The 72089-nt window shown below is 39.2% G+C and overlaps 2 protein-coding genes and 2 pseudogenes across 4 annotated transcripts; 2 read left to right on the top strand and 2 right to left on the bottom strand.

Annotated features, from left to right (window-relative positions):
• The first annotated feature begins 16621 nt into the window (after positions 1-16621).
• Gprasp2 (G protein-coupled receptor associated sorting protein 2) lies at positions 16622-21183 on the top strand. The gene is made up of 3 exons (XM_047535747.1): positions 16622-16686; positions 17026-17103; positions 17389-21183. Exon 3 carries the CDS (start codon positions 17717-17719, stop codon positions 20243-20245), a length of 2529 nt encoding a protein of 842 aa, XP_047391703.1. The 5' UTR covers positions 16622-16686; positions 17026-17103; positions 17389-17716; the 3' UTR covers positions 20246-21183.
• Gprasp3 (G protein-coupled receptor associated sorting protein family member 3) lies at positions 16629-49260 on the top strand. Of its 3 annotated transcripts, XM_047535750.1 has the most exons (7): positions 16629-16686; positions 17026-17103; positions 21639-21737; positions 43566-43664; positions 44029-44107; positions 44444-44522; positions 45057-49260. In XM_047535750.1, exon 7 carries the CDS (start codon positions 45348-45350, stop codon positions 46986-46988), a length of 1641 nt encoding a protein of 546 aa, XP_047391706.1. In that variant the 5' UTR covers positions 16629-16686; positions 17026-17103; positions 21639-21737; positions 43566-43664; positions 44029-44107; positions 44444-44522; positions 45057-45347; the 3' UTR covers positions 46989-49260. The 3 variants fall into 3 exon arrangements, with proteins under 3 accessions (XP_047391706.1, XP_047391708.1, XP_047391707.1); XM_047535752.1 differs by lacking the exons at positions 16629-16686; positions 17026-17103; positions 21639-21737 and adding an exon at positions 42454-42679; XM_047535751.1 differs by lacking the exons at positions 16629-16686; positions 17026-17103; positions 21639-21737 and adding an exon at positions 42803-42821.
• LOC124971574 (glyceraldehyde-3-phosphate dehydrogenase-like) lies at positions 38800-40078 on the bottom strand (annotated as a pseudogene).
• A 21734-nt stretch (positions 49261-70994) lies between the features above and the next one.
• The window catches only part of LOC124971573 (YTH domain-containing family protein 1-like), a 2119-nt pseudogene continuing 1024 nt past the window's right edge, over positions 70995-72089 (bottom strand).

Here is a 72089-nt window from a genome sequence, read left to right as displayed (position 1 = left end):
CCGCTTCCTTGTTCTTCCAACTTTCATTCCATTCAAGCAACCATCCTATTGGGTAGTGCTGCCCATGCTTAGGGAGGGTCTCCACTTCAGTTCACAATCCCACTTTCCAAACATTCCTAGACAGGCCCTCATTGACACGCCCGGAAGCCTCTTAATCACTGGCATCTCTTAATCCAATCAAGTTGACAATTGAAATTAGCCATTACAGCAACTTAGTGAGACACTGTCTCAAAATAAAGACAGTTTCTTTTAAAAAGTGCTGGTATGTAGCTCAGTGACAGTGCTTGCCTAGCATGAGCAAAGCCCTAGGTTTGATGTGCAAGGAATAAACAGCAAAAATGTTTTCTCTCATATGAAAGTGTATGTCTCCCATTACACATTTTTGGTAAAATTTATTCCTCAGTTTCTACAAAAAAAATCCCTTGGAATTGATCAATCAAGACCTAAAGGTAGGAGCTAATCTATAAAACTTGTACAAGAAAACACAGGTATAAATCTTCTTGATCTTGGACTAGGCAATAGTTCCTTACATTTGATACCAAAGCACAGCAACAAAGGTAAAAATAGGCAAACTCAACATGCTCAAAATTAAAAACTGTGCTTCAAAGGATTTAAGTAAGTGAAAAGTCAGCTTAGAGAATGCAATAATTTTTTGCAAATCATATATTTGGAATTAAAATGTATAAAACTGTTTCAACTTAAAAGGATAACTCAGTAATAAAAGGACAACCCATATAGTAAATTGGTTTAAAGATATGAATAGATACTTCTCCAATGAACATGTAAAAAATTTTGAATAAGGACACCTAAAAATGCTCAACATAATCAACTAACAAGGAAATGCAAATCAAACCCACAATTAGATACCTCTTCATACCCACTAGGATATCTATAATACAAAGACACATAATAAAAAATGTTGGCAAGGATATGGAAATATTGAAATCCTTATACTGCTGGTGGGAATGTAAAATCGTGCTGTTGTTTTGGAAACTAGTCTGGCAGTTCTTCAAAGGGTGACCATATGTCCCAGCAATTACACTCCTAGGCATTTCAAGAGAAATGGAGACATATGATGTCTACACAAAATGTTGTACACACATGTTCACAGTAGGCATTATTCATAACAGACAATAAGGAAAAGCAATCCAAGTGTCCATCAACTGATAAATGAATGAATGAAATGTATAATATTCATACAATGGACAACTTTTCAGGAATCCAAAGCAATAAAGTACTGATAAATGTTATATCATGGATCAACATTTTGTTAAGTGAAAGAGGAAAGTCACAAATGATGTAGTAATTTTCTGTAATTTTATCTTGACCTAGCATCCATTTTAGATATAGGGTCAACTTCCGCATATCAGAAGCAAGGCCTTAGTCACCAAGTATTCTGTTTTTGTCCATTTCTTCAATATAGTTGACCAGATATCATTCTTATACAACTGCATTCTGGTAGTCACCAGCCTGTAAGACAGATATGACCTTCTTGACTTGCCACACTGACCTTCACACCCACAAAAACTTTGAAGATATGCCACAGTGATTACCCTTTAATCAAGGCATGACTTCCTTAAATTTATGCTTACTTTAAATTTAAACTCACCAGTTTGAACTCCCCAGGGCAAACCTATTTGGGTTATTGCCCTTGATCCCAATATGAGAGCCCACAAGTCCATCTGTTTCTCACTTCCCACTTTGATTGAGCATCCTGTTGTCACTGGACTTCCCAATGACCCTCTTAGGCACCTCACTTTTGTGGATCTAATTAAAAAATGCTTCTTTTGTTTCATGTTTTTTGTTGTGCTACCTTCTTTGTATCTCACCTTACCAATGTACCCAAATGTAACTCTCCCAAGATTGACCTTAAAAGTGGCTATGTTGGTAAGAATAAACTATATACAGGTCAGACAGAAGTCATAGGGCATCTGCTAGTGTAAACAAGTTTCTTGTAAGAGGGACATCTGGTCACATTATGCTTTATGCTAGGATAAAGAATTATTACATCAAAGGCACACTATAAACATTCATAACTACCATACCTACCTGAGCCTTGTCAGGGCAGAGATAGAATTTATAGCCAGCCTCCAGAAAGAGACCTTAAGACCAAATTAGGAAAAAAAAATAAAAATCACAACTACTAAGTGTATGATTCCACATATATGAAATGTCAACAAAAGGCCAATTCATACAGACATAGGAAAATATATTAAAAATCACAACTACTAAGTGTATGATTCCACATATATGAAATGTCAACAAAAGGCCAATTCATACAGACATAGGAAAATATATTAGCTTTTGACTCTGGTTTGGAAGTGGGGGCAGTGTAGTCTGACAGCTAAGGAATATGGAGAATTTTAGGCTAATGAAAAAGTTCCAAAATTGATTTTAGTGTTAAATGCACAACTCTGTGAATATATGACAAGCCACCAAAGCGTACACTTCAGATTGTGAATCATGTTTTATTAAAGCTGTTTTAAAACATAATAAGTAAAAATGGCAAATACTGGACACACTCATAACAAGGCAATCTATGGGCTATTTTTCTGAATTTACAAATAGTTTAAATCAAAGGTGTAAATAACCCAGGAGAAAGCTGAGTTAGTAAACAGTTCACAGGTAATGAAACAGGTTTGCAGGACTCAGTGAAAAGATCTGTGACTTTTCTTAGTTATTTGTGTTGTTTACCAAGATTTTCTGCTGTCCAATTTCTAGATATGTAGGTTTGCACTTCCACACACCTTTTGAACACAGCCACATCCATGTAATTTTTTCAGTCAATGAAATGAAGCAGAAAGATTTTGTCTGTTCTTGGAGAAAATATTTAACAGACACTAAGATTTCTCATGATCTGTTTTTCTTATACATGGTAACCAGCAATGTTCCAGATAGTAACTGTTCCATCATTTTAGTTCTAGTGAGCAAAGCTCTCAATGGATATGTGTTAGACATGTAGTATAGACACGAAATATATTTTTGTTATTTTAAGTTACTGATATTTTGGGGATCTTTTTTTTTTTACTGCAACCCAATGTAGCATATACAGACTTGTAAGCACACTCAAAATGGTGCAACATATTAAAATAACAGTATTGCATTTATTTTGTGGTGCTGGGGATCGAACCCAGGGCCTTGTGCACGCAAGGTAAGCACTCTACCAACTGAGCTCTCCCCAGCCCTAGTATTGCATTTTTTATACATCACATTGACAATAATCTTAGTTGGATAATTCCCACTTCTGAAAAGATGTTTCTGAAATGGACACTTCAAATTTTTACATTACATTCCTTTTTTAATTTATAAATAACAATTGTATATATTTACAGTGTACATTATGTTTTGATATATGAATACATTGTGGAATATCTAAATTCAGCTAATTAACATATTTATTCCATCTCATGAGTTTGTCATAAGTTAACATAGCCCCTATACCCATATATTTAGGTCATATATATTTTTTCCTATCATAAACTACTCTGCAATGAACATCCCTGTAGGAAATTTCTGGTACTAATCGGTACATTTCACATGTGTATTTTTATTTGTTACAGCCCAAGTAGAGTTTTTTCCTCTTTCACTTGTGTTACATTCCAGGATATTGAGAGTAGACCTTGAAAATCTGTGGGTTGTGTGGGTATTTGTGTATGCTGCCTCTGGGTCATGTCTCTACTTCTCTATTTCCATTTACACTCTGATTATATGCATAATCTTTGTGTTGTTTTCTTCTCTAAGCTCAGCCCCTAAGTAAAAGAATAGCAGAATGTTACTATCCTTGTAGTTAAATTGATTTTCACATCCTTAGCTATTTCCTTAGAGAAAACTAAAAGTAGAATTCCTAGTTCAAATAATCCCTTTTACATAACTCTCAGGTGTAAAAATAAAAATTACCCCTTCTGTCACTTTCTTTATTATGGCAACTAACGCTTATCCAGTGATCAATTCAAGTACTTGAACTTTGAAATAGAATACTTAATGGGGTCTTCAAAGACTTGAGAAAAATTGTTATCAAGACATATTCAAGTAGTATAGATTTAAAGTCAGAAGCTTTAGTTTCATCTGCAATATATAAAGAGCATGGAAGTGAACACTCTCAAACTAACAATAAATAAAAGCTAAAGAAACCAAAAATAAATAACTTCTTGGACACATTAGAGAACTGAGGTCATAGAACAAACCATTACCATAAAATCTGGATAAATGGTTAAATTCAGAGTCAAAGTTCAAAACTGCTTACCTGGAACAGCGTCTACTGTAGCCCTAAATTTTGATAAATCACTTGAGACTGAGGAGGGAACAGCAGGAGAGAAATTGTGAAAGTCATAATCTTACAAGGACTTTTGACCTTTAGGAAACCCACTCAGTTCTCATGGTGAAGTGCCAAGAAATATTCTCTTGTGGATCTGACAGAGCGAGAAGAACTGTAAACATTTTAAGTACACCCAGAGCATCCTTCATAACATCTTGCTGCTTGTAAGAGACAGACTACCAAAACCTTATTCCACCTGGTGCATGACATTTCTTCAATTCCAATCTTATCCAGCATTCCTGACTCACTCTGGGAGGAAAAAGGGTAAGAAATACTTGTGAGGTCATAGACCAGAGTTAAATAACCAGTTATAGCCACCTCTAAACTTCCTGTCTCACCTAAAAAACAACTGAGAAGTATTTGTGAAGGTCACAAACCAGGGGAAAAAGCTTACTAAAACACCAAACCCTAATAATAGAAACACAGAATGTCTCCCCTTTTCCCTACACCTTTCTACCCATCAATAATTTCCCTGTATCATACCAGGATACTATATCTGAAAAAACTACAAACCTACAAACATCGGACTTTATTTAAGAAGTCTGGGGAAACCCACAGAAGCACAGACAAAGACGTTGGAAGAAAATTTTGCTACAGCATAAAATAAACACAGCCTAACTACTATTAAGACTAAAGGACTATTTACCTCAGTTTCTTTTATTGTTCATCATGCTGGTCTTTCAACAGCAATAACAACAACAAAAAAGGTAAACCAAGAGAAATTAAAACAGTATCAAGAAATAGAGCAAGAGTCTGAAGTAGATTCATATGTGATAAAGACTTTGGAATTATCTGACTGGAAATTTAAAACAACTATGATTAACATAGTTGGAACGGAACAGTGAACAATATGCAAGAGCAGAGGAGTAATGTAAACAGATTTGGGGAACTCAATGAAAGAATCAAAAGGAACTGCTAAGAAGTTTTATTTTTTTAACTACTGCAACAGAACTAAAGAATGCCTTTGGTGGGCTCCTCAATAGATTGGATATGCTGCATAAAGAATGAGAAAGTTTTACCAGAAAATCAATAGACAGTTCCAAAACAGATTGCAAAGTAGTAAAACAAGGAGGAAGCTGCAACTACAGGGAAATTCCAAAAGGTGTAACATACACATAACAAGAATAACAAAAAGAACATAACATAGGAAATACTATAATAATAATAATAATTGACCGAGTATTTTCCAAAATTAATAGCACAGCTACACTACAGATCTAAGAAATGCAGAGATTAAAAATGCAGAAATAAAATGCAGGATAAAAATCAGAAAATTTACACCTAGGTATTTTATATTCAGATTGCAAAAAATCAAAGGCAGAAAAATTGAAAGAAATCACAGAAAACAACCACATTACCTACATAGGAGGAGGGATAAGAATTACTTTGAAATTCATCTTCAGAACTATGAAGCAAGAAGAAAGTGGAGTGTAACATTTAAGGCAATGAAGAAAACAGCACCAACACAGAATTCTTTATACAATGAAATTATTCTCCCAAAGCAAAGAACAAATATATATATTCTCAGATAAATAAAATTGGAGAGAATTTGTCCCCAGTAGTCCTACCCTTTGGGAGATGTTAATAACATTCTTCAGAGAGCAAAAATATTATATATTGGAAACTTAGATCTACATAATGAATGGAAGAATGTTAGTGAAGGAATAAATGAAGGTAGCATAGAATCTTGTATTTTTTACTTTTTTTTTTTTTTTTGTGGTACTGGGGATCGAACCCAGGGCCCTGTGCTTGTAAGGCAAGCACTTTACCAACTGAGATGTCTCCCCAGCCCTGTATTTTTATTCTTAATTGATTTAACACATAACAATTTATCCAAAATAATATTAGAAAAATATATGTGATGATTATAAGTGAAATCAATGTTAGCAATGTTATAAGGGATGGGAAGGAGGAATTGGAAATACTCATAAAGTACTTTTCTCAAGATAAATTTTTAAATATTCTGAAAAAATATTAAAATACAATTTATTAAATTTGTCAGATGCAGCAAACAGTGCTTAAAAAGAAATTTATGGTATTTAATGAATATATTAGAACGATTATCTAAAATCAGTAATCTAACATTCTACTTCAGAAACTAGGCAAAGAAGAGCAATTTAAATCAAAAGTAAAAAAGAAAAGAAATAACAAAAATTAGGGCAGAATTTAATGATATAAAAAATAGGAGATCAATAGAGAAATTCAGTGAAAGCAAAAGCTTGATTATTTATTAAGATTAATGCAAATTCTAAGCTTCTAATAAGTCTAAGAAAAAAGAGAAAAGACAGAAATTTCTCATATCAGAAATGAAAGAAGGGCCATTACTACTTTCCTATGAACAATTAAAAACAATTGAAGAATATTATTAATAATTTTGTCAACTATGATAAAATAAGTGAAATGGAAATATTTCTTAAAAGACCCAACCTACCAAAACTCACACAAGTAGAAACAAAATCTATATAATTCTTTCACCAAAACTATTAATGATATTGAAATGATGCTTAATAAAAGAAACTGAATCCATGCTTACTAGCCTCCAAAAGGGAAAGCACCAGGCACATATGTGTTCACTGGTGAATTTTTCAGATATTCAACGAAGAAATTATACAAATTCCATACAATCTCTCACAGAAACTAGAAACCAAGTCAATACTTCCCAAGAAATCCTATGATACCAGCATTACCCTAATACTAAAACCAGACAAAAACATATCAAGTAGGAAAACCACAGACCAATATCCCCTACACAAATAGATGTAAAATTTAACAACATGTTTTTGGCCAATCAAATCAATGTATAAAAATTACCATACAGCACAACCTAGTAGAATTCATTCCAAATATGCAAGACTGGTTTAACATTCAACAATCAAGCAATATCATCTATCATATCAAAACATGAAAGAAGAAAAATGATGTAATCCAATCAAAAGAGCAGAAAAAACATTTGGCAAATTTCAACACCTATTCATAATTTTAAAATAAATATATAAATAGAACCTCTCAGAAAACTAGAAATAGAGTGTTATTGTCTGAATGTGTGTATCCTACCAAAAATTCACATGTTGAAGCCCTAAGTCCCAATGTAATGATATTTGGAAGTGAAGCCTTTCACAAGAAAATAGTTTCAAATTAGATCATGTGGATGGAACACTCCATGATGAAATCAATGCCCTTATAAGAAGAAATACTAGTGAGATCGAGCTTTCTCCCTCTTCCTACATGCACATGCTGAGGAAAGAGCACAGTGAGGAGGGGCTTGTATATAAACCATGAAGCAGGACCTCACCTGCAACCAAATCTTCTAGCACCTTGATCTTGGACTTTTCAGGCTCCATAACTGTGATAAATAAATAAATGTTGTTTAAGCTACTGTTTTAATCAGCTTCGCATCACCATGACCAAAAGGCCTGACAAAAACAACATAAGAGGAGGAAAACTTTATTCTGACTTATAGTTTAAGGAGGTTCAGTCTGTGGTTGTTCAACTCCATATCTCTGGGCCCAAGACTATGACAGAGGAAGGCAACTCAGGACATGGCAATGAGGAAGCAGAGATAGCTGCACTTACTAGGGGCAAAATATAAACCCAAAATATATGCCCCCTTGATTTACTTTCTCTAGTCACAACCTACCTGCCTACAGTTATCACCCAGTGAATTCATATCAGGGGATTAATCCAATAATTAGGTTACACCTCTCTCACAATCTAATCATTTTCCCTCTGAACACTTTTGCATTGCCTAACACAGGAGCTTTTGGAGGACACTTCACACTTAAGCTGTAACACACTTAGTCTATAGTATTTTGTTATAGCAGCCCAAGCTGAGACAGAAGCAACTCATTAAATTTTTTAAAACTCCAAAAATCATATAGCCAGCATCATAAGGGTGAGAAAATAGATGCTTCCCTTCTTAGATTAGGAATAATGCAAGGATGTTCCCTCTCATCACTTATATTCATTATCAAACTGAATATCCTAGCTAATTCAGTGAGAAAGGTAAATTAAGGAAAAGGTACACAGATTGAGAAGAAATAAAGAAAACCATCTGTTCCCAATTTACATTATCATCTATATAAAAAATCTCCCCTAATTTCCTTCATTTGCTTCCAGTGAACTTCTATGTCCTACAAGAAAAATATCAAAGACCCCCAAAGATTGTTGAACCTCTTGCTGTGAAACTGAAGCCCACTGGTTATAAATTGAGAAGATAGCAGGTCTTTCTCAACAGTCTAATCTCCAAGCAGCTGAGCACAACTCCTTTGAGGAGAGACAAATTCTAAGGCATTGTTCTTGAATCACCTTCCCTAGATCCAGAAGTATAATTTGCTAAAGCCTTTTATGTGTGCCTAAAACTCAGGAACACTCTGTATTGTTAAACTACACTTGCTAAATAATCTTTGTGTTTAGAAAACTGGAGTGTGCATTTTTTGATGACAATATTTTGGCTAAAAGTCTTGAAGAAAGACTTTTCCCAATGGAAAAGAAGACTGAGTGACAACCAGAAATTACTAGAACAAAATACTGAAAGTGAGTTGTGGAGAGAAGTGGTGTAGCATTCTAGAAAGGAGTAACATGAAAGAGCACAGTAAAACCATAAGTATTCAAAACACTTCAAGGATGGGAATGTAGCTCAGTGATAGTGTGAGTAACAAAGCCCTAAATTCACAAGATAAAATAAGAGATAAGGGAACATATTAAGAAAATGAGATTAAGACGCATACTAAAGGCTGGGGATATACCTCAGTTGGTAGAGTACTGGTCTCACAAGCACAAGGCCCTGGGTTCAATCCCCAGCACCACAAAAAAGAAAAAAATAGAAGCATACTAAAGCAAGACAAGAATTCATGTGTTCTATAGCTATAGATGACTCATGAATGGTTTTACATGTGTGGTAATGTGGGTCAACTTTGTGTTTTAAAAATGGATCACTGTAGGGATATGCGGTTCATCAGAGCTTTCTATGATGATAAACATATTGTGTATTTGTGTTAATGACACCCATGACCACTATAGCCATCAAATAGCTATTAAACATGTGAATCTAAAATATATAATAAAGATAAATAAAAAGATCATGATCATTGGGCTTTATCCCTGAATTACAAAGTTTGCTTAATACTTGAAAGGTAATTCATTATATTAGCAGAATGAAAAAAATTTATATGATCATTTTAATAGTTGCAAATTTTTGACATATTTTGACAACCATCCATGATGGGGGCAAAAGCTATGGAAAGGTTTGTGGTATAGCTCAGTGGTAGCATTCTTGCCTAGTATGCTCAAGGACTTTGGTTTGTTCCCCAGCACAAGAAACACAGAAGGAGTGGGGAGGAGGAAGGAAAGAAGGAAGTAAGGAAAGGAAACTAGGAAAAGAAGAGAGATTCCTGAGTCAATGTTGAAAAAGAAGAATACTGTCAAAGGACATATTTACCTGAATCCAATAGTTACCAAGAAGCTACAGTAATTAAGAATGTTTGATATGGGCATGAGGGTCAACAAATAGATCAATAAATCAGCCCACACTTAGAAAATCATTAGATTTTTCTCCAAAGGAACCAAATCAATCCAATGGGCAAAGTCTTTTCAAAACATGATGCTTACAATTTGGATTACAAGATATACATATGGAAGAAAATAAACTTTGACTCCTTCTTACACCATAAACAAAAAAATTGTGAGAGATCTGATAACCATTAAGTCATAAAGCCTTTGGAAAAAAACAAAGATTTTTTTTCTTGGTTGGGAGTATAGGATACAGGAAATATTAGAATGGGGGGTGAGTAAATCAGCCAAGAAAGGCTGAAAAATTGTTACAAATTAAACTAAAGAGAAAGAAACACCAAATCCAAATATGTATACCTGGCTTTGAAACTCAACCATGGAAAAAAATGACCATAATGGATTGGGGGGGACAGTTGACATTAATGTAAACAATTTATAAGTTAGATAACAATGCCATATCAATAACACATTGTATCATTTGGATAAAGAAAAAATTTCCTGGTTTTGATTATGTAAAAGGAAAAAAATCTCAGAGAATCTATAGTGAAAGTTTTGTAATGAATGCATATTTCTAGAAATATCACAGGATAAGTTAAGATGCAAAAGTTGGTCTTTTTCTTATATATCAGAAATGAGAAAATTGGAATTTGAAATTTAAAATACAATACTTACTTATATTAGCACCAAAAGGTGAAATACTTAGGTAAAATCTAATAAAATGTCTACAAGATCTATTTGAGGAAAACTAAAAAATGATGTAATGAATCAAAAATCTAAATAAAGGAATAGATATTTCATGTTCCTGGATAGTAACACTATATTGTAAAGGAATCAGTTCTTTCAAACGTTTGGGTGGGGGTGGGAGGTGGGTGGTACTGGGGATTGAGCCCAGGGCACTTAAGCTACATCCCCAGTCCACTTTTGTCATTTTAAAATTTTGAAACAGTCTCTCACTAAATTACTGAGGCTGGCATCAAACATGCAATCCTCCTGCTTCAGTCTCCCAAGGCTCTGGGATTACAGGCATGCACCACCATGCCCAGCTTCCAATAAAACTTCCTGCAAGTTATTTTGTGGATACTAGCAAATAAATTATAAAATTTACATGGAGAGGCAAAAGACCCATCCATAATGGCCAACATGTATTAAAGAAAAACAATCAGAGGACTAACAGTACACAACTTCAAAAAATACCATAAAGCTATAGGGATTAAGAGAGTTTGGTATTGGTCAAGTACAGACATTCAGTACAACAGAGACAGCCCAGAAATAGACCCAGAAAAATATAGCTAACTGATCTTTGACCAAAAAAAAAAAAAAAAAAACAACACAATTTGATGGAGAAAGGATATTGTATTTAACGAATGGTGCTGAACAATTGGATATCCAATGAAAAAACAGAAATGAATTTAGACACAGACCTTTACCCTTTCACATATATTAACTCAAAATGTATAATAGACCTAAGTGTTAGGAGGCAAAACTATGAAACTCAAGAATAAAACACAGAATAATATCTAGTTAACGAGGTTCGGTGAAGACTTTTTGATACAACACCAAAAGTAAGATAGATGAAGGAAAAATTGGTAAGTTGGGTTTCATTAAAGATGAATCTGCTTTGCAAAATACTCTGTTAAAAGAGTGAAACAACAGAGACAGATAAAATAGTTAGAAAACAGACATCTGATGAAAGACTGACATCTCAAACATACAAAAAAAACCCCTCTTAGAATACAACAATAAGAAAACAAACCAATTTAAAAATGGGCAGATGGTGGAATCATGAATTTTAATAAATGTCCATGCTTGTATGAGTTTGCCAGGTTGAACCCAACTACTATGTATAACTATAAAGCTCTAATTTAAAAAAAATAAATTAAAATGGAAAAATGATCTGAACAGATACCTGGCCAAAAAAGATTTACAAATGACAAATGAGCATATTTAATAGATGCTCAACATCATATGTCATTAATGAAAAGCAAATTAAAGCAACACTGGAAATTCAAGTTAAGCTAAATAGGTGAAAGAAGTTCCACATTCATGATAATTGAATTGGACAAGATCATGGAAGCTGCATGGGCAAGGGATATGCTAGTGTTCAAGTTCACAAACAGACATGTGTGAGCCAGAGTGGTGTTGGGGCCAGAGTGTTAGGTATGATGACTCAGCATATCTGCCTCTGCCAGAGCTTAAAGCTTAAGGGCTATATTTCTGAAAAATTAGTTTTCAGGGGCAAGTCAGGGTTACGTGGGTGCTAGTACAGGCACTGGGGAGTGAAAGGATGGCTGGTGCAATCTGTTAGACTGGAATCTATTTCAGGAGGATGTAAATAGTGCTTAGCAATCAGACAGATGTAAATCAGCATCCTACTTCACTCTTTTATTTGTTCTCTGACTTTAAAGTTGACATTTAATTATCTAAGCTGTCTTATGTGTTACAGAGAGGTAGTAATAATCCATTCTGATACTAATCCATACTTTCTAGATTCTCCATTAACCACTACACATAAAGAACTTACAATAGGGCCTTTATCAGTTCATTAAATATTTATCAGACATAGTCCCTGTTTTCTAAATGAATTGACAACAAATTGTCCAACAGATATTTCAATCTGAGAGTAAAAGCTGTCAGCTTTTGGTAGAATCAATCCTATGTAATTAAATATCATGATATCAAGATACTAGCACTACCACAATTATCAGAGAAGCTTGTGCTGGTATAGTTTTCAAATGTGTATAAACTCATAGGATAGGGAATTAAATAAGAAAGATACCACAAGGGAATTTAAGCTCTATGATAACGAGGTTTTTTTATTGTTTGGTTTCTACTATATCCCACTATCTAGGGCAAAGTAGATGCACAATATGCTATTCATGAATAAATGAAAGGCCCCAGTGACTCTAAAAGGAGGAATAGTTAAGGGAAGGCAAAAGATTCACAGATACTATCAGAGCTCAAACTCCCATCATCCAAGTCTGGTATTCATGTAAAAGACTATAATGTGGAAGGAAGGGAAAAAAAATCATTCAATTAAGAACATGTAAACAGCACAGTTAAAGATGTCTTCCTCTGGTAGGCATATCCATTCATCTCCAGATATGGTATTCTCAGTTATTTTCTCAGTCATTCTCAGTTATTTTCTTCATATTATCTATTGAAGAGTTAAACATCTGATAACAAAAGTTGATATGGAAGTATATAGATTCATGTTGAAAATGGGGTTCCCTTTTCATCTATGGAAATACGAGTAGTTTTCAACAAAAAATGGGCATTCCACAAGGTAAACCTCAAGGACCATTACAAAATTATTTCAAGAAAAGGACAGAAGGGTATTGGTGGAATGGATGGTGATAGTGATGAAACATGATTCCCAAATACATCGACCCAGAGATGGAAACATTAAAAAAAAAAAAAAGAGGTGACATATCCAATCCTGATGATGAAAGTATTTGGTTCCAACTACTGCTATAACAAATGACAGTTGTCCTTTGGCGTCCTTGGGAGATTGGTTCTAGTACCACTACAGATAGAAAATTCTGCAGATGCTAAAATTTCTTATTTTTAAAAACACAATATTTGCCTATAATTTATGCACAACATCCTGTATAATTTAAAATTTGTCTAGATTTTTGAGAATACCTAAAGCAATGTAAGTACTATAAAATATGTTATGCTGTCGTCTTTGGGGTATGGTGACAAGAAAAAATGTTAGTATGGGTTCAGTACAGATGCATTTTTTTCAAACACTTTCCATTCAGGTTTGGTTAAATCCACAGACGCGGAAACCATACATATGGAGAGGCAACTGTATTACGACTGTGGTAACTTCGGATAACAAATTTATTATCCTACGGTCTTGGTGTTTGAAAATCCAAATAAAGTCTCATTACACCAAAACCAAGCGGTAGGCAAAGCTGATTTCCTTCTGCAGTTTCGAGGGGAGAATCTGCTTTTCTTTCCTAGCTTCTGGAGAGAGCCTGCATTCCTAGGCTCCTGGCTGCCTTCCAGATTGCAAGCCAACAGTGTCTTGTCTAGTCTTTATCATGCTGCTTCCCTTGGATATTTGACTCTTCTGCTTCACCCTGCCCCATGTAAAAAAGCCATTGGACTACTTTTGCCAGGAAAATCCAGCATAATTTTATAAATTTTAATTCCATCTGCAACCTTAAATCTCCTTCTCCAGGTAACGATATGTTTATATATTCTGGAGAATAAAGTGTAGGCATCCTTCCAGGGCCATCATTCTGTCAAACACAAAGAGGCATTTCAAACTGTTTTAACTTTGACAGCGGTAACAACACCATGTATGTGCTTAACCCCATTGCTGTGTTTGTCCCATGCAGCAAGCAGGGAAAAGACAGGATCCAGAGTAAAGGAAGGATGTAGGGGTAAAAGGAGAGGATTCAGAAACAGCCCAGTTTGTGTCTTGAGGAAGTGGGAGCACAGTGGGTCCTTCCCCTGAGAAAGATATGGTTATGGGCAAGATTCAAGCTGATTAGAATCCCCACATTTCTACAGTGCCAAATATCATAAGGGCTTGGACATGACTGGCAAGAGAAAAAATCAAACAGAACGTACAGGGATCCAGGACAGGTCCTAGCTGGTGCCTTACACTTTGCAGGGGGCAACAGGGGGAGGAGTGTATAACCCCTCTTGCTGGTCCTGGGAGAGCAAAGCCCTGCCTTGGACAGCTGTGGGGACGACCCAATGGCCAAGTGAACTGCCCCTGGGAACGAGATATCGCCAGTGTGGCAGAAAGGGTAACTGTTGGCGCAGAGCAGCAGTGGGTCTCCTAGGGCTAAGGGTCTAGGTCAGTCTTCCTTTGGAAGGGGCACAGTGGTGAGGCCTTTCAAAGGATTCCCCCACTTCAGTTCTCCAAGCAACAGGAGTGCCTTCCTCCCCTTCATGGCTCCAGGAAGCAGTGAAGGAAAAACATGGAAGAGCCAGTCCAGAGCCCCCTTGGCGGTCTGCAGTGAGGTCACCTGTCCACCCCCCCAACCCCGCAGCCTGCAGTCGTGACACCCCCTCCCATTAGCGTCTGGAAGGAGGGGGAGTGGAAGGAGGGGGGCAGGCACTGCGCAGTCTGGGGTGCAGGCACACCGAGGGGCGGCTTGGTATCCATCCGCTGCTCCCTCCAGCGCGGCTCTTCCCGACCTCCCGATCGCGCTCCCCGCAGCCCCCAGCCGCCCGCCCGCCCGCCGGTCCCACCGGGGTAGCAGCGCGGGACACGGGCGGTGGTCTGCACGCTGAGGTGCGCGGGGAGCGACTGAGGCAGCTGGTGTTAAGCCGCCCCTCAGACCCCGGCTGGCGCTGGCCCCGCCCACCTCTGGGTCGGAACTACGGTGGGCCTGGGAGGGGGCGTCGAGCCCATTCGCGCCGTATCCCTCCGCCCCCTTCCCGACACCCTCGCGGCGAGCGGTTCTTGCCGCATCCTGCGCAGCCCCTGCCCGGTTTGGTGCAGAGGCGTGGGGGCGGGACGCCTCTTTGCAATTCCGAGCGCACGGAGAGCGGTGGGAGTCTGAGTGAGGAGCTGCCAGAGGAGAGCAGAGGACCGGATAGGAGGGGTATCCCGACGTCCTGGGCCCTGAGCCTGTGAAGGCAAGTGGGGACGTGCAGGGGGCGTGGGGTGGTCTTTCACTGTGGCCGGCTGACAGCCCTCCCCGCAGACGCTGGCAGCCAGGCAAGGAGGCGGCGAGGTGGCGGAGCCCGGCCCTGAGAGGGGTTCGCGGAGCCTGGGGACCCCTGGCGAGGAAACTGCAGTGACCCGCGCTGGTCGGGGCAGGGGGCGGGGTGGCCTGAGAGGCTCGGCCAGAGCCTCCGGAGGCCAACTGCGCCAACCACTTCCCAGCCCGCTTTCCCAGCGCCCGCGCGCCGCCCTCGACGGTGTCTGTGCCCGGTGAGAGCCCTGGGGGGAGGCTGTGAGGGAGAAATGGCGGCTCAGGAGCTGAAGCAGGGGGCACCCGGGAGGCCGCAGTGCGCGGGAACAGGAACAGGGGCTGGTATACAAATTCTGTATAGCAGGAGGTGGGTCACCTTTGCCACTCTGCCCGATCTGGAAAGGGGCCTGTTGGACCCCGCGTCCCAGGTGCTGTCCCTTCCCACAGACTCCTGCTTGATGTCAAAGTCTCCCGTGTGTGCAGTAGGTCTGGTACGTGTTCTGAAAGGCCACAGTGCGCATCAGTAGAGGCGAGGCTTGAGGAAAAAGAGAAGGAAAATGGCCTGGATTTCCGGAGGTGTGTGCGGATGGTGGGTGGGCACTGGGCACTCAGTGGAGACCCGAATGGGGGTGGGGTGGTTTTGACCAGACCTGGCCAGGCATCCAGTAGCATGCCCCCATCTCCTAAAAGCTGTCCAGGCACTCCCCCTACCTTCTCCCTCACTCTCCCAAATTGGGGTCCTGAAAAGATGGGTTTTGCCTTGGGTGGGAGGACTGGGGTGGTGGTGAGGGAGTCACAAGTACCACTTACTCCACCACCTGCTTTCTAGAATGTGCGGTGCCCTTCTCCCATTTTATGCTGCGCAGGGCAATGGGATATGGCGCACCTAGTGGTGAATCCTCAGAATTGGAGAAGGGAGTAATGGGAAGAGTATGACGTCAAGAGAAGGTGGTGTTACCTCTGGAGCCCTGCAACAGGGCCTAAATAAAACAAGAGTATTCCACCAGCAGGACCCTAAATGTGGAAAGACTGATAATATGGAGACTTCTATCCTTGGTGTTGGTCTGTCCACCAAGCACAGTTGCTGCTGTTTTTTTCCCGTGACTCTTATCATTTCATCTGTTTGTCCATAGACCTGCTTTAAAGCTGTTCAGTTCTGCAAGAAAGGAAAGAGGAGGAAGAGACTGACTCAAATCTCTGGAGGTTGGTGAGAGGGTCGTGGGGGGGGGGGGTGCAGCTACTGAGGAAGAGCATGGCAGGTGGCATTGGGCTTTGTTCCAAGTGGGTGCAGGACTGTCTACTTCTCTCTGCTAGACTTGCACACTGCCACAGCAGCCTTTGTTTCTTCTGGCCAGAGATATTAGGAATGTGGAGGTAGGTGTAGGTTGGGCCCTTGTAGACCCAAGAGCTGGGACCAGGAGACAGGGAACTTTTGGGCAGATTGAACCCTTAAACTGAAAGAGAGAGATTTGTTTTGGGCCAGGGCGTGTGCCTATCTATCAAGCACTCAGACTCCATTCTCTCCTGTATGTTTGTCTGTAGGACCCCCTGCAGTCGGCTGTGGGGCATAACACCACTTGAACAAAGAAAGGAGGGGGAAATTGCACCACATCAGTGAAGGTTGGTATGGGAGTGGGTTCACTTTTGGGTGGGGTAGTGGAGACCAGCCACTACTGGCGGGGTCCAGGAATGATTAGGATCTGGTTGGAGGCTCTTCTGCCTCTCTGTGGACAACACACTTTCCCACCTTACCTGTACCTATTTTGCAGCAGGCAAGAGGAACAGAGATTTTCTTATACCTGAGCTGTCCCATTTAGCATCAGCACTAGTCTCTCTGTGTAAGTCTCTGCATGAGGTGGCACAGTTGGATGAGACTCAATCCCCCATTTCGTTCTCTCTCCCTAGATCCACCTCCAGTGGCAGCTCTGGTGGTGCTGGAGTTGCTGCTGACTACCACCCTCAACAGGTCTGCACCCACCCAGGAACCATTCATCCTCCCCCAGCTTGGTTGTTCCTCTTCTCCACTATATCTATATAATTGACTGAGACTGTGGTTGGTTAGGAGCCTGATTGACTACTGGATTGGCAATTGACTCTCTAACTCTTATTTCCAACTTTATCTCCTGGATCATCAAAAGATCAGTGTGTGAAGATAAAAATCTGTGACAGATCTGTTGTCAAATCTGGGACAGTGTTAAAGGTCCTTAATCGAGCCTTCTCTGTAACTGTTACCATGACTGGGGCAGAGATTGAGCCTGGTGCCCAGGCCAAGTCTGAAAAGAAGGCTGGGGAAGAAGTCGTTAGTGGGACAGAGCGAGAGAATGAAGTCCCTCTGGTGGTCAGACCCAAGGTTAGAGCCCAGGCCCAGGTAACAACTGGGGCAAGGCCTAAAACTGAAACTAAGTCTGAGCCTGGGGCAAGGCCTAAAACTGAGGCCCAGACAATGGCTGGGGCAAGACCCAAGACTGAGGCACAGTCAATGGCTGGGGCTAGGCCCAAAATTGAGACTCAGGCAATGACTGGGGCAAGGCCCAAAACTGATGCCAGGGCAGTAGGTGGTGCACGTCCTAAAACTGAGGCCAAGACAGCCCCTGGGGCAAGGCCTAAAGATGATGCCCAGGCATGGGCCCAGACTGAGTTTGGTACTGAGACAATGTCACAGGCAGAGGGAGCATGCCAGACTAATGCTGTCACCTGGCCGTTGGTCAATACTGAATCTGGATCAGTTACTAAATCTAAGGGCCTGCCTATAGATAGAGAACTGGTCAGTGTGGATACTGAAACCTTTTCTGGCAACCAGGGCCAGGCAGGAATCCAGCCCTGGTTTGGACCAGGGGAAGAGACTAATATGGGGTCTTGGTGCTACCCCAGGCCCAGAGCTAGAGAAGAAGCCTCTAATGAGTCTGGATTTTGGTCAGCAGATGAGACCTCTACTGTGTCTTCTTTTTGGGCTGGAGAAGAGGCCAGTATCAGATCATGGCCCAGGGAAGAGGCCAATACCAGGTCCAGGCACAGAGCTAAACATCAGACTAACCCCAGGTCCAGGCCCAGATCTAAGCAAGAACCCTATATTGATTCCTGGTCTGGATCTGAGGATGAGGCTGGCAACCCATTCTGCTTTTGGGCTGGAGAAAATACCAATAGCTTGTTCCGGCCTAGAGTTAGGGAAGAGGCAAATGTCAGGTCCAAGCTCAGGACAAAGAGAGAGGATTGTTTTGAATCCGAGTCTGAAGATGAATTCTATAAAGAGTCTTGGTTTTTGCCTGGAGAAGAGGCCAATAATAGATTCAGGCGCAGAGACAAGGAAGAACCTAATAACATCTTGAAATCCAGGGCCCAGAAAGATGCTAAAAACAACGATAGGGCCAAACAAGAGCCCAGGTTTGAGGAAGACGTCATTATTGGGTCCTGGTTCTGGGCAGAAAAAGAGGCCAGTTTTGAGGCTGGAGCTTCAGCAATCTGTGAATCTGAGCCAGGGGCTGAGGAGGGGGCCATTGGTGGATCATTGTTCTGGGCTGAGGAAAAGTCCAGTTTGGGGGCTGTGGCCAGAGAAGAAACCAGGCCTGAGTCTGAAGAAGAGGCCATATTTGGGTCATGGTTCTGGGATAGAGATGAGGCCTGCTTTGACTTAAATCCCAGTCCTGTGTACAAGGCCAATTCCAGGTTCAGAGATTCTGCTGAGGAGGAACTTAATGCATCATCCAGGCCTCAAACTTGGGAAGAGGTCACTGTTGAATTCAAACCTGGTCCTTGTCATGGGATTGGCTTCCCATCCACAAGCCCCTTTAGAATTCCTGAAGGGTCTTCTGAAATGATTGAGGCAAAGCCCAAGAATGTGGAACTTAGCCCAGAAGGGGAAGAGCAGGAATCTTTGCTTCAGTCTGATCAGGCTGAACCTGAGTTCCCATTTCAGTATGATCCCTCCTACCGATCTGTGCGGGAAATTCGAGAGCATCTTAGGGCCAGGGACAGTGCAGAGCCTGAGAATTGGTCCTGTAGCTGCATACAGTGTGAGCTTAAAATTGGTTCTGGAGAGTTTGAAGAACTCCTTTTATTAATGGATAAAATTCGAGATCCTTTCATTCATGAAATCTCTAAAATTGCAATGGGTATGAGAAGTGCTTCTCAATTTACCCGTGATTTCATTCGGGATTCAGGTGTTGTCTCACTTATTGAAACCTTGCTGAATTATCCTTCCTCTCGCGTTAGGACAAGTTTCCTGGAAAACATGATTCACATGGCTCCACCTTATCCAAATCTAAACATGATCGAGACATTCATATGTCAAGTGTGTGAGGAAACACTTGCTCATGGTGTGGATTCCCTTGAACAGATGACTGGGATAAGGATGCTTAGACATCTCACTATGACTACTGACTATCACACGCTGATTGCCAATTATATGTCCGGGTTTCTCTCCTTATTAACCACGGGCAATGCAAGAACAAAGTTTCATGTTCTGAAAATGCTACTAAATTTGTCTGAAAATCCTATGGTGGCAAAAAAGCTATTCAGTGCCAAAGCTCTGTCAATATTTGTAGGTCTCTTTAATATAGAAGAGACAAATGATAACATTCAGATTGTTATTAAAATGTTTCAGAATATCAGTAATATTATAAAAAGTGGAGCAATGTCCTTGATTGATGATGATTTCAGTCTTGAACCGCTTATATCCGCATTCCATGAATTTGAGGAGTTAGCTAAGGAGCTACAAGTCCAAATAGACAATCAAAATGATCCTGAGGTGGGACAACAAAGTTAATATGGTTAACCACCTGCCGCTGATCAGCCTTATGTTCCCAAAGAGCCCTGAATAGTGCTTTGGTGTTCACAGTCTGGCTTTATGTTGTAACTTATATTTTTAATGCTGATGTTAACTTGTCAAACTCTTGTTTTGAGCTGGATTAATTTTTGGATGCCAAATGAATATTAGAACTGAAAACACATTTGTTGATATTTGTCTTGCTGTCCAGATTGTGATATATTTTCGTGTTGAGCTTCTGATGAACTGAGTCATCCAAGTATAAGCTACCCTGCTATTCGTTGTTTAAACATGTGGTTCTCTACTTGAGTCTGTGTTTTCAATAAAGTTCTATGTTAAAATTGGCATAAATGACCCTTTTTCACTTTGAAAACCAAGTTCAGCTACATTGTGCACACTAATATGCATAGGTAATTAATAGTGTAATAAATATGCTCATTAGAAAATCCCATTCTTGGATCTTAAGAAACGAGAGTTTGTCATAGGCTGTGTTACTGGAAGAATGCTTCAGAGAAGAGAAACCCAGTAAAATTAGTCACTGAAGGATAGGATGAGACAAATCATTCTTAGAAAGTGGGCCCATGATGTTGTGAAGGAAAGTGTGATTGGAAAGCATATTCAAATAGCATGAATGTACCCAATATGCCTGAATTAAGTAAAGGAGTTCAGTGATTGATACAGTTGAAAAGATGGGAGAAAGTCATTTTGGGGGACCTGAGTAAAACAAATCTGCATTTTATAATTCAAAGGACAGGTATTAGTTCAATGTCACATAAAGAGTGAAAGAAAGAATAAAAGTAAATGGACTCAGGGATAGGATTATCATTTATGATCCTAGTCTAAGGAAAGTGTTGAGGAAATACCATGCAGCCATTAAAATAATTATATATGGATTGATTTATTGATATTAAATGACATTGGTAATTTTATATTCAGTTAACTAGATAAGAATGTGGCGTTCTCTATGGGAAATTAGATCCAATTTTTAAATGTGCATAAATACAATTTCTATGCAACTTCAGTATGACTTATTAAGCAATTTCATATATTCCATAGTCTGGAATAAAATATATCCTGTTAAAAATTCTCAGAAACATGGATTGAGGAAATTTTTAAAAATCAATATGCTTACATCTAGTGCCTCAAATTACAAGTAGACATACTAGAAAGGATTCAGTCATATAAATGAATAAACTAAGTTAAAAAGCATTTTTAGGGATAAAATCACTTAGAAAATTTGGAAATGGATACAGTTTCAGAAAAACTATCTTTTCAAATGAAATGTTTTAAAGAAAAATCAAGGATGCTAAGTTTATATTAGTCTCTTGATGGTACGGAGATGGCAACTTTTGCACACAATTATATTCAAACAATCATGACATTTCCTTTTTAGGTGACAACAAATTTCTGGAACTAGACAGTGATGATGATTGAACAAGATTGAGAATATACTTAATTTCAATGAATTGTACACTTTAAAATGGTTAAAATGGTAAGTTTTATGTTATGTGTATTATGCTGCAATAAAAAAGTCTATACATTCAGACAATAATTTCAAAAGTCAGATAGAATTGGTTTGGAGAGGAAATTCAAACTTGGGGAAAATATTGAATTTTTAATTATTTTTAGATATGGTGAAAATATTATTTGATGCTGTAAATTTTCAAAAAGAAAATTATGACTCATGTAAGTTAACAATGGACAGATGAAAGAATTTTTTCAACACAATAAACAACTGCCAAGATCAAGAATGGTTAAAGGAGATATGTGTGTATAAAGTTTACACAATATAAAGCTATAAACAAAATATATTTCTTACATAGGAAATTAATGTTAAGATTATAAGATTGCTGAATTAAATATAAATCTGGTTAATATTTTACAGGGCAATAAATTGTAACATTTAATGATATTTGTACCACTGGACAAATAATTTACATATCTAGTAAACAAAATGTCTACAATGTAACATTAACCCCTGTGAAGTTGAAAAATAGTTCTATCAATAGAAAGTGAAACCCAGCACTGCACTGAAACAGTATCCTGTAATCTATGTTGACTTTAACCAATATATAATTTTCCTGATAGTCCAACAAAATTTTCTATACCTGACTCTATCATATAAAGGTGAATAGAAATAGGGCAAAGTAGCAATTTAGTCTCCATTTGCAAACCACAAATGTTAACATGATCATCCTAGTGGTGAAAATTAGAATTTGAATGTTTGTTTTGCTTCTGAATTTTTCAACAGATCCTCTGTCTGTTCATGTGTGTCTTTGTGTTTTAATACATCAAATTATATAAAATACTGAAAATCAGTTTATCTCCCAGATCCTCATGGAACATTCCTCCCTGGCTGAGTGCTGCTATAGAGCAAGGTCCAGGCTTAAGACTCAAAACTTTGCCTTCCAATCCAGTCTTTTTCTTCTAGCTCTCTGTCTTCCCCAAGATCAGGAGCTTCAGGTTCTTCTAGCAAATAGCTCAACCCCAGAAGCATAATGATTCTGCCATCAAAACTGCAGAGCTACTGCAGTCAAACTGACTACTTGGTCTTGTAAGGTACATAGTGGGTTGTGTGACCAGAATGTTGCTTGTGCAGGCAGAATTGAGTTTACTTGCATGGAGAAAGGATAGGAAGGACACACACCTGGCAATTGAGACAGGTTGGATGAATGTCAGGATGTTTAGGTGGGTAGGTGGGTGAGAAGGTGTGTCTGCATGCTTCGATAGCTTTAATTTCTCAGGTGACTAGAATTATATCATTTGTTGGTAGAGAAAACAATCCCTCAACCAACTGCAAGCATCTTAGTCGGGTCTGTCCTTTGTCCAGGAGCTTAAGAAATGGGGAATCATCCTGCAGGAAGCATTTGTACAGAGAAGCAGCAGTTGCTATTGGAGGAGGTGGGTGCGGGGCCAGAAAATGGCATCCTTGGGAGGTGGTGGCTGAAACTAGGTGCTGGTACTTGAAATACCCCTACTCCCTCCTGCCTTCTGAACTCCCACCCCACCCCCCAATCTCTCCACAGTATTTCTGTGTGTGGATGGGGCTGGTGAGTATATGGACAGAGTTGACTTCAGGAGCCCAGAGAGGAGAGACAGTGAAGTGATAATTCGTGAACACCTGTGGCTCTGGATCAGGAAAGGCAGTGGTAGGAATGAGAACTGTGAGCTATGCTACCTCTTTCTTTATTTCATCATATCAGCTCTCCTATTCTGTTTCCTTAGTGACAGTATTCAGGCCATGGAGATAGTGGAGATCAACTAAAAACTGGGAGGGGGCAGCGGGAAGAGAGGGGAACACATCTGCCTTTTGCTTCATGGTTCCAGCTGACTGGAGATGCAAGAAAGGAATGAACCTCAACCTGTGTGCAGATCTGTGGAAAGGGAGAAGAAATAAGACTTAAGAGGAGGGAACCTAGCTGCTGTAGGCTGTTCACATCTGATATTTCATTGGAATATTCCAGACTTTTCAACCCCCAAGAGAATTCCTCCATCTCTGTCGCATGCAGCAGCTCCCACCCATTTAGGAACATAAAGTTGCTGATCCATGTGAGGCACCCTGTTCTTGCTGTGCTGGGCCTGAGAGGATAATCTTTTTGGGACTACCTACAGAAACAGTTTCATAGATAACTTCATAAGTTCCCTTCTGCTTACCTTCAGCCCTCTTGTCTGTGTTTTGCCATCTTCCTGTTTCTTAGAATTTGTTTCTTTGGATCCATCCTACATAGCTGTCACTTAATACTTCCTTGTCCTCTTCCTGAATATCCCCCCCCACCTCAATGCATTCACTGGGTATCAAATGAAATAAAACTTCCTCTGCTCATAACACTTCTGATATAAAATGTGTGGTTTTTTTTCATACTATGTAGTTTTCCAATTCTCTGAGGACACCACCTAGTTACAGAGTTATAGCAGACCCCACTAGTTAAGGACTCTGTCCCACAAGATTACGCTCAACTTTAGAAAATAACCACAGATAGTGAATCTTCAGGTTACAATTCTACCTGACTTGAGTATGAATTAGGAGTTCCCACAGTCATCCTTAGGATTGATTATTTGCTACAAAGACTACAGAAATTGGAGAAACACTTTACTTACTATCACCAGTTCATAATAAAAATATTGTTTGGATCCGGATTGTCCCCCCTAAAGTTCATGTGTTGAAAGCATGATGCCCAATGCAGCAAGGTTCAGAGGTGGGGCTTTGGGGCAATAATTGGAACTGTGACCTCATCAGTGCATTAATCCATTTTATGGATTAATAATTTCAATAGACTACTAGGTAGTAACTGTAGATGGGTGCATGTGACTGGAGGAAGTAGGTCACTAGCACATGTCTTAGGGCACTATATTTTGTCCTGACTCCTTACTTTTTCTTCTTTCTGCTTTCTGGCAGTCATGAGTTGAGCATCTTTTCCTCTACCATACCCTTCCCCATTATGTTCTGTCTCACCTCAGTCCCAGAAGGCAGTGAAATTAACTGACTGTAAACTGAGACCTGTGAAACCATTAGTCCCCACCAGATAAACTTTTCTTCCTCTAAGATTTTATTCTCAGATACTTTGGTGACAATAATGAAAAGCAATGTGTAATGATAAAATCAGGGTAATTAATGCTTCCATCTCCTCAAACATTTCTGAGTGATAGGAGTGTCATTGATATGCTAATGAAGTGACTTTTGATGGATTTATAGATAGTTGCAGATTGTGAACTGGTCACCCATGTGATTGAAGGGTTGGAAATTTGGGCCAGCCAAACCTCCATGGAAGATAGTAGGGATCAGTATTGAGTTCAATCAAATGGTAGATGATTTAGTCAATTGTGGTTATGAAATGAATCCCTAATAAAAACTGAATTTCAAGGCTAAGTGGAGCTTCATGGTTGGCAAACATACCACTGCCCAGGGAGGGTGATGTTTCCTTACTCCACATGGAAAGATCATGGAAGCTGTAGCAAGGACCCTTGCACACTTTGCCCGATATGTGTCCTTTATAATAAAACTATATGAGTATAGCATTTTTAGTGAGTTCTGTGAATTGTTCTAGTGAATTATGAAATTTGAAGATGTGGTTATCCTTACATTTGTACCTTGTCAGTCAGAAGTATGGGACTTTAGAATTGTGACTGGAGTCTGATCTAAAACGTGGGCAGTATTTTTGGTGACTATGCCCTTAAAGCTGTGGGGTCTGATGTTAACTGGGTAGTTGTGTTAAAGAATTGATGTCAGATCAATGGTGTCATTGACCATAGTTTTAGCAGCCACTCCCAAATTAATAAATGTAAAGCCTGCCTCTAATCTTATACATCCTAAATCAAGTTAAAATGAAGGAGGCAGAGCCCACCAATTTATTCCATGTGAATAAGCAGTGTATGTTTTTGTGTCATATACTTAAAATGTAGATTTCGAAAGTCTCTCTATCTACCCACCAACCTTCCGACCTATTGACCTATATACCTATCTAGTTTTATCAGCAATCCCTCAGTCTGGAACTCCTGTTGTGGGTACTCATATTTGGGGAACTCCGAATTGTGACCTGGCCAGATACTTCTAAGTCTTGTGTATACCTAGGAGCAGGTATTTAACCAGTTCACACCTGTGTAATTTTTCTTTCTCAATTAAAAGACAGGGTGAATGTGTGTGTGTGTGTGAAGGTGTGTGTGTGTGTGCATAATAAGATAATTGTCTCTATTCTGATAACTCCTTGGGTAGGATTTGTAGTGGGCAAGGATCATCCATCAATTTTTTTCCTGAAGTGTGGTTGAAATAAAAATTTCAACACTTACATAGCCTTCCATTTTTTCTCCCTTTTGGGATAAATATTGTGTACTATTTCATGTAACAAATATGTCAGGACCAGTTCAGATGTTGCTTGACCTATATGTTGCTGCCCGAGGATAAAATTAGAGAGGATTTGTCATCTTTGTAGTCATGAATAAAAGAAAGGTATCTTCTTATAGCACATGGACTGTTATTACCCACCAATTCTTGACCCTGCCCTCAACTTCAAAAGTACAATCTTCAATGGAACCTCATCTATAAAGTGCCACCAGATTCCCTATCAAGGTTTTCAAGACCCTTTGCCCTTCTGTACAGTTCTGCCTTCCATCTCTATCTTCCAAAACAGTTTTCCAACTCAAGGCAGAACTAGAATGAGATAAAATGTTTAAAGAGTCATTCACTCTCAAGTCCCACACCTTAATCTAGTCCCTGCTTCACTTTGCTCACATTCAAACCACAGTGAACTGTTTGCTGTTTCCCAACTATACTGTGTACTTCACTAATTCTGTGCCTTTCCCTATGCTGTCCCACCAATCTATAATGTTCTTAGAATTCTTTCATGCCTATTGACAACAAATATATCCTTTTAGGCTCAGCTCAAATGCCATGGCCTGTTTGAGTTCTTACTGATACCCTCATCCTTGTCCCTTGCCCCATGGTAGGAATTAATTCCTCCATCCTGTGTACTTACTTGTTATTTTATTTGCCCTTATTTTAGCACTTCTTCCTTCTGTTCTTTTACTTTTTCTTTATTTACTTAATTATTATTAATTTTTATGCTGAAGATTGCACCCAGGGCCTCACACATGCCTGAGAAGCACTTGATCATAGAACTGCATCCCAGTCCCTTTCTTTAGCACTTGTTTTTTATACCATATATTGAAGACTTTTTATGAATAATGTAGAACTAGTGTTGGGGGACAGGTAGCATAGGGAAAGAGCTCAGACTCTGGAAGTGTGATTCAGAATAGTCTGTTTGACTGCAAAGTCTAAACTTTTCACTACTTCACATAACAGTATTAAGATTTAATAGGTCATTTCTTTTTCATTAAAGAGTCTGATTTAGGCTAGGGTACTAGGAGTTGAATCCAAAGGTGTTTAACCACTGAGCCACATCACCATCCCTTTTTTGTATTTTATTTACAGACAGGGTCTCACTGAGTTGCTTTGTGTCTCACTAAGTTGCTGAGGCTGGCTTTGTACTTGTGAGCCTTCTGCCTCAGGCTCCTGAGCCGCTGGGATTACAGGTGTGCACCACCATGCCCAACTCCACATTGTGATATCTTTAGAGATGTTTATCTATCTCGGTTAGTGATTTTTTAAAAAATAATAGACAAATTATATGTATTTATCATGTACAACATGATATTTTCAAGTATATATACATTGCATAATGGTTGAATCTAGCAAATTAACAAATGAATTACTTCATGTAGTTATTTTTGTGGTGAGAACTTAACATTCACTCTATTTTGTGGTTTACAAGAGTATGATATACCAACATTTACCCAGCTATACACGAGATTCTTGAATTTATTTCTCCTAACTATAATTATGTATCCTTTGACCAAACCCAAACCCTCTCCCTGCTAGTGACCCCAACTTCTGGTGACCACCATTCTACTCTCAACTTCTATGAGATCAACATTTTTAGATTTCACATAAGAATGAAATCATACAGTAGTTGTTTTTCTGTGTCTGGCCTTTTTGGTTTTTTTGGTACCAGGAATTGAACTCAAGGGTGCTTAACCACTGAGCAACATCCCCAGCCCTTTTTGTATTTTAGGTAGAGACAGGGTCTCACTGAGTTGCTTAGGACCTCGCTATGTTGCTGAGGCTGGTTTCAAACTCGTGATCCTCCTACCTCAGCCTCCCAAGCTGCTGGGATTACAGGTGTGCACCACCCCACCAGGCTTGTACCTGGCTTTTATCACTGCTACCATAATACCCATCAGGATCATTCAGATTGTTACAAATTTCAGGATATCCTTCTCTTGATGACTGGATGGTATACATATGAGAAAATTTCTTTATCTGTTATTCTATTGACAGATTCTTAACATTGATTCCTTATCTTGGTAATAATGCTACAATAAATATAGTAGTGCACTTACCTCTTCAACATACTGATTTCATTTCCTTTGGATATATGCTCAGTAGTGGAATTGGTGAATCATGTGGTACTTCTGTTTTTAATTTTTTGAGGAAACACCATATGGTTTTCCATAATGCTTATACTAATTTACATTCCCACCAACAATTTGTGAGCGTTCCTTTCTTCTTCACATCCTCGTCAGCATTATTTTTTTGTCATTTGTTAATAGCCATTCTTAATGGAGTGAGGTGATATTTCACTTTGATTTTGCTTTCCATTTCCTGAAGATTAGTGATATTGGGCATTTTTCATATACCTTCTGGCTATTTTATATGTCTTCTTTTTAGAAATGTTTATTCAGGTCTTTTGAGCATTTTAGGATCAGGTCATTTATTTTCTTGCTAGTGAGTTGTTTGTGTTCCTTATACATTTTGGATATTAACTCCTTTTTGGATGTATAGTTTGCAAATATTTTCTCCCATTGTGTAGGTTGTATCTTCACTCTGTTGTTTGTTTCCTTTGCCATATTTGCCATGTAGAAGAGTTTTGGTTTGATGTACTCCTATTAGTCTACTTTTGCATTTTTGCCTTTGCTTTTTTGGGTCTTATAAAAGTAATAACCTATACCAATATCTTGAGCTGTTTCTTGTATATTTTATTCCAGTATCTTCATGTAGTACATTTAGATCCTTACTCTATTTTGAGTTGACTTTTGTATATGGTGAGAGAGAGGGGTGTAGCTTCATTCTTCTGTATATGAATATCCAATTTTCTTCATACCATTTATTGAAAACACTGTCCTTTCTCCAATGCATGTTCTTGGCACTTTTCTCAAAAATCAGTTTACTATAGATGCATGGGCTTATTTCTATGCTTTGTACTCTGTTCCATTGGGCTGTGTGTCTGGTCTTATGCCAGTGTCATGCTGTTTTGGTTACTATAGCTGTGTAGTGTGTTTTGAAGTCAGGTAGTATGATACCTCCAGCTTTGTTCTTTTGCTCAAGGTGACTTTGGCTATTTGGGGTTGTTTAGGGTCCCATGTTAATTTTAGGATTGTTTTCCCTAGTTTTATGAATAATGTCATTGGTACTTTGATAGGGGTTACATTGAATCAGTTAGTTGTTTTGGGAAGTATGAACATTTTAACTATATCCATTCTTCTAGTACATGAACAGAGGCTATCTTTCCATTTATTTGTGTCTTCGTAAATTTCTTCATCAATGTTTTATAGGTTTCAGTGATTTATCATGTTTATTGAATTACATATGTTTAACCATCCTTATGTGCCTGGGATGAATCACACTTGATCATAATTATCTTTATGTTGTTGAATTCAGTTTGTTAATATGTTGTTCAGGAGTTTTGCATCAGTGTTCATTGGGTATATTAGTCTATAGTTTTCATTTTTCATTCTTATTGGGTACTTTCAATGTGTCAGGTAATCTTCTAAGGGTTATAAATATGTTAACTTATTTAATCCTCAACAAAGTTATGGGGTAGATGCTGTTGTTCCTATGAAGAAACTGAATTGAAGACTGGCTTAATTGGCCAAACTTACTGAGTTGGTTAGCAATCATTTGAGGTTTGAATCTGGAGCTGTAATGCATTATCACTGTGCTATGTGTATATTCCTATAATGCTAGTTATCAGGAAAACCTTTAATCATCACTGTCATTATTATATACATCAGATTTTCTTTTCCTTACAAGTTGTATTAAAATACTTTGTTCATCATTTTGAAGAAAAACATAACCATGAACCCTATTAGATCTCCTATTCCTTTCCCCCTTTTCACTATGTATTAACCACTACACATTTTCCTTCCTTCCCAACCTAATGTCCCATTGTAGTATGTTGGGTTTTTTTGTTCTGTTTTTTGTTTTGGTACTGGCAATTGAAACTGGGGGTGCTTAACCTTGAGCAACATCCCAAGCTCATTTTATTTTTTTATTTTGAGACAGGGTCTCACTAAGTTGCTGAGGCTGCCTTTGAACTTAGTGATCCTCCTACCTCAGCCTCCCAGGTCACTGGGATTATAAACATGCACCACCACCCCCAGCTCAATACATTGTTTTTACTTTGTTCCTACCTCATTCTCTGGCACCTGGCTCCACTGTCCTGACAAAACACCAGCTTTCAATAAATCTCAAGTACCTACCTCTTTGTATACCAGTGTTTCTTAGTGTACCAGGAGAAAGTTAATCAAACATTCCGTTGACACTGTGAATTTATTTTTCTCAACTTCGTACAGTTCCCTGAGCTGAAAGCAATAATTTCTGATACCTTTATATTCTGGATGTTTCACAAGGGTATACTTTCACACAATGGGATTCTCTAAATTAAAACTATACATATCTATGAACTCAAGCATTTAATGTACTTCTGGGTCCTCTAGATATTAAGATTTTGGGCTCTACCTGAAGCTTTCCTTTTCAACCTGGAGCAGAAGTCACAGGTTCAGATTTCTAAGAATCTTTGAATACAATGTTCAGAATCTACAGTTTTCCTTTTATGTCTAAACACAAGTTTTGCCACAGTAGAGGCAGATGTTCACTGACACATAAAGGTCCATAACTGTTACTCATTTAAGAGCTATTTTGCACCTGAACATACATGTCACTTAAGATTGTTCCATTTTCACATGGAAACTAGAAACTCAAGTATAAAACTAACTTAATAAGGAAGTGTCCATTGGAAATACTGAAGTAGGGTAGCCTTGATGGTTATTTACTTCATCTAAGAAATTGGCTTTTTTCCGTCTCTTTCTTCTGCCATTTACGATGTTAAATTCCATCCTAAGGCTGATAAGATGACTTGATGACTGCAACAATTCCAAGATTCAAGCAACTTCCTAAAGAAGAAGAGGAAACAGTCTTTTCTAATGTTCTTCTCTTATGAATGAGAAGATTTTCCTCAGAAATACTTCTGTAATCCTCCCCAAATGTCTCATTTATCAGAGTGAAATCAGTTCCCCATCATGAGGCAGACAGTATCCTGGAGATGGATTGCTCCCAGACCAAAGAGACTCACCCCTGGAACTGGGATCAGACTCAGTGGCACAAGGCTACCCAAAGTGGGGAGGTACATTATCAAGAATACAAACAATGTTGGCAAGGATGTGGGGGAAAAGGTACACTCATACATTGCTGGTAGGATTGCAAATTGGTGCAGCCACTCAGGAAAGCAGTATGGAGTTGTCTTAGAAAACTTGGAATGGACCCACAATTTGACCCAGCTATCCCACTCATCGGTTTATACCCAAAGGACTTAAAATAAATAAACATAGTGATGATGTAGCCACATCAATGTTTATAGCTGTTCAATTCACTATAGCTAAACTATGGAACCAATGTAGATGCCCTTCAACAGATGAATGGATTAAAAAATGTGATATATATATATATATGTGTGTGTGTGTGTGTATATATATATATATGTGTGTGTGTGTGTGTGTGTGTGTGTGTGTGTATCACACGATGGAATATTACTCAGTCTTGAAGAAGAATGAAATGATGGCATTTTTTGGTAAATGAAATGGGGCTGGAGAATATCACACTAAGCAAAATAAGACAACCCCCCCCAAAAAAAAGCCAAATGTTTTCTCTGATATGAGGTTGCTAATTCACAGTGGGGTTGACCAGGGAAGAACAGAGTTACTTCATATTAGGTAGAGGTGAGTGAAGGGAGGGAAGGGCCTATGGGGATGGGAAAGATAGTAGAATGAATCAGACATTATTACCCTATGTACATATATAACTATATGATTGGTGGGATTCTACATCATGTATAGCCAGAAAAACAAGAAATTATACTACATTATATATGATATATCAAAGTGCATTCCACTGTCATGTATAACTAATTAACTAATTAACAAATTTAAAAATTTTTGAAAAGAAGTGCGGAGGTATACTTAAGCAAAAATGATGTTATTTTTTATTTTTTGTGGTGCTGGGGATTTGAACCCAGGGTCTTGTGCTTGTGAGGCAAGCACTCTACCAACTGAGCTAAATCCCCAGCCCATGATGTTCTTTTTATAAGGCTCATGGCAAGCAAAACAGTATACAAAACTCCAAGGTTATAGTAACAAAGACCACAGTCTTAGCCATTATGACCCCTATAAATCTCCATGGAGTTTCCATTTTTCCTTCCCAAGCCATCCCATGATATGAATAGATCAGAAGTTAAAAAGGATCGAGAAATACTAGTTGTATTCAGGTGGTGCTAAATATCAAATACTTTTTTTCTCAGAGTGCATAAGAATCCTGTGAAGTACGTATTACCAGCCTCCTTTAAGGATGAAAGAACTGAGTTATAAAAACATTAAGTATTCTTTACAAAAATCACTATGTAAAACCCTGTGGCAAAGTCTATATGCAAACTTTGTACTCCTTGACTCTGAAGTCTGGGTACTCCCTAATATACTATGCTACTTCCCTTTCAGAGTACTTCCAGGGCTCAGAAACTGTCTATTCATGTCTAAGCAAGCACCTAACAATCATAGGCAACTAATGTAAAGTATAAATTGTAGTATTATCATCACTGCTTCCTGGTTGTGGTGGTGACAGAGATTACTTTTTTTCTCCTTGAATTAAGTCAGGGTTTCTTAGACCTCATCACCAGGAATTTTGATTTAGGTCTAAATTCTAACTTGCACTGTGAGTTAAGAATTTTGGGACTAGGATGATAGGTTCAGGGAGCTACATAAATTTCCTGTGCCTGGGAAAGAAAAGATCTAATATTTGTGTAGCAGCTGGGTTTACAAGGGCAACTTTATTCCAACATCCAACATCCAAATGAAAAGAAGGCAGCTCTGTTCACTGGTCTTTAGCTGCCCTCTTAAAATCCACAGCCAAAGTTCAGTGTTATGTCTGTCATGTAAAAATCTTAGAAATCATTGCTCCTGTACATAACAACCAGAGAAAAATCTGAATAATCTTTGAACAGTTTTTCTTAGACCCATCAAAGAACTGAAGTCATGCAGTAAATCCAAATTTTGAAGAAAAGGCCAATTCAGAGAACACGAACTCTCCTTACATAGGATAAAAACTGCTGGAGACTTCATTTCTTACTATTTAGGTAAAAACACATGAATGGTAATTTTAACAAATTGTTACAGACTGAGTGTAGAATAGTATGAGAAGGAGAAACTCCTAGAGACCTGCAGTCTTGAGGGATCTCCACAGTTTTATGGAATTTACCTCCAGAAAATGCACCATATTATTGCAGATCCCCTCATGGCACTGGCAGTAGGAAGGAAATTGAATGCTTGTGAAATATACCCAGAATATTTGTCAAAACAAAAGCCTACTCTGCAATGGCAAAGACCTTACCAAAGCCTTATCCCAACTGAAGAAAGGCATTCCTCCTACTCTAGCCCCTCAGAGGCTCCAGTCTTATGAAAGGACAAGAAAGAAGCTAAAAAAATAACTTGTGAAAGTCATAGTGTCAGAACACAGGCCCCACAAAAGCTTTGAATTTAATTAAAATACTATAAAATACTTCCTCTCCTTCACACTTTACCATCATGCTGACAAGTCTTTAGTATAATCGCAGTGACTAACAGCTAAAAGAACTGCAAGGTGCAGGCTCTCATATGAGAATTTAGGGAGGTCTAGATTTAAGAGGGGAGACAGAAACAAGGATACTAGAGGAATTCAAAGTCTCTGCCACCTGTAGCTACAACACTAAGCACAGTCAAACTACTAACCACTTAAACATAAAACTTTCCAACAAAGTTCTGTTTACCTCAGTTCCCATTACCCAATACATCATACTCAGCTTTCAACACAAAACTACAAGTTATGTTAAGAGATTAGGAAAAATATCCAAATATAAAAAACATTCATCAGAAACAGACTCAGATATAATGCAGATATTGGATCATCAGAGAGGGATTTTAAAATAACTATATTTAATTCATTAACAGCCATAATAGATAAAAGAGACAACATGCAAGGACAAAGATGAGCAATATAAACAGAAATACAGAAACAAAATTAAATGTTAAAAATCAAAAACACTAAAAGAATTGAATAATAGCCTTATGGCCTCATCAATAAACTGGACAAAGTTAGAAAAGAATTGGTGATCTTGAATATAGATCAACAGTATTTTCCACATTGAAATGCAAAATGAAAAAAAGAATAAAACTTTGAAGAAATGTGGGACAGTTTAAAAAGATATAACATATCCATAGCTGGAGTACCCAGAAAGAAAACAAAGAATTTGGAACAGAAGAAATATTTAAAGTAATAACAGCTGTGAAGAACAGATCCAGGAATTACAAAAATACCAATCAGGATAAATATCAAAGAGTTCTAGACCTAGGCATATAATATGCAAACTGCATAAAAACAAAAATAAAATATTGCAATAAACAAATCCTACCTATAGCCAGATGTGGTGGTGCACACCTGTAAACCCAGCAATTCCCATGGCTAAAGCAGAAGGATCACAAATTCAAAGTCAGCCTCAGCAACACAGTGAGGCCCTAAGCAACTTACTGAGACCCTATCTCAAAACAAAAAAGTTTTAAAAAGGGCTGGGAATGTGGCTCAGTGGGTAACTACCTCTGGGTTCAATCCCTGATACCAAAAGAAAAGAAAAGAAAAGAAAATCCCCTACATATAGAGGAATAAGTACAAAATCTTCAGGGGACTTGTCAGATACCATGTAAGCAAGGAGAAAGTGGAACCCTGATACCAAAACCAGATAAAGACACATCAAGGAAAGAGAACTACAGACCAATATCTCTGAAGAACATAGATGCAAAAATTCTTAATAAAATATTATCAAACAGCATTGAAAAACACATCAAAAAGATAAATAAACCATGATCAAGTGGATTTCATTCCAGGGAAGCAAGGTTGATTCAACATACACAAATCAATAAATGTGATTCACCACTTAAACAGAAATAAGAACAAGAACCACAGAATCATCTCAATAGATGCATAAAAGGTCTTTGATGACATCCAACACCCACATGTTAATGCCCTTCGATAGATGAATGGATAAAGAAACTGTGGTATATATACACAATGGAAAATTACTCAGCCATAAAGAAGAATAAAATTATGGCATTTGCAAATGGATGGAGTTGGAGAATATCATGCTAAGTGAAATAAGCCAATTCCAAAAAAACCAAAGGCCAAATGTTTTCTCTGATAAGTGCCTGATGATACATAATGGCAGGGGTAAGGGAAAAAGAGAGGAACATTGGAGAAGCTAGGGATAGAAGGATCTTACCCCAATATCATAAAAGCTATTTATGACAAGCCCAAAGTCAACATCATAATAAATGGAGAAAAACAAAAAGCATTTTCTCTAAAATCAGGAACAAGACAAGGCTATACCCTCTCACCACTCCTATCTAATATAGTTCTCGAAACATTAGCCAGAGTAATCAGGCAAGAGAAGGAAATCAAAGCGATATAGATAGGAAAAGAAGAAATCAAACTATCTCTGTTTGCCAATGACATGATCCTATATCTAGAAGACCCCCCAAAAAAAACTCTCTAAAAGACTTCTAGAATTCAGTAAAGTAGCAGAATACAAGATCAACACCCATAAATCAATAGCTTTCCTATATTTCAAGAGTGATTCAGCCAAGGAAGAAATCAGGAAAACTATCCCATTCACAACAACCTCAAAAAAATTAAATACTTGGGAATCAATCTAACCATGGAGGTAAAGGAGCGCTACAATGAAAACTATAAAATACTAAAGAAAGAAATTGAAGAAAACCTTAAAAAATGGAAAGACCTCCCATGTTCTTGGATACGCAGAAATAATATTGTCAAAATGGCCATTCTACCAAAAGCAATGTACAAATTCAATGTGATCCCCATGGAAATACCAATGACATTCTTCACAGAATTAGAAAAAAATTCTGAAATTCATTTGGAGGAATAAGAGACCCAGAATAGCCAAAGTAATACTGAACATGAAAAGTGAAGTAGGAGGCATTACAATACGTGGTCTGAAATTATACTACAGAACTAAAATAACCAAAACAGTATGCTGTTAGCATCAAAATGGACATGAAAACCAATGGAACATAATAGAATACATTGAGAAAAATCCATATACTGTAGACTTTGATACATGACAAAGGTGCCAAATTATATTTTGGAGAAAAGACAGCCTTTTAAGCAAATTGTGCTGGGAAAAATGGATAGCTTTATGTAGAAAAATGAAAGTAGATTCTTATCTTTCTCCCTGCACAAGACTCAAATCAAAAAAGATCAAAGACTTATGAATTAGACCAGAAACCTTGCAACTTCTAGAAGAAAACAGAAGGTCAACACTATATCATGTCTGTGCTGGCAACAACTTCCTTAACAAGACCCCTAAAGCACAAGAAATAAAACCAAGAATCAATAAGTGGGATGCCATCAAACTAAAAATCTTCTGCACAGTGAAGGAAATGATTAAGAACATTAAGAGAGAGCCTACAGAATGGGCGAATATCTTGAACAGCTACTCCTCTAATAGGGGATTAATATCCAGAATATATAAAGAATTCAAAAAACACAATCAAAACAACTAACAACCCAATTAATAAATGGGAAAAAGAACTAAACAGAAACTTACCAAAGAAACACAAATGGCCAAATATATGAAAAAATGTTCAACATTTCTAGTAATCATGGAAATACAAATCAAAACTACACTAAGATTTCATCTTACTCCAGTCAGAATGGCAATGATCAAGAATACAAATGATAATAAATGCTGGTGAGGTTGTGGGAAAAAGGTATACTTGTACATTTTTGGTTGGACTGCAGACAAGTACAACCACTCTGGAAATCAGTATGGAGAGTCCTCAAAAAACTAGGAATGGAACCACCATGCAACCCAGCTCTCTCATTCCTTGGTATATTCACAAAAGATTGAAAATCAACATACTGTAGTGATATAGCCACCTCAATGTTTATAGCAGTAGAATTCAAAATAACTAAATTATGGAATCAATCCAGGTGCCCATCAATGGATGAATGAATTAATATATTGTGGTATATATATACAATGGAGTCCTACTCAGCCTTAAAGAAAAATGAAATTATGACCTTTGCTGGTAAATGAATGGAAATGGAGAATATCATTCTAAGTGAAATAAGACAAACTCAGAAACTCAAAGGTCAAACGTTTTCTCTCATGTTTGGAAGTTAGAATAAAATAAAGGAAAGGGGAAGAGGAAGCTAGGATATCATAAAGATATAGGAGAATCAGTAGTGTAGAGGAAGGAGATTTCCAGAACCCCAGAGTGCTGGGGACTCGAACCTGGGCCTCCAGCATGAGAGTCTGGCCCTCTACGAAATGTGCTATATGGCCCGCTGCACTGAGGAAGGAGATTGAGAGGCAGAGTGTATGTCAAAATACACCCTACCGTCATGTATATCTATAAACAACAAACAATAAAATAAAATAAATCATGTTATGTGCATATATAAATATACCACAGGGAATTTCATCTTTATAAGTAAAAAAGAGCCAATTAAATATAAATAAATAGATGAGTGAAAGGAAGTCTAGCAGACTAGAGGAAGGAGAAAGGGGGAGGAGAGAGAGTATGGGAGAAATAGGGTGGGAAAAGGGAGGATTGTGAACTGAAATTGAATTCCATGTATGTATAAGTTTGTGAGGATGATCCCAACCACTATGTATAATGATAATGATCTAATAAAAAAATAAAATAAAAATGAGAAAATGCAGCAAAATATTTAAAATGAAAAGCACCAACCTTTGGCCTGGGATTGTAGCTCAATGGTAGAGCATTTTCCTAGCACAGGTGAGGCACTGAGTTCAATCCTCAGCATCACATAAAAATAAATAAATAAAGGTATTGTGTCCATCTACAACTAAAAAATTTTTTTAAACCCTGTATTTCTATGACCACTGGAATTGTCCTTCAAACAAACACAAAGAAGAAATAATTTCTCAAATAGGAACAGAGGATATACTCATTGCCAGCAGATCTACCCTACAAATAAGGTTAGTAAGTTTATCAGGCAGCAGCTCGGGAGGCTGAGGCAGGAGGATCACAAGTTCAAAGCCAGCCTCAGCAACTTAGTGAGTACCTACGCAACTTAGAAAGACATTGTCTTAATATAAAAAATACAATAGGGCTGAGGATGTGCTCAGTGTTTAAGTGCCCTGGGTTCAATCCCTAGTAACCCCCTCCCCCACCACAAAAAAAGTTCTTCAGGAAGAAGAAACAATAATACTGGTTAGAAACTTACATCTAAATAAAGAAAAGTAGAGTGATGGAGTACAAATAAATGAAGACATGCTTGCTAGTGCCTTCATCATTGTTCATCTCAGTGTTTTACCATCCTCACATGTAATACTCAGGTCCAGTTTGACCAAACCAGGAAGAGGGAATTTTCACTCTCTTGTTCTGAAACGACTATGCTACTAATGTATTCATCAAAAGCACATGAGAATTTCATTTATAAATGTTTTGAGTATACAATTTTTCCTGTTTTTATAAGTGAATTACACCTCCCAGCCTTATAGATTTTGAAATAATACAACATAATTTACTTTAAAGTTCTCTCTCTCTCCCTCTCAGGGTGCAATGGACTTTATTGTTGATGAAGTGACAGTAGGGCTCCCTAAGGCCATCTGCTCCTTCAGGAGTCTGGGATGGATACTGGGGGTGGGGTGGGATTCTCAGTGTGATGAAGGATTGAGTTGTGGGATAGGGTCTCCCCAGCAGCTGAGGGTCTTTCTCTTCCTCTTGTGTTCTTGCTGGGGTGGGTGGGCCAGGGACTCTAACTCTTTGGATGCTGCATAGACCATAAAATCTACCACCCTGTTGCAGTAGCCAAATTCACCATAATACTAGAAAATGAGCTTGAAAAAGTGATTGTTGAGGGCAATGCCAGTGCCAGGATTGAAGGTGGAAGAGTGGGTATCACTGCTCAAGTCACAGGAGACAACCTGATCCTTGATGTAGCCCAGGATGCCCTTGAGGGGACCCTCTGATGTCAGCTTTGCCAACTTCTTCTTCTTCATTTTTTGGTACCAGGGATTGAACCCAAGGGTACTTAAACACAGAACCACATCCCCAGCCCTTTTTATATTTTATTTAGAGGGAGGGTCTCACTAAGTTGCTTAGGGCCTCACTAAGTTGCTGAGGCTGGCTTTGAACTTGTGATCCTCTTGCCTCAACCACCCAAGCTGCTGGAATTTCAGGCATGTGCCACCACCTGGCATTCATCACCTTCTTGATGTCATATTTGGCAGCTTTCTCCAGGTGGTAGGTCAGATTTTTGACTGACATATTGAGGGTGGGCATACAGAAGGCCATGCCAGTGAGCTTTCCATTCAGTTCAGATATGACCTTGCTCACAGCCTTGGCAATATCAATGGATGCAGGGATGATGTCCTGGGAAGCCCCACAGTCATCATGCCAGAGTTTCCCAGCAAGGCAGTCCACTGTCTGAGTGGTAGTGATGGCATGGACTCTGGTCATTTGCCACAATGCCAAAATTGACATGGATGTCTTTGTTCAGGGGAGCTAAGCAGTTGGTGGTGCAGGAGGCATTCCTGATGAACTTGAGGGAGTTTGCACCCATCACAAACATGGGGGCATCAGCAGAAGAGGCAGAGATGATTACCATTTTAGCACGACCCTTCAAATGAGCCCTGGCAACAAGCCCTGGCCTTCTCCATAGGAGTGAAGACACCATAGTGGACTCCATGACATATTCAGTACCAGCATCACCCCTTTGATGTTGGTGGGATCTTGCTCTTGGAAGATGGAGATGGACTTTCCATTGATTACAAGTTTCATGTTCCTTGACTTGATTGTACAATTGAACTTTCATTGGGTGGAATAATACCAGAACACATGGACAATGTAGTTGAGGTCAATGAATGTGTCATTGATAGCAGCAGTATTCGCTTTGTCAGAATTATACCTGGTGCCCAACAAGACCAAATTCATTCAACCCTCACTATTGTGTCTCAGGAACACAACTAGCACTGCATGAGATGTGGCTGTCAAATAGGGCTTCCTCAGAGCTAATAACTTAGCAATTTGGTATGGGCACATACATATGCACACATATGAAACGTGTGTTTGTGTATATCAAGGGTTTTTTTAAACAAAGCTTGATTTCCATAAAAGGAATCATATATATTACTCTACAATTTCCATTTTCACTTAATATTGGATCTGGAGTTATTTCCATTTTGGCATATAGAGAGCTATTTCACTCTTTCTGATATCACAGTAAAGTAGAATAGTACTTCATCAAATAAATGTACTACTTTCCCTATTGATGGACATATATTTACAATTGTTATTATAAGAAATACCTTTAGTGAATATCCTTGTGCATACAGATTGAATATCCCTAATCCAAAATGCTCAGATTTCAGAGTTTTTCAGATTTCGGAAAATTTACAGACTTTACAGGTTGAGCATCCCCAATCTGAAATCTCACATACTCCAAATAATAAGCTTGTGATGCTTCAAAATTTAAGTTCCAATTTTGGAGCACTTCAGATTTTTGGATTAAAGATGCACAACTTTTAAACAGTTCTGCTCTCAAGCATTTTGGATAAGGGATGGATGCTCAACTTACATAACTAGCACCTTCTAAATTACAGTATACTGATCTGTCGGATTGAGGAACTCCCAAAGGGAATACAAATTAACAAATAAAAGAATCATTAATTTTTGCTGACTTTTTGTGTCTTATAAAATGGAGGTATTCTTACTATTTCTAATATGTGTGTGCTTCAGGAGCTGACTCAAAATCTACTTGCCTCTTGCTTCCTTCCTCTATTGAAAAACCATGTAGGCAGCCATCTCCTGTGTGGCTGACTCTGGGCCAAGCGCTGGGTTTACAGGCATCAAAGATAAAGGCATAGCTGTAGAATATTAGCATGGAGCTGAAAATAATAAAAGACTACTATGGAATTTTCACGACTCACTGGCAACTTAACTCCTTACCACTGATTTTCTACTTAGAAGCTGAGGCTACAGAGGTGAAAAAACACTGAAAAGGGGGTCCATCTTTCATGGAATATATAATCTGAATTCAACCACCTCGCCTTTTCAGTGTGTCAAAAATTGTATATGATGGGGCGGGGGAGTGCACATGCATTTATTAAACAGGAAGCAGGACTGAGAGAAAGAGGAAGTTGAGGAGAGCCGGGGAAATCCGTCTTCAGAAACTGCATGGGTAAGGAACTCTTTTCCCAACAGAACAGACTGCATGGATCCAGGACAGGTCCTAGCTGGTGCCTTACACTTTGCAGGGGACAACAGGGGGAGAAGTGTATAACCCCTCTTGCTGGTCCTGGGAGAGCAAAGCCCTGCCTTGGACAGCTGTGGGGACGACCCAATGGCCAAGTGAACTGCCCCTGGGAACGAGATATCTATCGCCAGTGTGGCAGAAAGGGTAACTGTTGGCGCAGAGCAGCAGTGGGTCTCCTAGGGCTAAGGGTCTAGGTCAGTCTTCCTTTGGAAGGGGCACAGTGGTGAGGCCTTTCAAAGGATTCCCCCACTTCAGTTCTCCAAGCAACAGGAGTGCCTTCCTCCCCTTCATGGCTCCAGGAAGCAGTGAAGGAAAAACATGGAAGAGCCAGTCCAGAGCCCCCTTGGCGGTCTGCAGTGAGGTCACCTGTCCACCCCCCCAACCCCGCAGCCTGCAGTCGTGACACCCCCTCCCATTAGCGTCTGGAAGGAGGGGGAGTGGAAGGAGGGGGGCAGGCACTGCGCAGTCTGGGGTGCAGGCACACCGAGGGGCGGCTTGGTATCCATCCGCTGCTCCCTCCAGCGCGGCTCTTCCCGACCTCCCGATCGCGCTCCCCGCAGCCCCCAGCCGCCCGCCCGCCCGCCGGTCCCACCGGGGTAGCAGCGCGGGACACGGGCGGTGGTCTGCACGCTGAGGTGCGCGGGGAGCGACTGAGGCAGCTGGTGTTAAGCCGCCCCTCAGACCCCGGCTGGCGCTGGCCCCGCCCACCTCTGGGTCGGAACTACGGTGGGCCTGGGAGGGGGCGTCGAGCCCATTCGCGCCGTATCCCTCCGCCCCCTTCCCGACACCCTCGCGGCGAGCGGTTCTTGCCGCATCCTGCGCAGCCCCTGCCCGGTTTGGTGCAGAGGCGTGGGGGCGGGACGCCTCTTTGCAATTCCGAGCGCACGGAGAGCGGTGGGAGTCTGAGTGAGGAGCTGCCAGAGGAGAGCAGAGGACCGGATAGGAGGGGTATCCCGACGTCCTGGGCCCTGAGCCTGTGAAGGCAAGTGGGGGCGTGCAGGGGGCGTGGGGTGGTCTTTCACTGTGGCCAGCTGACAGCCCTCCCCGCAGACGCTGGCAGCCAGGCAAGGAGGCGGCGAGGTGGCGGAGCCCGGCCCTGAGAGGGGTTCGCGGAGCCTGGGGACCCCTGGCGAGGAAACTGCAGTGACCCGCGCTGGTCGGGGCAGGGGGCGGGGTGGCCTGAGAGGCTCGGCCAGAGCCTCCGGAGGCCAACTGCGCCAACCACTTCCCAGCCCGCTTTCCCAGCGCCCGCGCGCCGCCCTCGACGGTGTCTGTGCCCGGTGAGAGCCCTGGGGGGAGGCTGTGAGGGAGAAATGGCGGCTCAGGAGCTGAAGCAGGGGGCACCCGGGAGGCCGCAGTGCGCGGGAACAGGAACAGGGGCTGGTATACAAATTCTGTCCAGCCCAGCAGGCATAGCGGGAAGTGAGTTGCCTTTGTCACACCAGCTGTCCTGGAAAGGGGCCTGTTGGACCCTGCGTCCCAGGTGCTGTCCCTTCCCACAGACTCCTGCTTGATGTGAAAGTATCTCATGTTTGAGGCAGGTCTGGTAAGTGTTCTGGGGAATGGGAGCAGTGAGAGGGTAGTTATGAGGAAATTGAAATGAAATCTTCATCAACCTTTAGTACAGCACTGCCTTATTTCGTTCTATATTTAGATTCCCATGCCCAATTTAGTACAACCAAATTGTCAGAATGAGTTGGTAGAATTTCATAACAGCAAGCTCTGTAAATTAATGGTGTGGTCTTTATTTATTTATTTATTTATTGCATTCAGAATCTGTTTTCTTAACATCCCAGTGCACTATAAATATTTTGATGTGTGAGAATAGGAGGTCAGAGTAGATGGAAAATCTTTCTGAATGATATATTTAGAACATTTGAACTTCAGTCTGCTTCTGTGGTTTCTCTTTCTGGAAACTCAAACATCACCCATCACAGCCTCACATTCCCTCTCATTTTTATACAGAAAGAGTGGCACAGAAGATTTTGAGGTGTTTTTGTTGGTGGGTATCTGAGGAATGATGAGAGAGCTAGTCTTCATTACCTTTGCTCCTCATTGTCAAAAAGGAGTTGTTCAAACTTGGATTCTGGAAATCTGTCTGTTAACATGTTTTTTTACCATTGTTAAATATTGTCTTGATTGCTGAATGTCTGCTTCTTTTTATAGGTACTGACTCTTCTCTAACCAGGAGACTCTTTGGTGCCGAGGATAGCATTTCATGAGGACCCCTCCTTTGTGGCCAGGCTGGCATTGGTGGTGAATGAGGTAGGATCTATATATGTATGAGGGTTGACATCATGCAGAGATGGTATTGAAATAATAATGCACATTAGCTTCCCTGCCTGCTTTCTAAACAATTGTCTAAGTTCCACTATCTATTCCTGTACCTCATATTTTTTTTTCAGGCAAAGAGGTGTATCCTTTGCTAGGAAAATGACTGACTTCAGAGTTGGAAGGAAATAGGCTGCAGGTCTTGAGGGGTTTGGCTTAGGAAACTTTGGAGGGAGCAGACTGGTGGGAGACATTTGGCATAGGCTTGAATATGCAAAAGCATGTTATAACCCTTGTCAAGTGTATTGTACCATCTTCTTTTTTTTTTTCTTCTATCTATTGGTCTGTTCTTTTCTAGGTCCCTGTAGGGATCTGTAGATAGCTGTTCACTTGGAAGTTAATTAAAAAAGAAGCAAAACTATTCATTTGGATCCAAGGTGGGTGTGAGTGTGTGAATAGCCCCCGTTGATTGGGGTTAGGGGTGGCTGTTGGCAAGTGGGTGAGGTCAAATCATATCTTGGAGACATTGTTTTCCAACTTTCCTGACTCTTGGCCCTCACATTTGTGTATAGATAATGTGGGCAGGATAAGTCAAGACTGCTTATGGTAGGTAATTGGTTGATATTGGAACAGAAAATGTGAAGAGAAGCCATGAGGAAAACTAGGGGTGGTGCAGAAATGTTATATAAAAATATCTAGGTATTAAGATACCAAAGTGCAGTCAGTCTAGCAAACACTGAAAATTACAATCCCACGTGTATTTTTGTCTGTAGGTCTGTTTGTGGGTCAGCTGTTGCTCTTTATCAACACTGAAAGCAAGGAAGAGGACAAAATTGCACTGGATCAGTGCAGGTTGGTGTGAAATCTCTCTGGGTATACCTATAGTGTTTGGTAGTATGTATCAGTATGGCTCCAAAGGGGCTGGGTACTCCTTATCCTCTTCTACATTCAGCAAGCTTACCTACCATTCCTGTTGTTTAATACAGAGGAAAAAAAGAAAAGAATGGTAGTACTTGGGCAGGATGTTTGGGCATTAGTGGGATGTGCAGGGGATAAATGAGGTAGCAGAGTTTTCTTTCTTTTTTGGTACTTCACCACTGAGCTATATCCTCAGCACTTTTTTATATTTTATTTTGTGACAGGGTCTCACTAAGTTGCTTAGGGTCATGCTCAATTGCTGAGGCTGGCCTCAAACTTGCAATCCTCCTGCCTCAGCTTCTCAGTCACTGGGATTACAGGTGTGTGCCACCATACCCAGGTAGTAGAGTTTTTTAGTAATCCACTTCTACCATACAATCCATCTCTACTATTGTATCCTTTTATGCAAATCTGTATAGAAAGGCAAAGTTTGAGGAGACTCAAAGCCCGTTTCTTTCTTCACCTCAGGTTTATCTCCAGTGGTGGCTGTGGTGGCCCCAAATTGACAGAAGATTTTCACATTCAACAGGTCTGCATTCAGAAACCATCATCCTCCAGCAGCCCAAGTATTCCTCTACACTGTCTGTATCATCAACAGAGACTGTCTGCTTAGAAAGGGGACTGTGGGACTGCTAAACTGACAATTGACTCTTGCCACCAAGTTCATCTCTGACCCAATAAGAAAGTAAAGACACTGACGTGGGACACACTGAGAACCAAGGCTAGGACTGGACAAGGCTGTATAACTGCTGTTCAAGCATGACTGGGACCAAGAATAAGACTAAAGCCCAGGCCAAAACTGAAAAAAGAGCAAATGTACAGGCTAAAGGTGGAGCAGAGAGGGAGGCTACTGGCATATCCAAACCTGTAGCCAAGACCCGGTCCAAAGCAAAAGTCAAGGCACGACCTAAAACAGATGCAGTTGCAGAGACAAAAGCAGTATCTAAAAATAGGGTTGTTGCTGAGACTAAGGAAGGAGCCCTATCAGAGCCTAAGGCTCCAGTGAAAGCCATGGCAAATATCAGTCCCAAGGCTGAGAATGAGGCTACCAGCTCCACAAGTAAAGATAATACTGGTGTTGATACTTGGTTCTGGGCCGGGGAAGAGTCCAGTATCAATTCTTGGTTTTGGAAGGGAGATGAAGCTAGTAATCGTGCCAGTGCTAAAGATGAAAATAAAGCTCATATTGGTGGCCAAGTTCGTCCTGAGTTGGAGCCTACACCTGGGGTCAGCAGCAAGCCTAGGTCAGGGGCTGAGGAGGAAGAGGAAGAAAATGTTATTGGGAACTGGTTTTGGGAAGGAGATGATGCTAGTTTTGACCCTAATCCTAAGCCTGTGAGCCGAATAGTTAGGCCTCAGCCTGTTGATGAAATTAATGAAAAAAATAGACCCAAGGACTGGTCTGAGGTAACTATCTGGCCCAAAGCCCCTGCTGTAACTCCAGCAGTGTTAGGATTTAGATCCCAGGTCCCATCTGAGACAAAGCCCTCTTCATATATTGTCCTGGCCTCAACAGAGGAAACTACTCATTCTTCACCTGCTGCAGCAGCCTGCTCTTCTAGGAGCACTCGCTCAAATTCACAGCCTATGCCTGAGTACCCATTTGGTTCTGACCCTTGCATCCAGACTATAGATGAAATTAGACGCCAAATCAAGATCAGAGAGGTGAATGGGATTAAGCCATTTGCTTGCCCTTGCAAAATGGAATGTTACATGGATTCTGAGGAATTTGAAAAGCTTATTAGCATACTTAGGTCAACTACTGATCCTCTCATTCATAAAATAGCACAGATTGCAATGGGTATCCATAATGTTCATCCATTTGCCCAAGAATTCATTAATGAAGTGGGTGTAGTGACACTTATTGAAAGCTTGCTCAGTTTTCCTTCCCCTGAAATAAGAAAAAAGACGGTAATTACTCTGAATCCTCCTTCTGGGGATGAAAGACAACGCAAGGTGGAATTACATGTGAAGCATATGTGTAAGGAAACCATGTCTTTCCCCTTGAATTCACCTGGACAGCACTCTGGATTAAAGATACTAGGGCAGCTGACTACTGATTATATTCATCACTATATTGTTGCCAATCACTTTTCAGAGCTTTTCCATTTGCTATCCCAGGGAAATCGTAAAACTAGAAATCTTGTCTTGAAAGTACTTTTGAATATGTCTGAAAATCCAACAGCAGCCAGAGACATGATCAATATGAAGGCATTGGCAGCATTAAAACTCATCTTTAACCAGAAAGAGGCAAAAGCCAACCTTGTTAGTGCTGTGGCCATATTTATCAACATAAAGGAGCATATAAGAAAGGGCTCAATTGTAGTTGTTGATCACTTGAGTTATAATACACTTACAGCCATTTTCCGTGAGGTTAAAGGGATCATTGAAGCAATGTAAAATGAGCCAGAAATGAAAGAGAACACTGAACAGTCTTCAAATTCTGACAGACTGAACATTCCCAAAGAGGCTTGCATAATGTTTTGGTTATTAGAGTGTGCACAATATTCATTGTATTGTTAACATAATGTTATCTGTGATAGGCTCTAGCTTGGAGCTGTGTTTTGGTGCATCAAATGAATATTAAATCTAGAGGTGAAAATGTTTGTTGATTTCTATCTTGTCTAAGCAGGCAGATTTTTAACATTTTACTTAATAAGAGTAAATCAGTTTATTATACATAAAGTAACTTGAACATTAGTATCTTACATCCATTTGTGGCTTCAAGTGGCAGAAAAGAATATTATTGAGTTATCTCTTAACAGTAATATGGCATATATACACACAAAGATAACCAATAATACAGTGTGTGTATATACACACACACACACACACTCATTCCCAAATGTGACTTCTCAAAACATAGAGGCAGGTGTTGTTATAACTGTTTAATGTAAGAGAAATGTCTAATTTTCCCTTATTCCAGCTATACCAGACACTTACTGTACAATATAGATATGAACCAGCATTTCAGATGAAATGTAATATATTACAGTAAATGACAAAACCCCTAGACAGTGAGGCTTAAGTAAAGGGAGTGAAAGGAAAGCCATACATTGATAGCATTCTCAGTACATTCTTTCCCAATGACAGAACAATCCCGAGAAAGGAAGCCAAACCACTGATCCTTCCCCAAACACATCCTTTCCCAGTGACAGTACAATAGGACCCTGAAGGGAAGGAGATAAACACTGAATGCTGAGCCCAGACCCTCAACTCTCCAAGAAGAACTACTGCCCAGTAAAAACAGATTTTCAAATTCTCACAAACCAGTTTCCTGAGTGCCCAAACTGATATGCTCACTAGACCACCCCTCAAAATAAGCTATATAGGTCCAGTTCCTTTCTTTGTTCAGTGGCTCATTTTCCACCAGGAAGGTGGGTCCACTGATGCCATTGCATCCCTGTATCCCTTGTTGCTGTGTGAAGCTTTTGTTCCTGAATAAACAGCTGAGATGATTTGTGAAGTTTGCATCCTTCCTGGTCTTTTTGTGCTAACATAATATTTGTTCATTTTTAAAAATTTTCTTACTACATTTATAATTCTTAAATCATTAGGCTGTTTCATTTATGTCAGATACATCTCACAGAATAAAAGGGAGGTATAAGTGGGGAGAAAACACTTGTTTAGTGCTTACTCTGTCAGACTCACAATAAAAAATTTCCCTCCTTTTACAGCGATCCCATGAACTAGATACTTATGTTATTATTAAAACTCATTATTCTGGTTTCCCCAGTGAATGAGAAGAGTTAAATACTTTTTCCTAGATTCCCACAGTAGGCAGGTGTCATTGCTCTTTCTTCCTACACCAGAACCCATCTCTCCACACGACCTTACAGTCTTTGACTTTTTTAGGTAGTAGCTTTCAAAGTTCAGAGACTGGTTGTAGCTGTTTGATTTTGCAGTGGATTATGTCACTTCCTTTTGTGGACAAATGCACTTGTCATTTTGCATTTGGCTATACCTGGCTGGAGGTTAAGAAGAAAGTCTGAGATGAATGCATGTATTTTACCTGGCAGCATCTGGGAAATAGTAGATGTTCAAAACTTTGTTGAATGAATAAGATGTAGGTGTGGAGTTACCAGAAATTGAAAGTTCCTATATACCCTTTTTCTATTAATATGTCCTCTTTTTAAAAAGAGCTGGGATCATTCTGAATATTTCACATTCTGCATTGGAAAAAGTAGTTGCTTTCTTTCTCTTTGAAAAATCATACCTTAATTTTTTCATTTATGTTTTATTCTCCTTTGTGTCATATGAAAGGACAGATGCTGTGTCTTTTACTAGTAGGCAAGTCCATTTTCTGCATTTGTACTAGCTGAAACCGAGAGTAAATTTAACTGCAGAAATTTAGATCCAGAACTGCAGCTTCAATAATACATAATAGGAAAACAGAGTGGCACTACTGTCTCAACATACAAGACAGTGATTCCTGGAAGTCCACATGGTCTTAAAAGCATCTCAGGACTTGGGTCTATGGTTGAATTCTCTAAGACTCGTGGTAATAATTACAGACCCTGGTCTGAGCTTTAGAGAAAATTTTTATGTATGAAACCATAAAATGATTTGAGATTTTTGGGCCGTTAAGAAACTCAAGATCATACTATAAATATCATTTGTAACTTGTTTCCTCACAACTAACTATATCATATATAGTTATATATATTTTCATGTCAATAAATATGATTCTGCAAAGTATTTTTGAATAATGTTTTTCCTGTGTTAACACTTGATGTAGTTTTGAGAAATTTTATTGCATATCCTTAACATATAATATGCATAAATTCATCCTTTTGCAAAAATAGTGTAATGGTTAATATGAATTGTCAATTTGATTGGATCAAGAGGTGCCGATGATTAGGAGGCTTCTGGATATGTCACTGAGGTTGTGTGTAGGACTGATTGGCATGTGGGATAGCAAATTGAAATGGAGACCCTCCCTAAATGTGGGCAGCACAGTCCAATAGGATGGTGACTTGGATGGAACGAAAGTCGGAAGAACAAGGAAGCAGCAACAGACGGATGCTCAATTCTTGAATGAGTTGTCGATTGCTCCTGCAATGCCTGAGGATATCAGACTCTCACTTTTTCACTCTTCAAAGCAGACTCTGCCAGTGGTTCTCCAGGGAGTTTCCAGAAGCCTTTGGTTTCAGACTAGGGTAGCACTGTTGATCCCTCTTGTTCTGGGGCTTCAATCACTTGGACTGTGCAGCTACTGGTTCTTCCAACTCTCCAGCTTTCAGACAACCAATGTGGACTATCCAGCATCTGGTCATGTAAGCCAATCTAATAAATCCCCTTTCTATAATCATACTTCCTGTCGATTCTGTTCCTCTAGAGAACCCTGACTAATACCAGTAGTATTCAGTCACTTTTACTTTTGTCTTAAATTATTTTTCCAGTTCAGTATTATTCAGATCTACCATATGCTTTCTGTTTAATAGCTTTGTTGAGCTATAATTGACGTACATTACACTGCATATTTCAAGCATACAAATTGAGATTTATACATATATATATATATATATATATACATATATATATACATACCATAACCACAATCAAAATAGTGAAAATACCCAACAACCCAAAAACTTTTTTATGCCTTTTTGTAATCCCTCCCTTCCTGTGTCCCTCTATACCCAGGCAACTACTGATCTGCATTCTAACATGATAGAATCATTTTCTGAAGTCATATACTAATAGAATTATACAGCATGTACTCTTTTGGGAGGGGGGAGCCTGGATTATTTCACTCAGCATAATTGTATGAGTTTCATTCATGTCATGTATCTCAGTAGTTCATTACTTTTTATTTACAAGTAGTAGTCCACTACATGGCTTTTTCAGTTTCGTTATCCATTCAACAGCTGACATTTGGGCTCAGATTTTGGTTATCACAAATAAAGTTGCTATGACAATTCATGTATTTATGTTTCTATGCACAAATATGTTTATTTCTTCTGAATGAATAAATACCTAGGAGTGGAATGATGGATCATATGGTAGTTATATGTTTAATATTTACATTTTTCAAAGTGATTATGCATTTTTTAAAATATATTTTTAGTTGTAGTTGGACATAATATATTTTATTTATTTATTCATTTATCATTATTATATTTTGCAGTGCTGGGGATTGAACCCGGGGCCTTGTGCTTGTGAGGCAAGCATTTTACCAACTGAGCTACATCCCCAGCCTTTTATTTATTTCTTATGTGGTGCTGAGAATCAAACCCAGTGCCTCATATGTCCTACGCAAGCGCTCTACCACTGAGCTACAACCCTATTCCTGATTATGCAATTTTACATTCCCATAGTGGTATATGAGAGTTATGATTGTACATTTTACATTTCCACAGCAGTGTATTGAGTTATGATTCATCTACATCTTTGCTAGTAGTTGGTATGGTCAGTCTTTTTAATGTTATCCATATCACATAGTAGATGTAATAAGCATTTCTCTGATGACTAAAGGTATTGAATGGTGTGTGTGTGTGTGCGTGCATGATACTGGGTACTGAAACCAGGTCCTCACACAGGCTAGGTAAGTGCTATACCACTGAGCTATATCCCCACTCCTTTTTACATTTTTATTTTTAAAAAGGGTCTCATTAAATTGTCCAGGGTGGCCTTCACCTTGGAATTCACTTACCTCAGTCTCCCAAGTTACAGGTGTGAACTTGAATATCTTTTCATATGTATATTTGCCATCCATATATCATCAATGAAATATGGGTAAATCTTTCCCAGTTTTTAAATTTATTCTCAATTGCTGCATTATAGTTATGCATAAAAGTGGAATTTATCATGAGATGTTCGTATATGAACATAACATCCTTTGGTTGATTTCATTCTGCTGTTTCTCTCCTTTCTCATCCCTTGACTCTTTCCCTTGTTCTCCTCACGTCACCACGCCTGACTTTAGTGTCATTTTCAGCGCAAACAGAATTTCTGACAAGTACTTCCATTTCTTTCGCCTTAAGGAGTGGAATTCCAAATATTGCCTAAGTCCCTGCCTAATTCCTCTAATTAGTATGCTTTCTCAAGTGATGGCCTGAATAGAGATGTTTTCTCTCCGTCACATGCAAGAAGACAGGATTGGGGATGTAGCTCAATATTGGAGTGCCTGCCTAGCAGGCTAAGTGCTCAGGGTTAGATCCCCAGCACTAAAAAAATCTAGGAGACAAAAGTCCAAGAGGGCATTTCCGGTGTGGCATCGCGGTTGCTATAGAAACCTGACGTCATTACGGCGACTGTGATGACTTTCGAAAAGAGAACGATATGCTCTGGTTGGAGAGCAGCTTCCTGTCTCCGGATGTTTGGACTCAGCGCAGGGTGTGGGTGCCCTGCGGTGGGGGCTGAGCCCCACTGTGGTGTCGGGAGATAGAGGGATCCCAGACCCAAGGCGCCCTGTACCCACTCTAGGACTCGGTTCCTCACTGACTGGAGAGGGAGAGAGATGTGGGAATGCTCTCATCCCCAGGCAGCGTGATGACCTGCTCCAGAGTGTCCTGGACCTGCTTTCCATCTAAGGCGGAGTGCGGGAGGACAACAAAGGGAACAGCCCTCTGTGACCCAGCTCTCCTCTGTAAAATGAGAGTAGGAATGCTCACCCACAGGCCCACCCACGTGCAAACTCATAGCCCTATGGTTATTGTGGGATCACAAATATATGTGTGAATATAGGCCACTTCTTTTCAAATTTGTCGTTAGGGGATAGATGAGGAAAGGAATAGAAAAGGGCTCTGGTGAGAATCCCATTGTACCTTCCGGTTGTCAAGATTTCTATTCAACTGTATTAGCATCATTGGTCACTGACCCAGTGGGTAGCATGGTGCCAGGTGCATAATTTCTCCAATAACAGTTATTGCTGAACTTTTTCTTCCTGGGCAGCTCTTGATTGGGTGACTGAGCTCATGTTGGGTGTCTGAAGAAGGTGGGATCTAAGTATTTGGATCGCAATGACTGTTGAAGCTTCTAGTCAAGATTTGAAAGGTAGCAGTGCTCTGAATCTCCAACATTTCCATCCCTTGTGGAAATGCCTGGCACCAGTAAGTTCATAGATCTGAACAAAAGCATACTGAAGAATTGCACCTGTGGAATGCACAAATAGCCTAAAGTAGAGAAGCTGTTTAGATCTCATCACTGGAAAACATTTGCATTTCATTCTATTGGAAACTGTATACTGGAATTAGGGGTTGTGGTCCATCATAGAGATGCTTTCTTTGAAGGCAATGACTTTTACAACCTGAGGAAGAAACTTGATGTTTAACATACATTTATGATAAATTTACATGCTTTTTTTCTGATTGCATAAAAAATGGTGATTCCCTTCAACCTCATCAGATATCAGATGGATATTTGAAACATGCAATTGATTAGAAGGTCTTCCTAGTAATTTAAGGTTGTAAGATGCATTCTTCCATGGTTATTATCATTTTATCCATTTTTGACAAAGTATTTTAAGAAACCAGATTTTATAAAGTATTACTTTAATATGTCAGATGCTATACTGAAATATATATACATTGTGGAATGACTAAATCAAGCTAATATATGCTTTACATGTAATTTCTGTGGTAAGAAAACTAAAATATACTCTTACTTTTAAAATATAAGATATATTGTTACTAACTGTAGTCAGCATGACATACAATAGATCTCCAAAATTTATTCCACATAATTGAAATTTTGTATACTTTGATTAATACTTCCCTAATGCCCCTCAAAACTGATAATTATTCTATTCTCTACTTCTATGAGTTCTGTTTATTTAGATTCCATATATAAGAGATCATGTGGTATCTGTCTTGCTGTGTCTAGCTTATTTCACATAATATATTGTCTTTCGAGTTCATGTTGATTGTGGCAAATGATAGAATTTCCCTTCTTTAGACTGAATAGTATTCCATTGTGTGTATATATATATATATATATATATATATATATATATACACCACATTTTCTTTTCTTATTATTTTTAATTGATACATAATATATTTATGGGCTACAGTATTCTAATTTTATATATGTATATCATGTAATTAGCCATCTCTTAAAATATGATTGTTCCTACGTGTTGGGAACCTTCAAATATTTCTCCTCTATTTATTTAAAATATGTAATTAATTGTTGTAGACTGTAGTTACCCTACTGTGCTACAGAACATTTGCTGTATTTTGGTACTCACTCTCTGCCCTCTCTCTATCCTTTCTCCCCTCTACCCTTCTTATTTTCTAGTGTTATATAGTTTACTCTTTACTTCTATGTGATTGCCTTTTTAGATTCCACAAGTAAATGAGAACATGTGGTATTTGCCTTTCTGTTCCTGGCTTACTTTACATAATATCCTCCAGTTTCATGCAAGTTGCCACAAATGACAAGATTTTATCCTGTTTTATTGCTGAATAATGTTGCTCACACACATATATATATCTACACACCATATTTTCTTTATTTATCTATTGATGGATACTTAGGTTTATTCCATGTCATGGTTATAGTGAATAATTTTGCAATGAATATAGGAGTGCAGATAATACATTTACAAGGACGTTATAAAGGAAGGGTTCTTGTGGGACTGCCTAATAATAATCACAAAGGACTCTAGAGTTACAAGTTTGTCCTGATTCAGTTTGAACCTGATATCACAGACATTTATACATATCTTCCAAACCCCCTACGTAGACAAACTTCATCTGTTTTTCACTGGTATGATTATCTAGCCCTGATATTTATACTTCAGACTGGTCTAAACGTTGGACTGTGGTCCCTAAAAGCCCTAACTGACACAGTTAAAGGGATTCCTCTACAAAACATAGAGGTAATACTAATGAGAAAGCTATTTTATAGAAAAATCAGATTACATTAGATATCTTAACTACAGCCTAAGGGGACACCTGTGCCATTATAAAAACTAAATATTGTGTATATGTTTCTAACAGCTCTGATAATGTTTCTATAACAGTGGTCCACCTCATGCTTTGAATATAACCCTTGTTGCTCTGCCACTGAGGCTTATTTTAAAATACATTTTTTTCTTCTCCCTCTCCCCATCACTAACCTGGTGGAGGTGGGGACTGTATTAACTTTCTTTCCTGTACTAGGCTGTTATCTTTCCTGGACTGTATACCAACCACAGAACAAAGTAATTCAGACTTAAGGGATGGTCCCAGAATGACTATCACCCAAATTGACAAGTGAATTTCAACCCCCTTAAGGGCACACCTGGAGTGTAGCCTTTGAATCACCTCTTTAAAACCTCTCTGTTCCCCCTAATGGGCAGAATCATAGCCTCTGGGACAGGAGACCTCTGTTCTACTTTGCGAGCAGAGCAATAAAACTTCTTTTTCCATTTTCTCAAAATTGTGTCCTCATGCTGGATGTGGGGGTATGCCTGTAATCCCAGCAACTTAGAAGGCTGAGACAGGAGGATCTCAAGTTCAAAGACAGGCTCAGCAATTCAGTGAGACACTGTTTCAAAATAAAAAAAATAATAAAAGAGCTGGGGATGTGGCTCAGTGGTTAAGTGCCCCTGGGTTCATTACCTGGTATCAAAAAAAAAAAAAAAAAATCACATCATTGTGATTGGATTGGCATGGGGACAAGGACTGGTTACCCAATTGGGACCTGAGAGCAGTCTCCATTCCCATTTTCTTGGACAGGTCTGGCACTCCCAGCAAACCTCCTTCTATGCTGAGCATGTAAGTAGGATGGTGAGCTTGTTGAGAACCCACTGGAGAATTAGGACATGAGGTGAGTTTGCCTTGGACCAAACCAGAGGAGCTATTCCTGTGAGTAAAGGGAGGGACCAAGGGACTGTTCTAGCAGCTGCCAAATCTCTCTTTGGGTAACTCCCACCTTTTCTCCTTGATCAGGGTCGCTTCATCAATTGGTCTACTTTAAGAAAAAGGAAATTGAACACAGTAAAGTTGCAACACCTTGGCATTTGGTAAGCTCTCCCAGTGCGCATGCTAAGACTCCACACATCTGGTTCCCCTTTGTGGGAACATCTGGTCCTTCCTTGAAGGAATCTAAGTGGAAGTAGAGGACTTAGGGAATTTCCCCCCTATCTGATATGTATTTTTTAAAGGTTCCTGTCTGTCAAACACAGATATCTCCTCTGGTTGTGTATGTTTTTGTTAGTATCTGTTATTGGCCCTTTAAGATATGGGCAGTGCTTTGTTGATGCTACAGGAACTGTCCTGGGAAAGACTGACTAAAAGAGCCACCTATAGGTTTAAACCTGTCTTAGAAAAGATGATATTTTACTGTAACAATCAGGTCTTTGAATGACATTCTGAATTATTATACAATCTTGTAGTTGGAATTGGTCTGTCAGAGAGAATGTAAGTGAAAGAAATTCTGTATGTGCAGACATTTATGCAGTTCAGTCATAAGGAGTCTGAACGGCTAGAAATGGATTTGATGCAAAATGGCATTGCTTCTCAGCCTGGCCCCAGGTAGTCGCAGATCATACTGCTCTGGGTCATGGACACTAGCCCTGGACTGTGAGGAAAAGTTCCAGGAGAGATTCCTGGGTTATAAAAAATGGGCAAGGAGGATCTGGTCTCTGATCTGCCTTTCAACCCCTTTTTGCCCATTTGAGTGAATTCAGAGTTTTAGAACAGGGATTGGTTTACCTCTTCTGTTGGTTGGTGGGGTCTGTTTGGGCTGTAGGTCTCCCCACTTTCTTTCTGGATTATTGTCTCATGGGTTCAAGGAGTGAAGTTCACATATGGAGGTGGAGGGCAAGAGACAAAGGAGTGGGATTTCTTTGAGTGAGAAGAGAGGAAATGGAGCTCCCACGATGTGAGAGGGGACCTAGCAGTGGGTTTTTCCATTTGGGTATACTAGTCTGGGGAATTGAATGGCTTCAGAGTCCATGCTAAACAGGTATTGGAAAAGTATTGGGGCTGTGGTTTGGAATCTGTATTGAACAAGTATTGGGAGGGTACCAGAGCTATTGGCCTTTGAACTTCTAATTGACTGTGCCCTTTATTCCTTGTGTAGGAACTTTTCTGTAACCCTCATTTAGGTCCACCCCACTTCATTTTTCCACCCCACTCCAGGACAGAGGAGTTGGCTGGAGTGTTTGGAATATTTCTGCAGGATAACCTCATGGAGTCATCTTTATATTTGAAAAAACCTTAATCAGGACCAATTACTCTGATTGCCTGACCATTAACTATCCTATCTTATTCAGGGGATGGAAGCTGCTAATCACAAATGATGTGGCAATGGATTCCAGCACTATTATATTATGACATGGGGAGAGGAATGGTCTCCTCTTTTAAGATCCGATAGGATGCCCCATTTGACCAGAGGATACCCATTGCTGGGACAAGGCAATTCTTGCTATTTAGGTTTCCCATCGACCTAAATGCATGGGGAGACCGAAAGGATTAACAACTGTACACAGAAAGAAAAAAAAATCAGCTTTGACTCGAAAGCAGATGCCCAGAGGAGAGAAAAAAACTGCACCCATTCAGGCTCTGGAAAAATGCAGCAGCTATGAAAATAGCTGAGCAACTGCAGGGTCCTAAGGTCCAACTAAAAATAACTAAAGGTCTTGTTCTGCTGGGACTATACTGAAGCTGCACCACAAGCAGCAGGGGTCACGCTTTGGTAGGGATAAAAAGGAGCCACCTGTTTAGCTTCAGTACTGGGAACAAAGCCCTTCAGTCCCTGATTGTAATCCCAAGCCAAAGCTGCCAAGGAAAGACAAGGTCTCCTGTGTATGCTCTCTCACCTTGTGTTCACTGAACGATTGTTGAACTCTTTCACATGTCAGGGGATACTTCTTTGTGGAGCCCTGCCTGTTGTCCACAGAGCTGAAGTACGAGGGCCTCTTGGAGTCCCCATATATGTAGGCACCTGTGTTTTGACCCCACTGGTTTCTGCAGGGAGAGGCCCCTAGCAGTCTCTCTATGGTCAATGTGATCTTCATTGGACATAGTGCTCTGGACATAAGGACAAAAAGCTTCACTGGACAGAGGGCGTAAATTGACATAAACCTCTCACAGCTAGTTGATAGTGCCTTTATGGTATATAATACTTGGAAGGAACAGAAACTAAAGTCAACCCACATTTTTTTCAGCCTCTGCAAAGGGCTCTTCAAGGAAGCCTAAAGAGAAGAATGGAATAGGCCTCCTCTATTGAATATCAATATGCACACTGTAGGATAAAGGCCACAGAAGAGACTCTGGGTACAATTGACAGTGGGGAATTCACTTAAAGTTGATGGTGTTTTGATAATGATAAGGGATAATTGACACAGGTCAGGCTTAACAATATCCTGTGCTCCAACCCCTTGAATGCAACCTGGAAAAAAAGATTAAGGCAAAGTTTTTTAATATGCCAGGTTGTCTGATCCTTCTCTTCTTCTGGGAAAAAAATTTGTTGTGTAAGTTAAATGCATAGATAACATTCATGAGGATTGTTTCAGAATATGAATTTAAGAAGGGGTCTGAAACTAGCAAAGAGATATAAGAATTTATAATTGTGGAAATATATTTTAGTATGGAAAATTAGAAGGAAAAAGAAATGTTTCTGGAAGAGAAATATTTTGTACGGTAAAGTAATATTCTTGGGCTAAAGTCCAAGATAAAGGAGAGGACAAAATGGATATAAAAAAGTTGTAGAATGTCTAAGTAAGTTGCAGAGTGGAAGGAAAACTTCAAAAGGTACGTGTAAGTGATTAAGTTGGCTATAATTAGCATAGTCAGTTTTTTTTTTTTTTTTTTTACATTTACATAGGGTAATGATGTTTATTTTATTTTTCCCCTCCCCCCACCCCTCCCCCCACCCCTCCCACCCCTCCCCACCCCTCCCACCCCTCTTTTCCCTCTACACAGTCCTTCTTTCCTTCATTCTTGCCGCTCTCCTTAGCCTAACTCTAAACCTAACCCTAAACCTAATGCTAGCCCCTCCCACCCCCCATTATATGTCCTCATCCGCTTATCAGCGAGATCATTCGTCCTTTAGTTTTTTGAGATTGGCTTATCTCACTTAGCATGATATTCTCCAATTTCGACCATTTGCCTACAAATGCCATAATTTTATCATTCTTCATTGCGGAGTAATATTCCATTGTATAAATATGCCACAGTTTCTTTATCCATTCATCAACTGAAGGGCATCTAGGTTGGTTCCACAATCTGGCTATGGTGAATTGAGCAGCAATGAACATTGATGTGGCTGTATCTCTGTAGTATGCTGATTTTAAGTCCTTTGGGTATAGGCCAAGTAGTGGGATAGCTGGGTCAAATGGTGTTTCCATTCCAAGCTTTCTGAGAAATCTCCATACTGCTTTCCAGAGTGGCTGCATTAATTTGCAACACCACCAGCAATGTATGAGTGTTCCTTTTTCACCACATCCTCGCCAACACCTATTGTTGCTTGTATTCTTGATAATCGCCATTCTAATTGGGGTGAGATGAAATCTTAGGGTAGTTTTGATTTGCATTTCCCTTATTACTAGGGATGTTGAACATTTTTTCATATATCTGGTGATTACTTGTACATCTTCTTCTGTGAAGTGTCTGTTCATTTCCTTAGCCCATTTGTTGATTGAATTATTTGTATTCTTCGTGTAGAGTTTTTTGAGTTCTTTATAGATTCTGGAAATTAGCGTTCTATCTGAGGTATGGTTGGGAAAGATATTCTCCCACTCTGTAGGCTTTCTCTTCACATTTCTGATAGTTTCCTTTGCTGAGAGAAAGCTTTTTAGTTTGAATCTATCCCAGTTGTTGATTCTTGCTTTTATTTCTTGTGCTATGGGAGTCCTGTTAAGGAAATCTGATCCTGAGCCAACAAGTTGAAGATTTGTACCTACTTTTTCTTCTATAAGATGCAGGGTCTCTGGTCTGATTCCGAGGTCCTTGATCCATTTTGAGTTGAGTTTTGTGTAGGGTGAGAGATAGGGGTTTAATTTCATTCTATTGCATATGGTTTTCCAGTTTTCCCAGCACCATTTGTTGAAGAGGCTATCTTTTCTCCATTGCATATTGTTGGAAACTTTGTCTAGTATGAGAAAATTGTATTTATTTGGGTTTGTGTCCATGTCCTCTATTCTGTACCATTGATCTACCTGTCTATTTTGGTACCAATACCATGCCGTTTTTGTTACTATTGCTTTGTAGTAGAGTTGAAGATCTGGTATTGTAATACCCCCTGCTTCGCTCTTGCTACTGAGGATTGCTTTAGCTATTCTAGGTTTTTTATTCTTCTAGATGAATTTCATAATTGCTTGCTCTATTTCTGCAAGGTACATCATTGGGATTTTAATTGGAATTGCATTGAATCTGTATAGCCCTTTAGGTAGTATAGCCATTTTGACGATATTAATTCTGCCTATCCAGGAACATGGGAGATCTTTCCATCTTCTAAGGTTTTCTTGAATTTCTTTCTTTAGTGTTCTGTAGTTCTCATTGTAGAGGTCTTTCACCTCTTTTGTGAGATTGATTCCCAAGTATTTTATTTTTTTCGATGCTATTGTGAATGGGGTAGTTTTCCTAATTTCTCTTTCTGAAGATTCATCACTTATGTATAAAAATGCATTGGATTTATGAGCATTGATCTTGTAACCTGCTACTTTACTGAATTCACTTATGAGTTCTAAAAGTTTTCTGGTGGAATTTCCAGGTTCCTCTAAATATATAATCATGTCATCAGCGAACAGGGATAGTTTGAGTTCTTCTTTTCCAATTCGTATTCCTTTAATTTCTTTGGTTTGTCTGATTGCTCTGGCCAGAGTCTCAAGGACGATGTTGAATAGAAGCGGTGAAAGAGGGCATCCCTGCCTTGTTCCAGTTTTTAGGGGGAACGCTTTCAGTTTTTCACCATTTAGAATGATATTAGCCATGGGCTTAGCGTAGATTGCCTTTATAATGTTTAGGAATGTTCCCACTACCCCAATTTTTTCTAGTGTTTTGAGCATGAAGGGATGCTGTATTTTATCAAATGCTTTTTCTGCATCTATTGAAATAATCATGTGATTCTTAACTTTAAGTCTGTTGATATGGTGAATGACATTTATTGATTTCCAAATGTTGAACCAACCTTGCATCCCTGGGATAAAACCCACTTGATCGTGGTGCACTATCTTTTTAATATATATTTGTATGTGATTTGCTAAAATTTTGTTGAGAATTTTTGCATTGATATTCATTAAGGATATTGGTCTGAAATTTTCTTTCCTCGATGTGTCTCTGTCTGGTTTAGGTATCAGGGTGATATTGGCTTCATAGAACGAGTTTGGGAGGGTTCCCTCCTCTTCTATTTCATGGAATAGTTTGAGAAGTATTGGAATGAGCTCTTCTTTAAAGGTTTTGTAGAACTCGGCTGAGAACCCATCTGGTCCTGGACTTTTCTTTGTTGGTAGGCTTTTGATGACCTCTTCTATTTCATTGCTTGAAATTGGTTTATTTAAGTTGTTTATGTCCTCCTCGTTCAGTTTAGGTAGTTCATATGTCTCTAGAAATTTGTTGATGTCTTCGAGGTTTTCTGTTTTGTTGGAGTATAGATTTTCAAAATAGCTTCTAATTATGTTTTGTATTTCACTCGTGTCTGTTGTGATGTTTCCTTGTTCATTCCGAATTTTAGTAATTTGAGTTTTCTCCCTCTTTCTCTTTGTTAGTGTGGCTAAGGGTTTATCAATTTTATTTATTTTTTCAAAGAACCAACTATTTATTTTGTTAATTTTTCCAATTGTTTCTTTTGTTTCGATTTCGTTGATTTCGGCTCTGATTTTAACTATTTCCTGTCTTCTACTACTTTTGGTATTGGTCTGCTCTTCTTTTTCTAGTGCTTTGAGCTGTAGTGTTAAGTCGTTTATTTGTTGATTTCTACTTCTTTTTTTGAATGCACCCCATGAAATAAATCTTCCTCTAAGTACTGCTTTCATAGTGTCCCAGAGATTTTGATATGATGTGTCTTTGTTCTCATTTACTTCTAAGAATTTTTTAATTTCCCTCCTGATGTCTTCTGTTATCCATTCATCATATAATAGTGTATTATTTAGTCTTGAGGTATTGGAGAAGTTTCTGTTTTTTATTCTGTCATTTATTTCTAATTTCAATCCATTATGATCTGATAGAGTACAAGGTAGTATCTCTATCTTCTTGTATTTGCTAACAGTAGCTTTGTGGCATAAAATATGGTCTATTTTAGAGAAGGATCCATGTGCTGCTGAGAAGAAAGTGTATTCGTTCTTTGTTGGATGGTATATTCTATATATGTCCGTTAAGTCTAAATTGCTGATTGTGTTGTTGAGATCTATAGTTTCTTTATTCAATTTTTGTTTGGACGATCTATCCAGTGGTGAGAGAGGTGTGTTAAAATCGCCTAGTATTATTGTGTTGTGGTCTATTTGAATTCTGTAATTGAGAAGGATTTGTTTGACGTACGTGGATGAGCCAATGTTCAGGGCATAGATATTTATGATTGTTATGTCTTGCTGATTTATGCTTCCCTTAAGCAGCATGTAATGTCCTTCTTTATCCCTTCTGATTAGTTTTGGTTTGAAGTCCACATTATCTGAGATGAGGATGGATACTCCAGCTTTTTTGCTGTGTCTGTGTGCATGGTATGTTTTTCCCCATCCTTTCACCTTTAGTCTATGGGTGTCTCTTTCTATGAGGTGAGTCTCTTGCAGGCAGCATATTGTTGGATTTTTCTTTTTAATCCAATCTGCCAGTCTGTGTCTTTTGATTGATGAATTCAGGCCATTAACATTCAGGGTTATTATTGTGATATGATTTGTATTCCCAGTCAATTGACTCATATTTGTTTTTGACATGATTTGGTTTCTCCTTTATTTGGCTATTCCTTTAGGCTAGCGCCTCCTGTTGCTGATTTGCATCGTTGTTTTTCATCTCTTCCTCATGGAATATTTTGCTGAGAATGTTCTGTAATGCTGGCTTTCTTTTGGTAAATTCCTTTAGCTTTTGTTTATCATGGAAGGATCTTATTTCTTCGTCAAATTTGAAGGTAAGTTTTGCTGGGTATAAGATTCTTGGTTGGCATCCATTTTCTTTCAGGGCTTGGTATATGTTGTTCCAGGCCCTTCTAGCTTTTAGGGTCTGGATTGAAAAATCTGTTGGTATTCTTATTGGTTTCCCTCTGAATATAATTTGATTCTTTTCTCTTGCAGCCTTTAAAATTCTGTCTTTATTTTGTATGTTAGGTATTTTCATAATAATGTGCCTTGGTGTGGGTCTGTTGTAATTTTGTATGTTTGGAGTTCTATAAGCCTCTTGTACTTGGTTTTCCATTTCATTCTTCAGATTTGGTAAATTTTCTGTTATTATTTCATTGAATAGATTGTTCATTCCTTTGGTTTGTTTCTCTAAGCCTTCCTCAATCCCAATAATTCTTAAATTTGGCCTTTTCATGATATCCCATAATTCTTGTAGATTCTGTTCATGATTTCTTACCATCTTTTCTGTTTGGCCAACTTTGCTTTCAAGATTAAATAATTTGTCTTCAATGTCTGAGGTTCTGTCTTCCAGGTGTTCTATCCTGTTGGTTATGCTTTCTATGGAGTTTTTAACTTGGTTTATTGTTTCCTTCATTTCAAGTATTTCAGTTTGTTTTTTTTTTTCAGTATCTCTAACTCTTTATTGAAATGATCTCTTGCTTCCTGTATTTGGTCTTTTAACTGTTGATTGGTGCGATCATTTAATGCCTGCATTTGCTCTTTCATCTCCTCCTTCAATGCCTGCATTTGCTCTTTCATCTCATTAGCTTCCCTGATCGTTTTAATTACGTACATTCTGAACTCCCTTTCTGACATTTCTTCTGCTGTGCTGTCATTGGGTTTTATTGATGTAGTATCTAGGTTTGTTTGGGACATTTTCTTCCCTTGTTTTCTCATATTGGTCAGTTGTCAGTGGGACCCTGAGATATTGCAGTTTTCCGCTACTGGCTTATAGTGTCCCGGTAGATTTCCAGTGTATCACCTCCCAGCCTTCAGTAGCCTGATGTCTTGGAGGAATCTGATAAAGCAGCTCATCCGAAGAAAACTGCCCCTAGCCCCCTACTGGTTCCACAGTTTGGAACTGGCTCTGTGCGGAAATGCTCTCACTGTGGGCCTGCGCCGTGCAGCTGGCCGTGTGGGAGGAGCCCACTGCCGGAGTGTGGAAGGCTACCTTGGGAAGACTCTAGCTGCCCTGCCCGGCTCCAATAAGCCACCTCTATCTGGGCCTGCCACCCGGGCCGAGCTTTACCCAGTGGGCAGACTCACCTGTGGCTCTATTTCAGTCCGAGTCTCTCAATGCCTCCCCTTCTTAACTTCTGGGTTCTGGAGCCACTAGGGGTGCAGTCTCCCTCTAGGCCGCCATCTTGGATTGCCCCGTGAAGAGAGCCTGCAGCCGGAGTGGGCAGAGCCGCCTGAAGAGGTCTCTGGCTGCCCTGCCCTAATCCCAGAGGCTGCTTGCTGATCGCGGCTCTCCGCTGGTTCGTTGCCGGAGTACGCTGCGCTGCAGGGGCTCCGGGACTCGGAGCTTGTTCTGGTCAGAAAGGCTCTCACTAGCGGGCCAGTTCCGTTCCGAGAACCTGGAGAAGCTGGCTGTCGCATAGTCAGTTCTTTAAGGGTTTTTTCTAACATCAAATTTTAATGTACTGATATGAAGCAAAGTCTAAAACATTGATTTGCTCTTATCTAGTAAGACAATTTCCTGTGTCTGTTAGGTTTTATTACTCAGGGAAACTAAGTCTTAAAGGAATTAAGGTTTGTACCTGCTTTAAAGTCTATTAAATGATTACTGTATAACTGATTAAATAAACAACTGTTATTTTAGATTATTACAATATAGTTGACACTCCAAATATATATGGCTAGATAAATATATATATCTGAGAACTGTATTTGTCTGAACCTTGTCTAAATATCATGTAGAAGTTTGTAAAATGAAAGTTTATGTAGGTTTACACGTAAGGTTACCAATAAGTGCTCTCTTTTATACATTGTATCTGACATGAAAGGGCCATAATGCCATTTAAAAAATTTTTTTTAGTTGTAGGTGGACACAATACCTTTATTTTGTTTATTTATTTTTATGTGGTGCTGAGGATCAAAGCCAGTGCCTCACACATGCTAGGCAAGCACTCTACCACTGAGCCACAAACCCAGCCCCCATATTGCCATTTAAAAACCTGGCTTTTATCTACTTGCTTTGACTAAGTCTATTCCTGATCATTAACAGTGTTTCCTAAATATACAAGAGATTTAAGGCTATTCTTTGATTTTTGTTAGTACTGCTAACCTATAGAGATCTATGATTGTAGTTACCATACACTATCAATTCTAAATTTGACTTTAAGTTAAACTTAGTTAATATAAGGACTTCTGTGTAATTGTGATGCTAACCATGACTGGCTTCTTTGTATATTAAATGTATTCATGTTCTTCAAGTATGTAAGTCTTTTAAAATGCAAAGCTTAAGACAGCACTTTGCCAAGTTGGTGTTCTCCAACAGCCTCCTTCAGATTTATATAGAAACAACAAATTTGGTTGGTATTTATTTATATCATTTAATTTTTTTTTTTGCAGTGCTGGGGATTGAACCCAGGGCCTTGTGCTTGACAAGCAAGCACTCTACCGAACTGAGCTATCTCCCCAGCCCCTCATTTAATGTTTTATAAGTGGATAAAGATAACTTGTTATCAATAGTTATATATAAAATTATGTGTTATTCTTTATACTAGGATGGAAAATTAAATGTTTTGGATGGTGGTAATAAGGAGAGTCTGATTTGTTCAAATGTTCCTAACGTGGAATGTGAAAACATTTTGCCACTTTTCACAGAAAGGAAGTTTAAGATCTCTCAGACTTTCTGCTTGATTCATGTTCAGATGCAATGTTGTATTGTTTTAATTGATATTCAGATGGACTCGGGAAACAATAAATGAGAACTTTGTAGAATGATACTTTTAAAAATAGGCAAATATCAGCTTCAGAAATAAAACACTTTAAGATTTACTAAGAAGTCAGCCTCACCTGATTAAGATTACTCTCGTCCTTCTACATGTTAGGATGACTCCAAAGTAGGTTAGAATTAAACTTATTTAAAGTTGTGTTCAAAAGATAGATTTTTAAAATTATTATGGTCTCAAACAGGGGATATAATAGAAAACTTCAGTAAAGGATTGGGTACATTGTAAAAGGTATTTAGGTTTGTAAAAGAGTTTTTTAAAAAAGTAAAACTTGTGTGTAATTGAGTTGATAAATATATAGGTCTTCGTAGAGGCTAAATATATATCAAACATACAGTAGTTTTCATTTTGTGTTTTCCTTGTAAAACTTTATAGCTATTGCCTTTAGTGTTTTACAGAAGAACTACTTCTAACAGAACAACCTCAGTTGTAAGACAATAAGTCACCACCTAAGGACAGATAGGATATAATTATGACTTCCAGTGTTAATACTGACCTCAGGGGCTGGGGAAATAGCTCAGTTGGTAGAGTGCTTGCCTTGTAAGCACAAAGCCCTGGGTTCGATCCCCAACACACACACACACACACAAATACTAACCCCAATTAAATGAAAGGGCTAACTGCAAAATTATACACATTGAAGTCATAACCCATTACTTCCACTTTAAGACTGGTAAAACTGGTCTGCTGGATGTTTAAAACCAAAGAGTTAGAGACAAAAGTCAAGTAAGTAAAAGGGCCAAGGAAAAATCAGTCAACATTTTGACCCTTTCCCTCTAAGGTCAGCTCAAACCCAGGGAACAATGGGACCCCCCTAAAGACCCTGCAATTTTGGTTAGTCCCCCAACCTCTCAATCAGAGGGATTGAAAAGACCCTAGAGAATAGGAAGCCAACAAGTGTACACTGTGCAAGGAAGAAGGTCATTGGAGAGGGCAAGTGTCCCTGATGCTTCCCAGGGAAGACGTGAATGTGTCAGCAAGACCCTGACCCATCCTGGCGAATGACATGACTGGGAGATGAATGATAAAATGGCCAAGAGGTTTCTTGGACAAACCCAAGAGTGAGGAATCTCATCTGACCCTAAGAGTAAGTAAGAACAAGGTCAGTTTTGATCAATTTGGTCTTAAACACCTGGCAGGAGAGTATAAGTAAAGCACAATCATATTTGGATATTTAGAAGGAAAGATAGTGATTTTTGTACCTTTATTTTATATATTTATTTATTATGTGGTATTGAGGATTGAACCCAGTGCCTCATGCATGCTAGGTGAGTGCTCTATCACTGAGCCCCAACCCCAGCCCCGAGATAGTGATTTTTAATGTAACTTAAGGCATACATTTGTATCAGCCCTACCAAAAGTAAGTAAAGCTGGAAGCAATAAAGGAAGGGTTCTTATGTGCATAAGTAACACAAAAGTCTCTAGAGTCATGTGTTTGTCCTGAGTCAATTTGAGCTTGATCTCATAAACCACAAATTTTCCTAACCTCCTACATAGATAAACTTGATCTGTTTTTTCACTGGTTTGATTTTCTAGCCCTGATATTTATCCCTTATATTGGTCTAATAGATGCAATGTGACACACAAAAGCTCTGACTAACCAAGACAGCCTAAATGACACAGTTAAAGGAATCCTTCTACAAAACACAGAGCTAATGCTAATGAGAAAGCTATTTTACAGAAATCAGATGACATTAGATATCTTAACTATACCTCATGGGGACACTTGTGCTATTATAAAAACTAAATAATGTATATGTTTCTAACACCTCTGCTAATGTTTTGAAAACTTTAAATGGTCTCCACTCACAAATCAATGGCATGTTGGATCCCATCTTACACTTTAATGAGTTATTGTCTTCATGGTTTTCAGAGACTGGATGAAATATTAATTGCTTTTGTGCTAATTGTTCACAAAAATGTAATGCTTTGCTGTCTTGTTTATTGTTGTCCTAGCATGATCCCTACCCTTTCTGTGCATTTTCCAGTCACCCTCCAACTACCACCATGGGCCTCAGGACTGCCCTGATGCTAAATACCCTTAACTGTCCACACCCCACCTGATAGAGAATTAGGACCTTGAGCCACTTTTCCTAACTTTGCCCTCTCTCAATGGGAAACAGCTTGGAGATATCATCACCTACTTTTCCCTAGAAATGGAATGTAGAAATTGACAGTGGGGAAATGTAACAGAAATCTAATTCATGTTTTGAATATATTCCTTGCTGCTCTGCCACTGACTTATTTTAAAACAGATATTTTTTTCTCTTCTTCCTCTCCCCCTCACTAACCTGGGGGGGGGGGACTGTATGATCTTTCTTCTCCATCCTTGTGTATCCCGGAGCACATACCTACCACAGAAACAAAGTAATTTAGGATTAGGATATGGCCCCAAGAGGCTCTAAGAAATGACTGTCATCCAAATGAACAAGTGAATTTCTATCCCCGTAGGGCATCCTGGAAAGTAGCCTTTAAATCAACTCTTTAAAATTCTGCTGTTTCCCCTGATGGGCAGAATCACAGTCTCTGGGACAGGAGTCCCCTGTAGTTCTCCTTTGCTAGCAAAGCAATAAAACTTTTTCCTTTTTCTCAAAATCTGTCCTCATTATTAGATTGGCATCAGAACAAGGACCAAGCTTTCAATAGCAAAGAGACTATCCTTTTCCTATTATATGTTTTTGACACCTTCTTTGAAAATCAGTTGGTTGTAAATGTGTGGATTTATTTCTGGGCCCTTTATTCTATTTCATTGGTTTATGTATATGTTTTACTGCTGATACTATGCTGTTTTGATTCCTCTAGCTTTGCCTATATGTTTTAAAATCAGGTAGTCTGATGCCTCTAGACTTATTTTTGCTCAAGCTTGTTTTGTTTATTTGGGGTGTTTTCAGACTCCATATGAATTTTAGGATGTATTTTTCCTGTTCAAGAGAAAAACAATTGGAATTTTGATAGGGATTACATTGAATCCATAAAATTGCTTCAAGTAGCATGAATATTTTGACAATATTGATTCATTTCATTCCTGAACATATGATATATTTCTATTTATTTGTATCTATTTAAATATTTCTGTTTATAATATTTAAATGTTGTATAGTTTCTGGCATACAACTATTTTCTTGATTAAATTAATCTCTACATATTTTACTTGTTGTGGTAGCTATTGCAAATTGAAAGTTTTTCTTAACTTCAATTTTTGTTAATTCATTATTTTGGACAAATATCCAAAGACAACTCAGTGAAGAAAAGATAGTATTTTCCATATATTGTGACAGATCAACTGGATATTGCACAAATATAAACTGTGATCATACTATATATAAAAGGTAACTCAAAATGAATCTCATAGATCTAATCAAATCCTAAATCTACAAAAAAAAAAAAAAAAACAAGAGAAAATCCTGGTGAAAATCCTCTGTGCTGCCTCAGAAACAGAACTTCCATCTTTCCCAATCACACATATTCACTTGAACCCCAAGATAGACTGTCCTGTGAGTGCCCTCATTACGGGCCCCAGCTCCATGGCTGCACTGTGTTTTATACACCAGTGCCATCATCATAGCAAGCAAGTTCACACCTTGGACCTTGGAACCAAAGTCTTTCCACATGTGCCTTTACTATAGACACCAGCTTAGCCATTACTAAGAGCCAGTCAGTGCTCTGGACACTGGATCTGTTTCCTAGTTTTCCTTCACTAGCATGGTTACCATAGTGACTCAGTGACTGCAGTGAGATTTGGTGCAGTCTGAGCATCCGTTTTTGTTTCTTGCCTGAATCATCTATTGCCATGATATTTGTCAAGTGCCTCTAGTTTTGAAGTCTCCTTTGCCTTCCAACATTATTAGTTGACACTTGAATGTATAGTTTTTTATTTCTGATTTATTTATTTATAATAAATGGCTATGTTTACTAAGGCTTGTATTCTCCTAAAGGACAGTAATCTGATGCTGTCCATGACTCCATACAGGCAGTAAAAGTTCAGAACCAGTGACACATTCTAGATACAAGTCTAAATAATATAGCTTACACATTAACTCAGAGAATCCTTTAGATTAAATAGCTTCAGAAGGTATCTACTTTCTAAGACAAGAAGGATCCTTTGTGGTGGATATGTGCAGATTTGGTGTGGGAGAGTGTTGGGCATGAGTACCACTTCCATGCAGAAATCTAACTGCAGGCAGTGATCTCCTCAATGGGCCCTCAGTCCACAAAACATGACAGCAAATTTGTTTTCTAAAAAGTGTGTGTGTGTGTGTGTGTGTATGTTTTTTGCTTTTATTACACATTCAACAGAAACAAAAATTAGATACACAGTGAAATTTAGTAGGTGGCATCACACATCACACTGTCTGTACTATCAGATTCTACTATAAAACTCAATATTATTGGTATAAAAACTTAAGATGACATCAGGATTCTCAGTTGAAAAAAAGGGGAAAATTAAAAATGTGCTTCCAACAACTGAGAACAACTGGGCACTGACCCAGACCTAAAACACCTTTATAATCCTCCCTAACAGATTAGATAGGATAGTAGCAGTGGGGATGAAGCAGACCACTCAGTATGGGCAAGACATCATGAAGGATGGCTTTTCCAAGGACACAAAAGTGGTCACCACATTAAAAAAAAAAACTAAAACTTATCTTTCTTTCTCGTAGAATATCCAAATAGATAAACATTTTTATACAGATAACACAGATAGTAAAAATGGAAATCCAACTGAAGAGGATGATCACTAACCTTTTTATTTCAGTACTGTGAGGAGATTTTTTTTTAAATTATTAGATGATGATAGACCTTTATTTTATTCATTTATTTATATGTGGTGCTGAGAATCAAAGCCAGTGCCTCACACATGCTAGGCAAGTGCTATACCACTGAGTCACAACTTTATTTTAACAGCATCCTCTACATCACAAAACAACCCATGGGTTCTTGCATTTGCTACAAAGAAGTAGAGAGTAGGAGGTAAGAACTATGAAGTCTCCCATGGAAATAGAAAATGACTGAATATAAAAATACCAAAATAAAAAATCTTTGGAATATAGTAGGTTTCTTGTTGTTTTTAAGGATATTTATGTTTTGCATTAGGTCTGACTGATAAGCTGACAAAAATACTTCCCTGTTAGCAAATTCTACAATACTGTAATACAATTAAATACAAAGTCAGTTAAGATGAAACAACTCAACCTGCATAGGACAACAAACTAAAGCTAACGTGAAGACAGGACCAGGCATAAAACTTGACTTTCAAAGTTAACTCACACGTATATATGTATTAGTTGCAGGAGGACACAATACCTTCATTTTATTTTATTTATTTTTGTGTGTGCTGAGGATTGAACCCAGGGCCTCATGTGTGCCAGGTGAGCACTCTACCACTAAGCCAACAATCCCGGCCCCTCAAAGTCAACTCTTAACAAATAAGAGACTGATTTGTCCTTATTGTTTGCCTCAATTTCCCTATTCATTGTGCACCACCTCCTCTTCCTCTTGACATTTCCCATAGTGAGAAAAGTCTTCAAAGGTAGAGATGGTGTGCTTGTAGGAAGCAGTAATTCTCAGCACGTGTTTTGCTTTTTCTAGAGGTACCTCCTTTGTCTCTCAGGAGTTTGTGACTGCTTTACTCTTGTTGTTCCCTAGTCTGATGTGCTGGAGCTGGTTATTGGGTATCTCCTTGACAAAACTCCACTTCACTTCAGATTTGCTCTTCTACTTGTCCTGAGACCAGACCCCAGCACTGGTGCCATAGTCCACAGGGGACTTCATCTTGGCTGCCTCACAGAAATACCTATTTTCATTGATGCTGAAGAGCAGGTAGGTCCCTGTCGGCTCACTGCAGGGAAGGTGCTATTCACAAGCTTGTTGCCATGTTCAGTGCAGCACCAGATGCAGTACTTGATGCAGTGGTGGATGTTGTCCGCTGAATAGCTCTTTATGATGAACATGCCCATTTTTAAAGTTTTAATCAAACTCTTTAAGATTGTAGCTGTGAGGGCTTTCCATTTCTCAAGGACGGGGTGGAAGTCGATACTAGGGGCCAAATTAAGCGGGGTAATTTTAGGAGCATTATTATCACTGCCAGCCCCTCTGCTCTGCCCAAATGCAGAGTTTTTGTTACAAGGGGTGACCCAGCAGGTTTGGGTGGCAGATGAGGGCTCTGATACTATGACTTGGCCGATGGGGGAAGCTCTGCTGGGAGAGACTGGGCCACCTGCTGGGGCTGCAAGACAAACTGGGGGGCAGGTGCCTGCCAGGGGCTGGGTCCTTTAGCACAGGCCCCTTGTTATCCTTGGTGTCAATGTCCATGTTATTCTTTATGGATGAAGGAGGCATCACAACCCCTACTTCAGGCCCACTTTTTTTTTCCTTTTTCATTTTAGGCTTTTGTTTTGCAGACTCATTAGCAATGGCCGCCCAAGAGGATGACTTTGATACTGGCATGTTTACATTTATCCCACTGTTGCCAGAAAGGACACATGTCAGTGCCACACCATTGATAACAGAGTCCATTGTCTTGACCACAGAAGTGGTGACATTCCCATGCCCTGCTCCAGG

This window comes from Sciurus carolinensis, chromosome X, assembly GCF_902686445.1.
Source record: "Sciurus carolinensis chromosome X, mSciCar1.2, whole genome shotgun sequence".
Classification (NCBI taxonomy): domain Eukaryota; kingdom Metazoa; phylum Chordata; class Mammalia; order Rodentia; family Sciuridae; genus Sciurus; species Sciurus carolinensis.
This window is presented reverse-complemented; position numbering and strand designations above follow the sequence as displayed.

Excerpts from the sequence above, each read along its gene's own strand:
- Gprasp3 (XM_047535750.1), top strand. The coding sequence starts at position 45,348 with ATGACTGGGACCAAGAATAAGACTAAAGCCCAGGCCAAAACTGAAAAA.
- Gprasp2 (XM_047535747.1), top strand. The coding sequence starts at position 17,717 with ATGACTGGGGCAGAGATTGAGCCTGGTGCCCAGGCCAAGTCTGAAAAG.